We start from the raw sequence: 70137 nt of genomic DNA, 5'->3' as shown, positions 1-70137 counted from the left end.
AGAGTAGAGAGGGTCACGGCAAAAACTGGACGCACTTCGTGTACAAACTGGACATACTCTTTCGGAGTATCAGGGTTTCGGACGAGAACTCACCTGTTACAAGGCCACTTCAATGTTTTCTAAACTTATTTGAACTCCGGACTTCTTTTGTGTTCAGTATGCAGCATTCAAAGCGAGGTCGTCAATTTCCAACATGTTCTGACATCATTTGTTGTTTTTCGGTCATTTACGTAATTGTTTAGAGAGCTAAATGACTGTGAAATTGAAAATCACTACAAAATGAATCCTGAAAATGTTGAAACTTGGCATGGTATCATCATATCACCCGCATTGCATGCGCGAAAGAGTAGAGAGGGTCACGGCAAAAACTGGACGCACTTCGTGTACAAACTGGACATACTCTTTCGGAGTATCAGGGTTTCGGACGAGAACTCATCTGTTACACGGCCACTTCAATGTTTTTTAAATTTATTTGAACTCTGGACTTCTTTTGTCTTCAGTATGCAACATTCAAAGCGGCGTCATCAATTTCCAACATGTTCTGACATCATTTGTTGTTTTTCGGTCATTTACCTAATTGTTTAGAGAGCTAAATGACCGTGAAATTGAAAATCACTACAAAATGAATCCTGAAAATGTTGAAACTTGGCATGGTATCATCATATCACCCGCATTGCATGCGCGAAAGAGTAGAGAGGGTCACGGCAAAAACTGGACGCACTTCGTGTACAAACTGGACATACTCTTTCGGAGTATCAGGGTTTCGGACGAGAACTCACCTGTTACAAGGCCACTTCAATGTTTTCTAAACTTATTTGAACTCCGGACTTCTTTTGTGTTTACTATGCAGCATTCAAAGCGAGCTCGTCAATTTCCAACATGTTCTGACATCATTTGTTGTTTTTCGGTCATTTACGTAATTGTTTAGAGAGCTAAATGACTGTGAAATTGAAAATCACTACAAAATGAATCCTGAAAATGTTGAAACTTGGCATGGTATCATCATATCACCCGCATAGAATGCGCGAAAGAGTAGAGAGGGTCACGGCAAAAACTGGACGCACTTCGTGTACAAACTGGACAAACTCTTTCAGAGTATCAGGGTTTCGGACGAGAACTCATCTGTTACACGGCCATTACAATGTTTTTTAAACTTATTTGAACTCCGGACTTCTTTTGTGTTCAGTATGCAACATTCAAAGCGGCATCATAAATTTCCAACATGTTCTGACATCATTTGTTGTTTTTCGGTCATTTACCTAATTGTTTAGAGAGCTAAATGACGATGAAATTGAAAATCACAACAAAATGAATCCTGAAAATGTTGAAACTTGGCATGGTATCATCATATCACCCGCATAGCATGCGCAAAAGAGTAGACAGGGTCACGGCAAAAACTGGACGCACTTCATGTACAAATTGGACATACTCTTTCGGAGTATCAGGGTTTCGGACGAGAACTCATTTGTTACACGGCCACTTCAATGTTTTTTAAACTTATTTGAACTCCGGACTTCTTTTGTGTTTAGTATGCAGCATTCAAAGCAACGTCATCAATTTCCAACATGTTCTGACATCATTTGTTGTCTTTCGGTCATTTACCTAATTGTTTAGATAGCTAAATGACCGTGAAATTGAAAATCACTACAAAATGAATCCTGAAAATGTTGAAACTTGGCATGGTATCATCACATCACCCGCATAGCATGCGCGAAAGAGTAGAGAGGGTCACGGCAAAAACTGGACGCACTTCGTGTACAAACTGGACATACTCTTTCGGAGTATCAGGGTTTTAGACGGGAACTCATCAGTTACACGGCCACTTCAATGTTTTTTAAACTTATTTGAACTCCGGACTTCTTTTGTGTTCAGTATGCAGCATTCAGAGCGACGTCATCAATTTCCAACATGTTCTGACATCATTTGTTGTTTTTCGGTCATTTACCTAATTTTTCAGTATGCAACATTCAATTTCTAGAAGAAAATAAATAGAAGAAAAGAAATAATGCAGAAAATAAAAAAACTATACGAAAAAATTACTCAAAAATAAATAGAAGAAAATAAATAATGCAGAAAAGAAAAACTATATAAAACTACTCAAAAATAAATAGAAGAAAATAATTAATGCAGAAAAGAAAAAACTATATAAAAAATTTGTTGGCGCGCTGCCCAGTGGGCCTGCCAGACCTAGGGTGTGCAAATGCAGGCCCCGAAGGGCCAGCAGGCTCACAGGGCAGCGCGCCCTAGTTAATTAGGCCCAGAAACCAGCTGTATAGAGAAGCTCGAAGGAGCAGCCGCGGCTGTGTTTATAAACCAGTGCGGCTACCCTTCGATCGGCGAGGTGGGACTAAACATTGTGCACCGCCGGTGGCAGCGCACAACCTTTAGTACCGGTTGGTGGCTCCAACCGGTACTAAAGGGGTCGTTTCCCGCCCCTTGGCCTGGCGAAAATTGGCCTTTAGTACCGGTTGGTGGCTCCAACCGGCACTAAAGACCGCTTCTATATATATGGAACCTACGAAAAAATCAGTTCATCGACCACCAGTAGTTCTTCTCGATCCAAACTTCTTCGCCGCGCGCCCGTCGCCCCATCGCGCGCCGCCCTCGCCGCCCCCGCCGCCCGTCGCCGTCACCGCCAGACCCGTCGCCCCTGCCGCGCCCGTACGTCGCCGCCGCCTCTCGCCCGCCGCGCCCGTCCCCCCGTCGTTGCCCGTACGCCTCCGTCCCCCAGTCGTACGTACACACACACACATACACACACACATTGTTAATTTTTACTTATTTTCTATTTTCTGTTGTTTAGATTAATGTTAGATAAATTACGTAGATAATAATGTTAGAATGTTAATGGTTAGATGAATTATATGGAAAAGATGTTAAATATTAATGTCAAATATATTTTACATGAATTAGAACAAGTTGAACTAGTTGAATTACTATAGCTAGATATTAATTAGGTATATATATGAGATTATTTGAACTAGTTGAATTAATATAAGTAGTTTATTTTTAGTATGAAAATTAATAGAACAAGTTTATTTTTAGTAAGAAAATTTAGGTATATGAGATTTGATGATCTAATCAAAATATTACTATATAGAACTACCTACTTTATTTTAGTAAGAAATTAATAGAACTAGTTTATTTTTAGTAAATGCTTAGTTGAATTAATAGAACTAGTTTATTTACTTGAATTAATAGAACTAGTAAGTGTTTAATGTTTCACCTATATATGAACATATATGTTAGATATTAGATGAATTAGTTCAATTAATTAGTTGAACTAGTTAGTTGAATTAGTTTAATTAATTAGGTATAATCTTCTTAAGTGCTTAGTTGAACTAGTTGAATTAACAGAATTAGTTGAATTAATAGAACTAATAAGTGTTTAATGTTTCACCTATGAACATAGGAATGTCGTCTGACGACGAACACGATTTCATTATGTGTGAATACTGCAAAGACCAGCGCGGCCTGTGCGACCAAAATTTTCTAGTTGATGATAGACGCTTCAACATCAAGCTGGATGAGAACTTCGAAGTGGATACAGTAAGTCACAACGACAAGTCTTTTTTCGTAATTAAGCATGACTTATGCTTCATTTTGCTTCACCTTTTAATTTTAATTTTTCACTATTCTACTAGCATATCCCCTGCCATGCAAGAATTTTTGTCTTGGATAAGATAGGTTTCATTCCTAACGAAACTATGGAGGTAAAAAGAGTTTACTTCAAGACCGAGCATGGTTATACCTTCAACGTCAAATTATACAATGCAGACACATACACCTATTTTGAATGCAAAACTTGGCAAGAACTATGCAAGGCTTATGCATTTGAGCCTGATATGGTTATCACCTTTGATATTCGTCCGGAAGATGATATTGAAGGTAATAGAGACATCTGGGTCAATGTGCAGACACCTCCAGTTCTACCATTATGTAAGTTTCTCAACCATATTTATGTCTTCGATATGAGATTATTTGAACCAGTTGAATAATTAATAGATCTCAATTAATATTGACAGCTTACTTCCAGTCAAGCAAACATGTCCGGCGCTTGGTAGACAGGACCATCCACTGTCTCGGGGCTGAACTAAACTGCGAGGAGACAAGTCATTATGTTTCATGGCTTGAGGATCTTGATGTTGTCAAGACAAATTTCTTTCCTGCAGTTAGAAATGTTAGTACTCAAAACGTGCGACCAATAGTGTTCGTACTGAACTACGGTCACATATATTTAGGAAAGATGGTAAGATTTCTACTATTTCTTCTCAGTGCATCTTTTGCATACATTATTTTTTTAAGCTAAACTTCATTGCTAAGTATGTTACTATACGATGTTCTTCAACAGGGACTCCCGATGAATGTTGTGCCTGATTGGATCGAGACTAAAGGTACCATGAATATTGTTAGCTTACGGCCAAGATATCCTAAATGCACTTTAGTGCATTCAGGATTTCTAATAGCGAGGAATGCTTAATAGTAAAAGACTGGAGCAAAATTGTGAACGATCACAGAGAAGTACTAGGGGGCAGCAATCAGAAGCGCAACCCACGATTAGGAGACAGGTTCATCTACATGCTCTAATATGATGAATCAGCAAAGCTATACATGTTCTATGCTATTTTACCTGATAGAAAGCAGCAGGAGTGATTAATTAGCTAGTTCATGCTCTTAGTACTTGTCCTCTCATGTCCGTGTTCTTCGTCCTGAACTTAATCTCAAACAGTGATTTTCTTTTGTGGTGTTATGAACGCTTATAATATCATTACCATGTTGAACTCGATGATATCTTTGCTATGAAAACCATTGGTGATGATATATATGATGCAACAGTTTTTATATTAATTAATATGATGATGATGATGAGTTATTATATCATTTATGAAAGAAATTGCATATTAGTTTCAACTGGATGGATTCTAGCTAAGTGATCAAGTATATATATGCCATATCCATATTACCTTGATCACTTAAGTAGGTGATCAAGTATATATAATATGGATATGACATATACTTGATGACTTAGCTAGGATCCACACGCATCCAGTCAAACTAATCACCTAATGATTTAACAACTCATTATAATGTAAAACAATCACTAAATTAAATTGAAAACACATAATTAAAGTAAAAAAACCAAAACACACCAAAACATTTAGTACCGGTTGGTGTTACCAACTGGTACTAATGTCCTACGCGCCCACGGAGCTGGCTCGTGCCACGTGTTTGCCCTTTAGCACCGGTTCGTGCTGAACCAGTACTAAAAGGGGGGGGATTTAGTGCCCACACTTTAGTGCCGGTTATGGAACCGGCACTAAAGGGCCTTACGAACCGGTGCTATTGCCCGGTTCTGCACTAAAGGAACTTCACGACTTTGAAATTCATACCTGTCACGCGTCTAAACTTCCTTGTATCATCCTGGTTGACGTGGATTGATTCTAGCCACTATACAATGTTTCTAGCATAGCTCATAGGTAAAAAACACTGCAGAAAAATGCTACAATAGTCAATCAGAGCTGTAGATAATTAGGCAACTCACGATATATTCATCGGGTGCAATATGCACATATATATAGGTACATAGGAGAGCCATGTCCTCAACTATAAAAGGAAGGAGGATGGCTTGTTGTACAAGAAATACACATGCAATATCTATATCTCAACCCCCCCATAGTCGAAGCGGCACCATACTCGACGCAAATACTGGAGCGAAACTCCTCAAACGACATAGTAGGCAAACCCTTGGTCATGATGTCAGCAAATTGTTGGGAAGTCGGAACGTGTAGCACGCGTACGTGACCAAGAGCCACCTGCTCCCGAACAAAGTGGATATCAATCTCAATGTGCTTGGTGCATCGATGATGAACCTGGTTGGTGGAGAGATAGACCGCAGAGACGTTGTCTCAGTAGACAATCGTAGCCTTGTCAACCGGAGACAAGAGCTCGTGGAGAAGCTACCGGAGCCAAGAACACTCTACAACGACGTTGGCGACGGCGCGGTACTCCGCTTCAGCACTGGAGCGGGAAACAATGGGTTGTCTCTTGAACGACCAGGAGATGAGGGATGGACCAAGGAAAACGCAATAGCTAGATGTCGAACGATGTGTGTTGGGGCAGCCGGCCCAGTCAGCAACAGAATAAGTAGTCAAGTCCAGAGAGGTCGAAGCCTGCAGGGACAACCCGAGATCCAGAGTGCCCCAGATACAGCAAAGAATGCATTTGACCGCAGTCCAGTGAGCATCTCAAGGAGCATGCATATGAAGGCACACCTACTGAACGGCATATTGAAGCTCTGGGCCAGTGAGAGTGAGGTACCGGAGAGCACCAACAATAGACCGGTAGAACGGAGCATCGGAAGCTGGAGATCCATCGGTGGCAGAGAGCTTAGCCTTCGTATCGACAGGGGTGGCAGCCGTTTTGCAGTTGAGCATCCCGGCACGGTCCAAAAGCTCGTGGGCGTACTTCCGCTGATGAAGAAAGAAGCCATCTTCTCGGCGAATCACCTCGATGCTGAGAAAATAGTGTAGAGGACCCAAGTCCTTAATGGCAAACTCAGCACGAAGACGGTCAGTGAGCTGTCGAAGACGATCATTCGAGCATGCTGTCAAGATGATGTCGTCGACATAGAGCAGTAGGAAAGCAGTAGCATCACCTTGGTGGTAGACAAACAGCGACACATCGGAGCGAGTGGAGCGGAAGCCAAGCTGAAAAAGAAACGTCACGATGCGCTGGTACCAAGAGCGAGGGGCCCTGCTTGAGCCCGTACAAAGACCGACAGAGCAAGCACACATGATCCGGAGAAGACTCATCAACGAACCCCGTCGGCTACTAACAGAACACTTGTTCCTCAAGATGACCATGAAGGAAACATTCGAAACATCCATCTCGTGCACAGGCCAGGAGCGGGATACCGCTAGCTGAAGAACAGTCTGAATCATCCCAGGTTTGACAACCGGGGCGAAGGTGTCGGTGAAGTCAACACCTGCTCGTTGACGAATACCCCGAACGACCCAAAGAGCCTTGTGTTGGTCAAGTGTACCATCTGGATGAAACTTGTGCTTGAATACCCACTTCCCGGTGATGATGTTGGTCCGAGGAGGACGCGGGACAAGCTGATGATGTTGGTCTGAGGAGGACTCAGACGCAGTGATGAAACTTGTGTTGGTCAAGTATGATTGCGTTGCAATGCGTCAAATTCCTCCTTCATCGTGGCGAACCACATGCTGTCGAAGGTTGGCAAGGGTGTACACATCCGTCGGGTAGTGGTTGCTTGGCCGATGGACACCCTGGCGCGTCCGAGTGACGGGGCCAGCGGGTGGGGGCACCACATCAACCACCGGCGGTGGAACAGCCGGTGACGGAGGAGCCGGCGCCGAGGCCGGCTGTGGAGAAACCGGCAACATGCCCGGTGAAGAGGCCGGGGCAAAAGCGGGCAATCCCCGCAAGCGAGCCGGCGTGGTAGCCAACGAGGCCGACGCATGGACAGGCGAGGCCGAGGCTAAACCCGGCGATGAAGGGGCCGGGGAGGCCGGCTCGGAGGCCGGCGCAGAGCCCGGCGATGAAGAAGCGGGGGAGGCCGGCTCAGAAGCCGGTGAGCCCGGTGAAGCAGCAGGCAGGAGCTGAAGCGCCGCGCGTCCAGGGGGCACCCTACGCCGTGAGGCGAAGCCAGGGCGGACAGGGTCGGCCAGAGAGGGGCCGGGTGCCGATGGAGAAGCCTCATGCTGTTCCTGTTTAAAAGGAAAACACAACTCGTCAAAATAAACATGCCGAGATGTGATGACACGGTGGGAAACTGGATCATAGCATCTATAGCCTTTGGTGTTAGCTGGGTAGCCGAGGAAGACACACGGAAGGGATCGAGGAGCATGTTAATGAGGGGAAGTGGTGGTAATACTAGGATAACAAAGACAACCGAAGATACGAAGATCGTCGTCTGAAGGAGGAGACCCAAAGAGGAGGTGGTGAGGTGTAAAGTTCCACCGGGTGCGACATGGACGAAGGTTGATGATGAGGGTGGCGGTAGCGAGAGCGTCGGGCCAAAAACGAGGTGGCATGTATGCATGGAACAGGAGGGTACGGACGCAATCGTTAAGAGTGCGGAGAATGCATTCAACCTGACCGTTCTGTTGTGAAGTATATGGACATGCAGTAAGACGAAAAATAGTGCCATGTGTAGAGAGAAGATTGCGGATGGTGGTGTTGTCGAACTCTTTCCCGTTGTTAGTTTGCAAAGCTAGAATGGGACGACCGAATTGCATAGACACGTAAGAGTAGAAGGCGGTAAGGGTGGCAGCAACTTCGGACTTCTTACGTAATGGAAAGGTCCACACAAAGTGAGAGTAGTCATCCAAAATAACAAGATAATAAGAAAAACCAGTGTTACTAGCAATAGGAGAGGTCTAGACATCACTATGGATTAACTCAAAAGGTAACGACGCAACTGTGGATGAAGCACTAAAGGGATGGCGAACATGTTTGCCCAGACAGCATGCGTGACAAGAGTGCGCATCCGTTTTATTACATGTAAAAGGAAAATCCCTAATAATTTGATGAAGAGCGGTGGAGCTAGGATGACCAAGACGTGCGTGCCAAAGATCAACACTGGTGGAAAGAGCCACTGGTCCAACAGGTGTGGATGATGGAGGCTGGACGGAGTATGTATCGCCGGGACTGTCACAGCCGTGAAGAACCATCCGGGCGAGGGCGTCCTTAACAGAAAAACCAACTTCGTCAAATTCCACAGTTACAGAGTTATCATGAGAAAGTTTACGAACACAGACTAAGTTTTGAATAAGTTCAGGAGACACAAGAACAATATTGAGATAAAGTGGTCTAGAGTTCGAGGGGAAACTTGTGGAACCAATATGAGTGATAGGAAGACCAGCACCATTACCGACAATGATACGGGAGGAAGTGTAAATAGGAGATGCGGAAGAGAGGTTACCCGGGTAAGCGGCCATGTATGAAGAGGCACCGGTGTACATAAACCAATCGCCACCGCCGGAATAAGCCCCGGTCGGATGCTGTTGGTGAAGTGCAGGGTAGCCCGAGTGGCCGGTCATGCCACCACTAGCGGTTGGCCCACCATAGCCAACCGTAGCGGGGGCGTAGTAGGTCGGTGGAGCGATCAGACCAGGCTGCTGACCGGCGAAGAAAGCCTGATGGCCGGATGGACTGGGCCCGAGAAGACTTGGAGCGGGGGGGCATGGTGTAGGCGTGCACAAACCCTTTCCAGGGGTTGTGGCCACCCGCCCAAGGCGGCATCGGCTGCTTCTGGACAGGCCTGGCGAGCGGCTGTTGCTGCTACTACTGTCCTTTGCCACGGCCTCGGTGCTTCTGGCGTGGCTGTTGCTACTGCTGCGGCAAGTCTTGAGGAAGAGCCACAGGAGCTGCAGGGGCCGGAGTCCGCTACTGGTAGGGGGTGCCATTGGCGCCATGCGGCGCAGGAGGAGCTGGTTGCTGAGGCGCCTGGAACGGTGCTGGAAATCCGGGGGCGTGCTCGAAGACGCAGGAGAACCGCTTGAGTTGCCGACGGTGAAGGCGGTGTGAACGTCACGGGAGGGAAGATGCTTCCATGGCGTTCCTCGAGACGAAGATAAGCCACTGCCCGTTTGTAGGTAGGGTTCGCCATGAGGGTGAGGTTGGAGGCGGCGTTGCCGAGATCCTCATTGAGGCTGGCGGTGAGGGTGGAAAGGAGCAACTCATCGCCCACCTTGAAGCCTATGTCATTGAGCTCGTCGAAGAGGGTCTTGAGGCGCATGCAGTAGTCATCGACGGCGTCGCCGTCATCGTCGCCCGCGCCCTCGCCGTCGCCCACGCCCCTCGCCCAACGCCGTCGCCGCTCGCCAACCCGGCCCTGCCCCGACACGCGCCGCCCCGGCCCACCCCCGTCCTCGCCATCGCCATGCCCCGCCCCCTTCGTCGCCGTCACCCCCTGCCCCGAGCGTGCGCCCCTGCCCTGTCGACGTCATCGCTGTCGTCGTCCTCTCCGCCGACCCCGCGCCCCTCCTCACCTTGGTCCGGCCGGCGCTTTCTTTGTCCAGGTTTTTTTCACAGGAAAATAAGGAAAAAGAAGAAAAGTGGAAGAAGGAAGAAGGAGAACAAGAGGAGAAAAAAATAAGAAGAGGAAGTAGAAGAAAAAGAAAGAGAAGAAGAAGGAATAGAAAATTTTCTATTTTTTCTTCTTCTCCTCTTTTTTTCTTCTATTTTTGCTCCTTCTACTCTCTTTTTTTCTTCTTCTCCTTTTCTTCTTCTTCTTCTTCTTCTTCTTCTTCTTCTTCTTTTTATCGGGAACGAGGGTGTCGAGGATCGTCGAGGGGTCGAGGGTCAATAACTAGCTAGGGTAGAGGGTCGAGGGTTGCCGAGGGTTCGAGCGTCGAGGGTTCGAGGGTTGACGAGGGGACGAGGGTTCGAGAGTCGAAAGTCGTCGAGGGGTCGAGGATCGCCAAGGGGTCGAGTGGTTGCCTAGTGTAAAGTATTGAAGAAATCCATGCCTTCATCATTTGCCGCAAGTAACCGGGGCATGTTGGTACGAAGTTCTACAAAGTTGTTTTGGAATGGAGTCCTGGATAGGATAATCCGCCTTTTGGTACGATAAAGCGAATTATCCTATTTGGGACTCCGTTCCAGAATAACATTGAAGAGCTTCGTACAATCATGCGCATGTTACTTTCTCCTAATGATGAAGACATGGTTTTGTTGAATCCTTTGACACTAGACAAACATGACATGAGGGGGTCAAGGGTCGGGAACTAGGGTAGAGGGTCGTGGATCGCCGAGAGGTCGAGGGTTCGAGGATCGTCGAGGGGCCTAGGGTTCGAGGGTCGAGGAACGCTGAAGGGTCGAGGGTTCGAGGGTCGAGGATTCGAGGTTCGTCGAGGGGCCTAGGGTTCGAGGGTCGAGGAACGTCGAGGGGTCTAGGGCCGCCGAGGGTTCGAGGGTCGAGGGTCGACGATCGCCGAGGGGTCGAGGGTAGAGGATCGGGGAGGGGTCGAGAGGTTGCGTAGCTAGTCTCAAAGTATTGAAGAAATCCATAGCTTCATCATTAGCCGGAAGTAACCGGGGCATGATGGTACGAAGTTTTCCAAAGTAATTTTGGAAGGGAGTCCCGGATAGGATAATTCGTCTTTTTGTATGAATTTCAGCAAAGGCCTTCCAAATAGCGATAGTCGGAAGGCTCTTGCTGAACTTTGTACCGAAAAGCGAATTATCCTATCTGGGACTCCATTCCAAAATAACTTTAGAGAGCTTCGTACCATCATGCGCCTGTTACTTTCGCCTAATGATGAAGACATGGTTTTGTTGAATCCTTTGACACTAGACAAATGTGACATGAGGGGGTCGAGGGTCGGGAAATAGGGTACGTAGAGGGTCATGGATCACTGAGCGGTCGAGGGTCGAGGGTGTGGCAATGTGCACAAGTTGACCCAAACCCTAGAAGCGTTGCCGAGGCCACCCAAATTTACCAAGTTAAAAGAGCGTTGTCGTTGAGGCCACCTCGAACCCTTGAAACATTGCCGAGGCCACCCCAAACCCTAGAGAAGCATCGAGGCCACTAATATGATTCCTTGTTGTGATTAGCTAGCTAGGTCTACGTTTGCCACTAATATATCCATCTGTCTTGTTTGTATAATAATTGCCATGTTGTAATATTTGCAGAAACTATGGAGCACGACCGAGACGAGGCCGCAGAACAGGTGTTGGGGAACATAATCGCAGCTGGCGGTGATGTCATGTGATATCTCAACGAAAACGATGGTTTGGAATGAGAGTGTGAAGCAGGCTACGGTTATCAAACAATGGAGGAGGAAGGACAAATATTGGCTTTATCATGTTATTATCTGAGCTCTTAAGTCTTCAGTTCACTGACTTTAACTTTTATTTGTCCTACAAAACTGCATGGAGACCCACCATCACATATGAAAACTTCATTGATGCAAAAAGGAAACAAATTATGGTCGACGCCTACCTCTTCACGTCTGCCATGCAAATCATGATTCATTAAGAGCCCACAAATGGTGATCCATCATTCATGGAAATGGCACCCCACAAAAAAGTAAGAAATAGATAGTCGTCAATGCCCACATATCGTTCGACTCACAAATCATCATTCATTAAAGGCCCCATGGTTCCCGCAATATTATGATCCTATTAAAGCGTCAATGGTCCCACAAACACTCATTGTTTTCTCATATATTGCAATCGCGTGATGGACATTCAATGTGCCCAGATGTGTCCCAATATTTGAAACTTTTGCCAATTAACATTGGCGCTAATCTAATAGTGTCACACTATCTATTGAACAAGAAGAGAGGGAAGGAAGGCATTGCAGTAGTGAAAGCGGATATGAGCAAAGCATATGATAGGGTCGAATGAGACTTCCTGAGAGCGATGTTGACCAAGCTGGGCTTCAGGACTCGGTGAATTGAGCTGGTCATGACTTGCATTTACATGGTAACGGTACCAGATCAAGGTCAATGGCGTGCTAACCCAAAAATTCACTCCCTCCCGGGGACTTAGGCAAGGGGATCCAGCCTCGCCTTACCTCTTTGTCATCTGTGCGGAGGGACTTTCGGCCCTGCTTCATGATGCGGAGGCGACAGGGAAGATAAGTGGGGTCAGGATCTGTCAAGGTGCGCTGGTGCTGTCGCACCTGCTCTTTGCGGACGATTCGGTCTTACTGTTAAAATCCAAGCAGGAAGAGGCCCAAGAGCTGCGCCAAGTTCTAGATCTGTATGAGGATTGCTCAGGGCAGTGCATTAACCTTGAGAAGTCAGCGATCATGTTTAGCCCTAACACTGGAGATGAGGTAAAAACTGTTGTGAAGGAGGCCCTATAAATTTGTAGCAAGTCCTGGAATGAAAAGTATCTGGGTCTACGAGTTCATATTGGGAAATCAAGGAGAAAAGCTTTTGCATTTGTCAAGGGAGCTATGGCAGGTCGAGTGTATGGTTGGAAGGAAAGACTCACCGCCAAGGCGGGGAAGGAGACGTTGGTCACGACCATTGCTCAGGCTATCCCCACTTTTGCTATGTCATGCTTCTACTTGAAAAAAATCCTTTTGTGAGGAGCTTAGTTTGCTGGTAGGGAACTACTGGTGGAGCCAGCAAGATAAGGAACACACTACCCATTGGATCGATTGGAAAACACTTACCAAGCCGAAAGCTCAGGGGGGGCTATGTTTTCGTGATATGCATGCATTCAATATAGCAATGCTGTCGAGGCAGATTTAGAGGCTCATCCAACACCCGGAATCCATTTGTGCAAAGGTGCTACAAGCTCGTTACTACCCGAGTGGCCAAATTCTAGAGGTTGTTCCTAGGGAGGGAATCTCTTACTCATGGCGCAACTTACTCCATGGACTACACCTTTTCCGTGAAGGGTACATCTGGAGGATTGGCGATGGTACGCAGGTCAAATTTTTTTCAGACCCGTGGATACCGCGATTTTTGTCACGGCGAGTCTTGACTCCAAGAGGGAAAAATCTCCTTGAGCGGGTTTGCGACCTTATTGATCCGACCACGGGGAATTGGGATGTACAGTTGGTGAGGGACACCTTTTGGGATGATGATGTCAAACATATTCTCTAGACACCATTGAGAGAAGGGGTCCAAGACTTCATAGCATGGCAATATGATAACAAAGGTGTTTATTCCATCAGGAGTGCTTATGAACTCCATGGCCAACTAGAACAGACCAAGAGGGATGGAGGTGTGGGAGGAAGTGATTCGAACCCTGGCGCTCTGGATAGAGCTAAGGTTGACTCATGGAAGCGTCTTTGGAGGTTGCCATGTCCAAAAAAGTCCAAATGTTTACTTGGAGGCTCAAGCATGAATCCCTCGCACTCTGCACAAATGTAGCACGTAAAGGAATCCCTTTCGCTGAGACAAAGTGCTTGTTCTGTGGCAGGGCTGATGAGGACGGGGCACACCTGTTTATCAAGTGTAAATTAGCAAAGGAGGTGTGGAGGGATCTAGCCATGAAGAAGGAACGCATTGAATTAGAAAGAATTACGTCCGTGCATGCGATGCTTTATTTTCTCTGGGGGCTAGACATAAAGAAGCGGCTTCATGTGCTCACCTTTTGGTTGTTGTGGTGGTCCAATAGAAACAAACGGAGGGAAGGGGAGATGCCTCTTATGGCTGAAGAAGTGGCTCGGCGGATGAGGAGCAATGTTCTTGAGTACATGCAGATCTTTGGTAAAACAACAGACAAACTACCTCTGGACAGATGGCGGCCCCCGGCGGAGTCTGAATATAAAATAAATGTCGACAGCTCTTTCATGCCTGGGCAGCACCACTTGTTGGGGTGTTGCATTGAGATCAATGGAAGGTAGTCTCCTATGTGCTCGGGCTTGGAGAATTGAGAATATCAATGATGCGTTTGCTGCTGAAGCTGTAGCTATGTCCCAGGCAATCAATACCACTACAGAACTAGGCCTGGTTCGGGTGGAGTTTGAAATAGATTCGCAACTTCTGGCTGAGGCTCTGGACTTGCGCAAGGTGGATTCCTCGGTGTATATGGCTGTTATTGAGGACATGGAATACCAACAGAAGCTTTGGTTCTCTAAATTCTTTATCTCTGTATGTAGCTAGGCGTAGTGCAAACTCTGTTGCTCACGAGCTGGCCAGTCTTGGCCGTATTTGTGTACCTGACCACTATATGGGGTGGGAGTCAGATGTACCTGCTCACGTGGGCGAATGTGTCTTGGGCGATCTGCCCAAACACCGTTAAATAATAAAGCTATGTTGCTTTCATAAAAATAAAATATAATAGTATTACCTCCATTTTGATCTTGCAATAAAATGGTAATATGTAAATAAGGAAGTGTTAAAATGAGACATACAAATGGTGCATTATGCCCATAATATTTCCGTAAATTGTGATGCAATTAAAACGTCAACGGTCCCCTAAACATTCATTGTTTTATCATATACGAGCTAAATGTCCGTGAGTTGCCACATATTAATGAAAAATGCTTATACAAACTGACATGAGAGGCCAGTGGCAACCTGAATATATCCCTAGTCACTAATAAGCTCCATCTGCAGTCCAGACACTATTCACCACTAGAAGGGACACTTGTCATTCTTCTCTTCCTCATCCTCCCCTACAGATTACCTATTCCTAGGCTCTTCGCCAACCCATTTTGTTGGGACCAACCAACACCACATCAACATCAATGTGTTCATCAGCAACGCATCTTCTTCCTCATTCCTCGCCAGCTTTAGTTCTGTTCCTACTTATTTTCTAGAATACTCTTCCTGTTTTTCCTATTCTCCAATATCATGGACCACTTGGACGCTTTAGTTTTTTTCCATCTTATTTCTTGGAACACTCTTCCCTTCCGCAACACCATGAACCACCTGGCCATTTTAGTGTTGTGTTGATATGTTTCCTTCCCCAAGTGCTCCACCTGCTACTCTTCCTCATACAATTGCTGCTCTTCCTCCTCTTCTCTAGATTTCAAGAATCTGTCGGGAAATATGCTAAAGCAACGGGATACATTGAGACGGAAAACGTCGTGCAGGCCCAAGATATTCAGATTACAGTACAAATTGTAGTAATTTAGCATGAAATTGCCCATCCATCATTTGTATATTATTACCCCTTTGCCCTACTGAGAACATATGAAACTAAAATTGCATTTCCCCTAACTATGATTGAAGCTGTCATCCCTCATAAATCAAAGTGGGGGAACATGTGGGGCAACACTACTTGACAAATACGCGTCGGGAAACAAATCATGTTAAAAAAACTACAAATATTACATGCATATCTCTAGCATATTAAAAAACCAAGTTCTGAAGCAATTCATATAGAGTAGTATACATACATCATGCAGAGGACAAGATAAGTATTTTTAAATATACGACGGTGTTGATTGGAGAGAGGCTGCTAAAGGAATTGAGGGTGGAGTCAATATGCGTGTGTGGGTTCCCAATATTGGGGTTTTAAATCTTTTTATTTGCACACGGGTGGGATTGAACGAGAGGGTGTTTTTAAACCCTTAGGTGGTGTTACGAAGCGAAGCGGAAATGAACACGACATACTGACTATCGTTTAATGGTAGGGACAACAAAGATTTATTAATAGAGGCATCCACCATATTTTATATTTTTGTTGAGATTTAATTTGATTTGAGTATGGATAGAAGAAAGCAAGGAAATTTTTTATTAATAGTTGATGTTTTGGTAAGATTTGATTTGATTTGGGTATGAGGAGTGGAGGGCCAGGAAAGTTTGGATTTCGTTGAGATTTTGTTAAGGCTTGATTTGATTGTGTTAATGCATCGCGTTGTTTTGGGGAAGTGCCGATTTGATTGAGTTAATGCATGGCGTTGTTTTGGGAAAGTGCCGATTTGGTTGGATTTTGTTTGGGGAAAGTGTCAATTATGATAGTATTCCTAGCAAAAAATAATAGCTTGGTCATAGAAAAATGAAAGAAAAAAAAACAAAAATAACAAAACATAGGGAAAAAAAAGAATGCGCATGCGTCAAATAGGCCGGCCCAACTTTGATTATAGTTGATGTTTTGATAAGGTTTGATTTGATTGGGTACGAGTAGCGAAATGCGAGAAAAGTTTGGATTTAGTTGAGATTTTGTTAAGATTTGATTTTATCGAGTTAATGCATGCTGTTGTTTTGAGAAAGTGCTGATTTAGTTTGATTTTTTCTAGAGTGCTGATTCTCTAAGTATGCCGACCATAAAATAATCAGCTGATCATAGAAAAAATGAAACCGAAAAAAGGAAACCAAAAATAAAAGATAATAAAATGCGTGCACACGCCAAATGGGCCCCGGCCAAATTGGTTGAAGTTTCAACGGAAGGTCAACTATATGACGCTCGCAAGCGTCATATCAGATTTGCCGAGAGGTTGGTGGGAGATGAGGCGACGCTACCAACTCTCCTTCAGGAGTAGAGATGGGCCGACCCAACTTTGATTATAGTTGATGCTTTGGTAAGATTTGATTTGATTGAATATGAGTAGTGTAATGCAAGGAAAGTTTAGATTTAGTTGTGATTTTCTTAAGATTTGATTTGATTGAGTATGGCGTTGTTTTGGGGAAGTGTTGATTTGATATGATTTTTTTGGGGAAAGTGCCGATTCTGATATTATGCCGAGCTGAAAATAATAGGTTGGCCATGGAAAAAATAAAACAGGAAGATAGGAAGCCAAAAATGAAACATAGAAAGAAAGGAAATGTAAAAATAGGCGTCAAATGTCTTGGGCTAACTTGGCTGGAGCTTCAACGAAAGGTCACCTGTATGACGCTCGCAGGCGTCATATCGGGTTTGCCGAGGGGTTGGTGGGAGGTGAGGAGACTCTACCAACTCTCTCTTTAGGATTAGAGAAAAATAGGCCAGGCCAACTTGGCTGAAGCTACAGCGAAAGGTCGCATGTATAACGCCCGCGGGCGTCATATCGGGTTTGCCGAGGGGTTGGTGCGAGGTGAGGCGACGCTACCAACTCCCACTTTAGGAGTATAGATTAATGCATGACGTTGTTTTGGAAAGTGCCGATTTGGTTGGATTTTTTAGGAAAGTTTGGATAGTATACCGAGTATAAAATAATAGTTTAATCATAGAAAAAGTGAAACGAAAAAGAAGAAACAAAAAACCAAAAAAAAGAAACATGAAAACTGAGAAATAAAACTGTGCACACGCGTCAAATGGGATGGGCCAACTTGGCTGGAGCTTCAGTGAAAGGTCACCTGGATGGCTCTCACGTGTCATATTGGGTTTTCCGAGAGGTTGGTGGGAGGTGAAGCGACAATATCAACTCCCCCTTTAGGAGTAGAGATTGCAATCGCGATATAAACATTCGATGCGTCCAGTTCTATCCCAATATTTAAAACGTTGGCCAATTAATATTTGCAGTTATATAATATTCTTACCGTCATTTTAGTTCGCGCCATTTAATCTTCCAATAAAATGATAATACCTAAATAAAGGTGTGTTAAAATGAGACATATAAATGGTGCATTAAGCCCACACTATTCCCATAAATCGTGATCCTATTAAAGCGCTAACGGTCCCATGATCACTCATTGCTCCCTCAGATTGCTATCGTGGGATGGTGATTGGACGGCATCCGAGGAGTTTGGATTTGTCCCCATATTTGGAACGTTCGTCAATTCACATTGGCGTTAAAATAATAGTATTACTTCATTTTTGGTCTCGCAAGAATTTGGTAACATGTAAATAATAAAGTGTTAATTATTTTATTTTATTTAGAAGTCTTTAAATTGGTCCCTCAAACGTGGCACAATACGAGTAACGGCTTAATAAAGTCGCTCAAGCTGTTGACAATGAATATATAGGGGGCCCGTCCTTTCGTTCCCAAAACAAAACCCCTGCTCACAGAGGACTCTCCATTGCTTCTCCCCTTCCCACGCACGGCCAGGGTCCAATCCAAGGCGATACACAAGCCTCTGCTGGCGGCTTCCACTCCTCCCCGTCTCTCACCGACCAGGGCACTAAGTTCTCAAAGGTACATCTCACTATCTCGGGTTAGGGCTTTTGGTAGATCTGTATTGTCCGACTCTGGTCTAAAAACTGCAAACATGTATGGATACTTGGATCCGATGCGCACTTCTTTGCTGCATGCTTTTGCATCTGTTAAAGGGGGCATGATTGGGGGTAGGTGGGTTGTTAACGCTTTTTTATTGTTCTAGATTGCAACTTCGCCTAACCAGTTTTTTCTTTTTGACAAAGATGGTTGATCTGAAATTGTTTCTTCACTTGATCTAATCTTGCTAATGGAGTTTTTCGACCCGATCTAAAAATTAAAAATGTTTTGCAATACTTGCCTCCGATGTTCATCTCAGCATGTTTCTTATTTTTTGAATCCACCTCAGCATGTTCTTGAGAAACAATTGGCACCTCTATTTTCCCGATTGAAGCTCTACTTAACTTATTTTTATTTCTTGCTGATCCGAGTTGCATACTGGTGTTGTGAAAAATATAAATCTTCAGTAATATATGCATACTTAGCTCCGATTTCCACTCGCTTGACCATATACATGAATAAAACTTTATTTGTTCAACATATACCTTCTTATTTAAAAGAACACTCTCTGGATTTCTCATCTAAAAGAAAGAGGACTACTGTGAGTAGCTCACTGAAGTTAGTCAATTCCACATGAGAAATTAAGAACAGAATTCCTTGTTAGTTCACCATACTCATGATCATGAATCGTGCTTCTGTTGATGGTATTAGGGGACATGATCATCATGCTGCTTTATTTACCATAACAAATAAATGGTGTTTTTTTCCATCAAAATAACATAAATAGATGGTGCTTTGCTGCATGCTTTTGCATCTGTTACCAAGTTAAAGAAGCATATGTATATAATTGATTTGAAGTTAAAGAAGCATATGTTTGGATGGAGTAGTTTGTTTCTGCTCTATAGATTGTTTTTGCTATTTTCCTCGTCATCTCTATTTCTTTGTGACGGCCTTAGGTATTAGAGTAGTTCATCTAGCATATGCATTACAATTTTCTTATTGTACTATCTATTAATCTTATGTCCTGTATTGCAGACTTGCATCATGAAGGCTGCACAGTTTGGACCTTGGTCAGATCTTCCTACCGAACTCCTGGGCCTTGTCCTAAAGCGCCTCGATTCCCTAGCTGACCGTGTTCGTCTGAGAGCAGTCTGTCAACCATGGTGCTCTAATAGTATGTTGCAGAATCTCCCCCTCCCATTCCCTTGGCTCACCCTCACCGATGGAACCTTCCTCAGCATCCCTGGCAGTGAGGTTCACCGCATGCCTCTACCTGATGGTGCTCGTTGGCACGGCTCCATTGATAACAGGCTATTCCTCATGAGCTGTGATGGTGCGTGTTCATTGCTGAACCCTTTTTCCAAGAGCACACTGGAGCTTCCTAATCTTGCCAGTTTTTGGCAGCGGGGGATAGATAACCATGCTGAATATACTGATGATCCAGTTTCCTATAAGTTAGTGGCGCCCTCGCCGCTGGAATCATCACCCAAGTCCCTTGCTGCTGCGTTGATCATCGGCAATTGTTATTCTGTTGATCTTTGTGTCGTTCAACCACCTGCCACCACTTACTCATTCAGAGGTATACGTACTGCACTGGGGGAGCCACCAACATTAGTGGACCTTGCATTCTTGGATGGAAGGCTGTACGTGGTATCTGGATTTTTCAAGCTTTTCGTCGTTGATTTTGGTGAGAACCTTGGTACTTATCCAAAGATGAAATGCGTAATTGACTCTGGTGGTGATTGTGGAACGCCTCAATACCTGTCTAAGAAGGTGCTTTATGGACTCAGCCAGTATTTAGTGGAATGTGGTGGTAGGCTGCTGATGGTGCAAAGATTTACACACTCACAGGGTTTTAGGAATTCTCACACTGTTGGATTTAATGTCCTTGAGGCAGACTTGCGCACTAACCCGGGTCAGTGGAGAACGGTGAGTGATTTGGGTGGCCATGCCCTCTTTCTTGGTAAGCAAAGCTCGAAGTCCCTGCCTGCTGGAGAATGCAGTGGATCCCAGGAGGACTGCATCTACTTCATCTGCGATTATCCTTGTCCAGAGTCTTCTGCAGAACCTCTTCGCGACGCTGGCATATACAACGTGAGAAGTGGGATGATAATGCCATTGCATTCAAGGAATCCTGCAGTACCGCAACGGCAAGCTGGTCAGTGGGGCCTGACCTGGTTTTTTCCTTCTGAAGCTATATGATCAACCCAGAAGGATTTTTTTAGTCTTTTGTAGTCAACCAACATGCCTGGGTTCTGCTCATCTTTATCTTACTAATATGTTATTGTGTGGACTTAATTAGTATATGATGGTGTGCACTTTTAAGTCACTTGGTGACAATAATGGGTTCATGTAATCGAATGCTTAAACCTTTCGTTGTGGAAACTTGATGTTTTATCTGTGTGGCTATGCTTTTAACAGACTTGGGAGTTAATGATAGCTCTGCACGTATATGTTTCTGCCATGTAGATAATTGCTACTTCCTACAGGTGGTGATTTTTTTCTCCAAAAAGTGGATAGGCCCAGCCTCTCCATTATCATGATGCACACAGCTGTAATTTATTGACGCGCACAAGTTTTACAAAGAAGCCTCAGTAGCAATAAAAAATAAAAAGACAGGTGGTGTAGCGTAGCATAAAGGTACACGAGCATTTCATCAGTTTTCAGCGAGTGTAATTGTTCCTTTTCAGCAAGGTCGTGTAGGGAATTCCTATATGCCCTTTTGGTTATCTACTTCCCCCTTTTCATTTGTCCAAATGTGTACTTTATGCTACATACAATTTATGCACTGGATTGTATTAACTGATTGTGATCTTGTAGAATTTTAACCAAATATATGTCACATCAAAATTATGGCCATAAACTGTCCCACCTCAGTTTTAACAGAGGTGAGGCTGAACTCTGACCAATTCTCAACTCCTGGTCTCACCTAACAGAATCATGCGCTGCGTGTTAAGTATATAATTTCATGTATATGTACACTTGTCACTACTAGGAAAAGGCCTACTAATGGCGCATCAGTTTTGCCTACTAATGGCGCATCACTGGTGCGCCATTAGTAACACGCCACTAGTAATTTTACTAATGGCGCACCACCCAGTGTGCCATTAGTATATAACACCATGCGCCATTAGTGTGCCTCCGAGGGGCCATATTTAACCATGTGCTTTGGCACACTAATGACACACTGCGGATAGATGCGTTATTAGTATACTTGGCATACTAATGGCGCACTCTGTCTTGATGCACCATTAGTATCCTTTGGCATACTAATGGCGCACCTTGTGGTGATGCGCCATTAGTATGAATATTTGGTTTTTTTTTTACTTTTCTGATTTTTGCACAGGTTACAAAATATATTATTTGACAGAATATAGACAGTAGCACACAGCAACAGCAGATTCATCGAATACAATAGAACATTAGTCTCCGAATAAAATTCATTATATTAGTCTCCGAATTCAAAAGACCGAACAAAGATAAAACATTACAAGTCTTGAGACCGCAAGTATCGAGTTTGTCTTCGCATTACAAGTCGATATCAATCATCTAAACTACCATCACATAGAAGAGAGCTGCGGTCATCACGATGAGCATCATCGCGATCAAACTGGTCTTCATCCGCTTCCTCCAACGCTCCCTCCTCTCTCCCGCTAGATAGCGGGCGTATCTAGATTCGTCCTCCGCCCTAGTGGTGTACCCTTTGTAACTGTTACCGCTGAAACGGTGAACCTGTCTCCGACACTCATCCCAGTCGTCGTAGACTCCGGGAACCTTACCCTTTGTACACGACATATGACGGCATCTCTATGCACAAGCCAAACAACAGACAATACATACATAAGCAATATATAAGTATGCAACAAAAGGATCGAAAGAGAAAAGCAAGACATTAATAGCACGATTCATGGTCCTACTAATAAATAGCATCGATTACATCTAAGTTGAACGACTGTCCAAACCAAAGAGACATACAATTCATTAAAGTTTAATTACAACATGAGCCAATCAATGTTTCATAAATACACATCACTACTTTCGACTCGACTCGTGGACAGGAGCGTGGATGAAGCCGCCGTCTGTCGTGATGGTCATGAAATCGCGGGCGTTGTGAGCCTGCATTTGTAGCATTCCGTCTATCTCAATGTTGGACGGTTGATATCTGAGGAAGAACTGCCCCGAGGTATGAAGGACATCTTGATGGATGATGTCCGCAAACTCCGACTGGATGCGAAAGAATTCTTGTCTGATGTCCGCGTCCTGGATTGCCGACAAGCTCGCGGCCCAATCTTTGAGATTATTTGGTAGCAGAAGGTGATTATGGTCCCTTACGATCGCCCGCATGTGATGGAGGGCGTAGTAGGCATCCTTCTGACCACCAGGCGGCTGCTTGACGCAGCAGAACGTCGTATTGTGGGCGAACACGTGCTTGCCGTACTTACGAACTGCCCTGATGAAGGTGCCTCCAGATTTGGCGTAGCCAGGGAGAACATTATCAAGAACTTTCTTGATATTTGTGTAGACTATCTTGGAGTTACGGTTCGGGTCGAAATACGTGGCCATGGAATATTTCAGGCTTAAGAGGATGAGTGTGCAATGTGTGTCACTGCACAGAACACGGAATGTTAGAAAAAAAAGAACGATCGAAATCTAAGAAATCATATGTTACGGGGCGGTTAAGGGATGACTTACTCGGGAAAGTAAGCCACAAGGAAGTTATCCTTATCTGGGTTTGCCAGAATGACGTCTTCGAGGTGTGAACTCGCGACTTGGCGGTCCCCAGCGCTGCTCAAGAGCTTGGCACGCATGTAGAAGGGGTCGACGATCACGATGTCCAGGGTCTTGTCTCTAATGATCCGCATCTCCATACTCAGCGAAAACAGCCGAACGAAGGTGTAGTGCAGCGGATGAAGGTTAAACATAGCAAAGATGTCATCAAACCGCAGGACGATCGTACCCCCGATGGCGCCATCCACAAAGCCCTTGCCCTCTGGCACCTTGGCCACGAAAACCGGGTATGCCACATCATTCTCTCTGAGACGCCGCTTCTCCAAAGAAAGAACACTGTCGTGCAGACTCCGCATAGCACCGGTTGCAGCACTGAGCATATTTGTCGGTAGCCTCGCCCTACCTGTAAGTGCATCTAGTGCCACCCCTAATTGGTTTTCGAGTATTGACGACAAACCTAGTTGAGGGACTAATGTGTTTATAAGAATTGCAGGATAACACAGGTAGAAGTCCCTCATTGATTCGGTTTTCCTACCAGAGATGACCCCTAAAAATGTATGAAGACATTGAAGTCAAAGGTGGTATATGAAGATATTCTCATTGAAGACTATGACAAGAGAAGACACCACATGAAGCCTATGGAGCTCGAAGACTTAGATCTTTCGTAGTTCTTTTTCTTTTGTGTTGAGTCATAGGAACCATCGTACTGTTAAGTGGGGTCCAAGAGAACCAGTCAGAATGACTGAAGTGATGCCTAACCAAAACCTATGTCTTCGAGTGAAGACTATGAGAGCGAATCTTGTCCAGAGTCGGACAAGTCAGCTTTGCTTGCAGCCCAAGTAAAGTTACCGTGTGAGTTTGAAATCTGATCGTTGGAACACGTGTCAGTTCCTTAGTGACCCAGGGTCATTTCAGACAAATCAGGTCAGGTTGCCAAGTGGCTATAAATAGCCCACCCCCTACAACCATAAACGGTTGGCTGCTCAGATTGAGAGTACGGCTTTTGTCGTTTGAGAGCAACCCACCTCGAAGCCTTTGAGAGAGAATTCCTTGCGAGGATAAAGCCCTAACCACCCAGATCCAAAGAGAATTGGGCATCACTCAAATCTTCTTGTCTGTGTGATCTGAAGACTTATTACACTTGAGGAATGTGCATCCTCCAGCCGGTTAGGCGTCGCGTTCTGAGCATCCAAGAGACATTGTGGATTGCCGGTGGACGAAGTCTGTGAAGGTTTGGGAGTCTACCTTGAAGACTTACCAGAGTGATTGGGCGAGGTGTGTGTGACCTTAGCTCAAGGGGAATACGGTGAGGACTGGGTGTCCTGAGCTGCGTGTTCAGGACTGGGTGTTCAGGACTGTGTGTCCTAAGGTTTAAATACCTAGCCGCCCAGCCAGACGTACAGTTGTCACAGCAACTGGAACTGGTCCAACAAATCATTGTCTTCAACGAGTCACTGGTTTCATCTTCCCTTCCCTTTACTTACTGTTACTCCTTGTGAAGTCATTGTATGTTTGCACTATCTTTTGTCTTCACTGAGTGACTGCGTGTTCTGTCTGGCTTCACAATATCTTCCTACCTGATCCTTACTACATTGCTGCTATTAGTCATTGTGCTTTCACTCTATTGAATACTTGACTATGGCTTGCCTAGTGTAGTCTACCTTCCGCTGCAGGGTATTAGGTTTATTTCTATAGTTTGTCTTCATAACTCCCACGTTTTGAAGACTTTCATAAAAATCGCCTATTCACCCCCCCCCTCTAGTCGATATAACGCACTTTCACTACTCGCCATATGCACCCTCCTCGAGATATCCTTAGGTGAAGGTGGCCCGTCCTGAGCACGGATCGTACTCGGTGCCGGCTGGCTCGCACCGGCGGCCTTTTTAGTCGACCGTTTCCGGCCCTTCTTGTTGATCTGCTGTAATGGGACCGAGTTATGCTCACAGACCGCCTTCTTGAGCGTGTTGGGGCTGATAATATTTGGCACCTCCGCTATCTGAGGCTCGGTGAAGGCGGCAGCTGGAGGCATCTCCTGAGAACTGAACGCCAGACGACACCTATTGCAATTGGGTTTCTCCGCCGTACCAGCTAGATCGCGGTCGTCTTGTTTGGGTTCTTGAGAAGGAGGCCCGCAGAACTCGTCACCGTACCCATGTTCGGCAAAGTACTTATCGACGTTGGTAAATGTACCATCGTCGTTATTATCGTCGTCCGGATCCTGTGCCATATGCATGTCCGGATCCTGTGCCATAGGGATGTCCGGCATGTCCGGTAGCATTGCGGCGTTCTTGCCATGGCTTGGCGCCGGCACGACTGGCGGTCTTGTCTGTGGGGTGGTGTCCCCCGCCCCCAAACAAATCTGGCTCTTCGGCCAAAGCAGGGGCCAGCTTACGCAGGCGCTGAAGGTCATCTCATCTTCTTCGTCGGCCCTAGCGGGTCGAATCGGAGGTAACAGCTCGTCGCAGCCTCGCAGCACCCGAACCACTTCAACCCTATACATTGTGGGTGGCATCGGATTACCGTGGAACACAGGGTTGCCCGGTTGAACGATTTTGCCCTTGGCGACATCGACCAACTCGCCGCCCACGAAGTGCAGGAGAGTGCAAGGAACATCGGCGGTGTTGGGGAACGTTGCAGAAAACAAAAAATTTCCTACGGTTTCACCAAGATCCATCTATGAGTTCATCTAGCAACGAGTGATCGGATTGCATCTACATACCTTTGTAGATCACGCGCGGAAGCGTTCAAAGAACGGGGATGAGGAAGTCGAACTCGACGTGATCCAAATCACCGGAGATCCTAGCGCCGAACGGATGGCACCTCCGCGTTCAACACACGTACGGTCAGCGTGACGTCTCCTCCTTCTTGATCCAGCAAGGGGGGAAGAGAGGTTGATGAAGATCCAGCAGCACGACGGTGTGGTGGTGGATGCAGGGGTCACCGCAGCAGGGCTTCGTCGTTCTACTGCGAGAGGGAGAGGTGTAGCAGGGGAGAGGGAGGCGCCAAGACTCAAGGGTGCGGCTGCCCCTCCCTCCCCCCTTTATATAGGCTCCCCTAGGGGGGGGCGGCCCTAGGAGATGGGATCTCCTAGGGGGGGGGGCGGCCAAGGGTGGAGTAGCCCCCAAGGCAAGTGGGGCGCCCCCCCACCCTAGGGTTCCCAACCCTAGGCGCATGGGGTGGGCCAAGGGGGGCGCACCAGCCCACTATGGGCTGGTTCCCCTCCCAGTTTAGCCCATGGGGCCCTCCAGGATGGGTGGCCCCACCCGGTGGACCCCCGGGACCCTTCCGATGGTCCCGGTACAATACCGCTGACCCCCGAAACTCTCCCGATGGCCGAAACTGAACTTCCTATATATAATTCTTCACCTCCGGACCATTCCAGAACTCCTCGTGACGTCCGGGATCTCATCCGGGACTCTGAACAACTTTCGTGTTACTGCATATTCATATCTCTACAACCCTAGCGTCACCAAACCTTAAGTGTGTAGACCCTACGGGTTCGGGAGACATGTAGACATGACCGAGACGGCTCTCCGGTCAATAACCAACAGCGGGATCTGGATACCCATGTTGGCTCCCACATGCTCCTCGATGATCTCATCGGATGAACCACGATGTCGAGGATTCAAGCAACCCCGTATAAAATTCCCTTTGTCAATCGGTACGTTACTTGCCCGAGATTCGATCGTCGGTATCCCAATACCTCGTTCAATCTCGTTACCGGCAAGTCACTTTACTCGTATCGTAATGCATGATCCCGTGACCAGACACTTGGTCACTTTGAGCTCATCATGATGATGCATTACCGAGTGGGCCCAGAGATACCTCTCCGTTATACGGAGTGACAAATCCCAGTCTTGATCCGTGTCAACCCAACAGACACTTTCGGAGATACCCGTAGTATACCTTTATAGTCACCCAATTACATTGTGAAGTTTGGTACACCCAAAGCACTCCTACGGCATCCGGGAGTTACACGATCTCATGGTCTAAGGAAAAGATACTTGACATTGGAAAAACTCTAGCAAACGAACTATACGATCTTGTGCTATGTTTAGGATTGGGTCTTGTCCATCACATCATTCTCCTAATGATGTGATCTCGTTATCAATGACATCCAATGTCCATAGTCAGGAAACCATGACTATCTGTTGATCAACGAGCTAGTCAACTAGAGGCTTACTAGGGACATGTTGGTGTCTATGTATTCACACATGTATTACGATTTCCGGACAACACAATTATAGCATGAATAAAAGACAATTATCATGAACAAGGAAATATAATAATAATCCTTTTATTATTGCCTCTAGGGCATATTTCCAACAGTCTCCCACTTGCACTAGAGTCAATAATCTAGTTACATTGTGATGAATCGAACACCCATGGAATTCTGGTGTTGATCATGTTTTGCTCTAGGGAGAGGTTTAGTCAACGGATCTGTTACATTCAGGTCCGTATGTACTTTACAAATATCTTGTCTCCATCTTGAACATTTTCATGAATGGAGTTGAAGCGACGCTTGATGTGCCTGGTCTTCTTGTGAAACCTGGGCTCCTTAGCAAGTGCAATAGCTCCAGTGTTGTCACAGAAGAGTTTGATCGGCCCCGACGCATTGGGTATGACTCCTAGGTCGGTGATGAACTCCTTCACCCAAATTGCTTCATGCGCTGCCTCCGAGGCTGCCATGTACTCCGCTTCACATGTAGATCCCGCCACGACGCTCTGCTTGCAACTGCACCAGCTTACTGCCCCACCATTCAAAATATACACGTATCCAGTTTGTGACTTAGAGTCATCCAGATCTGTGTCGAAGCTAGCGTCGACGTAACCCTTTACGAGGAGCTCTTCGTCACCTCCATAAACGAGAAACATTTCCTTAGTCCTTTTCAGGTACTTCAGGATATTCTTGACCGCTGTCCAGTGTTCCTTGCCGGGATTACTTTGGTACCTACCTACCAAACTTACGGCAAGGTTTACATCAGGTCTGGTACACAGCATGGCATACATAATAGAACCTATGGCTGAGGCATAGGGGATGACACTCATCTCTTCTATATCTTCTACTATGGTCGGACATTGAGCTGAGCTCAATTTCACACCTTGCAACACAGGTAAGAACCCCTTCTTTGACAGATCCATATTGAACTTCTTCAATATCTTATCAAGGTATGTGCTTTGTGAAAGACCTATGAGGCGTCTTGATCTATCTCCACAGATCTTTATGCCTAATATATAAGCAGCTTCTCCAAGGTCCTTCATTGAAAAACTCTTATTCAAGTAGGCCTTAATGCTGTCCAAAAGCTCTATATCATTTCCCATCAAAAGTATGTCATCTACGTATAATACGAGAAATGCTACAGAGCTCCCACTCACTTTCTTGTAAACGCAGGCTTCTCCATAAGTCTGCATAAACCCAAACGCTTTGATCATCTCATCAAAGCGAATATTCCAACTCCGAGATGCTTGCACCAGCCCATAAATGGATCGCTGGAGCTTGCATACCTTGTTAGCATTCTTAGGGTCGACAAAACATTCCGGCTGCATCATATACAATTCTTCCTTAAGGAAACCATTAAGGAATGCCGTTTTGACGTCCATTTGCCATATCTCATAATCATAGTATGCGGCAATTGCTAACATAATTCGGACGGACTTCAGCTTCGCTACGGGAGAGAAAGTCTCATCGTAGTCAACCCCTTGAACTTGTCGATAACCCTTAGCGACAAGCCGAGCTTTATAGATGGTCACATTACCATCCGCGTATGTCTTCTTCTTAAAGATCCATTTATTTTCTATGGCTCGCCGCTCAACGGGCAAGTCAGTCAAAGTCCATACTTCGTTTTCATACATGGATCCTATCTCGGATTTCATGGCTTCCAGCCATTTTTCGGAATCCGGGCCCGCCATCGCTTCTTCATAGTTCGAAGGTTCACCGTTGTCTAACAACATGATTTCCAAGACAGGGTTGCCGTGCCACTCTGGTGCGGAACGTGTCCTTGTGGACCTTCGAAGTTCAGTAGGAGCTTGATCACAAGTATCTTGATCATCATTATTAACTTCCTCTCTAGTCGGTGCAGGCACCTCAGGAACATTTTCTTGAGTTGCGCCACTTTTCGGTTCAAGAGGTAATACTTCATCAAGTTCTACTTTCCTCCCACTTACTTCTTTCGAGAGAAACTCCTTCTCTAGAAAGGATCCATTCTTGGCAACAAAGATCTGGCCTTCGGATCTGAGGTAGAGGGTATACCCAATAGTTTCTTTAGGGTATCCTATGAAGACGCATTTTTCTGACTTGGGTTCGAGCTTTTCAGGTTGAAGTTTCTTGACATAAGCATCGCATCCCCAAACTTTTAGAAACGACAGCTTAGGTTTCTTCCCAAACCATAATTCATACGGTGTCGTCTCAACGGATTTTGACAGAGCCCTATTTAAAGTGAATGCGGCAGTCTCTAAAGCATAGCCCCAAAAAGATAGCGGTAAATCGGTAAGAGACATCATAGATCGCACCATATCTAATAGAGTGTGATTACGACGTTCGGACACACCATTACGCTGAGGTGTTCCAGGCGGCGTGAGTTGTGAAACTATTCCACATTTTCTTAAGTATGTGCCAAATTCGTGGCTTAAGTATTCTCCTCCACGATCTGATCGCAGGAACTTGATTTTCCTGTCACGTTGATTCTCAACCTCACTCTGAAATTCGTTGAACCTTTCAAAGGTCTCAGACTTGTGTTTCATTAAGTAGACATACCCATATCTACTCAAGTCATCAGTGAGGGTGAGAACATAACGATAACCACCGCGAGCCTCAACACTCATTGGACCGCACACATCAGTATGTATGATTTCCAATAAGTTGGTTGCTCGCTCCATTGTTCCTGAGAACGGAGTCTTGGTCATTTTACCCATGAGGCATGGTTCGCATGTGTCAAATGATTTGTAATCAAGAGACTCTAAAAGTCCATCTGCATGGAGCTTCTTCATGCGTTTGACACCTATGTGACCAAGGCGGCAGTGCCATAAGTATGTGGGACTATCATTATCAACCTTACATCTTTTGGTACTCACACTATGAATATGTGTAGCATTACGCTCGAGATTCATTAAGAATAAACCATTCACCATCGGAGCATGACCATAAAACATATCTCTCATATAAATAGAACAACCATTATTCTCGGATTTAAATGAGTAGCCATCTCATATTAAACGAGATCCTGATACAATGTTCATGCTCAAACTTGGCACTAAATAACAATTATTGAGGTTCAAAACTAATCCCGTAGGTAAATGTAGAGGTAGCGTGCCGACGGCGATCACATTGTCCTTGGAACCATTCCCGACGCGCATCGTCACCTCGTCCTTCGCCAGTCTCTGCTTATTCCGCAGCTCCTGCTTTGAGTTACAAATGTGAGCAACTGCACCGATATCAAATACCCAGGAGCTACTATGAGTACTGCTAAGGTACACATCAATTACATGTATATCACATATACCTTTCGTTTTGCCGGCCTTCTTGTCCGCTAAGTATTTGGGGCAGTTCCGCTTCCAGTGACCACTTTCCTTGCAATAAAAGCACTCAGTCTCGGGCTTGGGTGCATTCTTTGGCTTCTTCCCGGCAGCTTGCTTGCCGGGCGCGGCAACTCCCTTGCCGTCCTTCTTGAAGTTTTTCTTACCCTTGCCTTTCTTGAACTTAGTGGTTTTATTCACCATCAACACTTGATGTTCCTTTTTGACTTCTACCTCTGCTGATTTCAGCATTGCAAATACTTCAGGAATGGTCTTTTCCATCCCCTGCATATTGAAGTTCATCACAAAGCTCTTGTAGCTCGGTGGAAGCGACTGAAGGATTCTGTCAATGACCGCGTCATCCGGGAGATTAACTCCCAGCTGAGTCAAGCTGTTATGTAACCCTGACATAGTGAGTATGTGCTCACTGACAGAACTATTTTTCTCCATCTTACAGCTGAAGAACTTGTCGGAGACTTCATATCTCTCGACCCGGGCATGAGCTTGAAAAACCATTTTCAGCTCTTCGAACATCTCATATGCTCCGTGTCTCTCAAAACGTTTTTGGAGCCCTGGTTCTAAGCTGTAAAGCATGCCGCACTGAACGAGGGAGTAATCATCGGTACGTGTCTGCCAAGCGTTCATAACGTCTTGTTCTGCAGGGAGAGCAGGTGCTTCACCTAGTGGTGCTTGTAGGACATAATCTTTCTTGGCAGCTATGAGGATGATCCTCAGGTTCCGGACCCAGTCCGTATAGTTGCTGCCATCGTCTTTCAGTTTGGTTTTCTCTAGGAACGCGTTGAAGTTGAGGACAACGTTGGCCATTTGATCTACAATACATGTTGGAAAGATTTTAGACTAAGTTCATGATAATTAAGTTCATCTAAATCAAATTATTCAATGAACTCCCACTCAGATAGACATCCCTCCAGTCATCTATGTATAACATGATCCGAGTTAACTAGGCCGTGTCCGATCATCACGTGAGACGGAGTAGTCAACATCGGTGAACATCTTCATGTTGATCGTATCTTCTATACGACTCATGCTCGACCTTTCGGTCTTCTGTGTCTGTACATGCTAGGCTCATCAAGTCAACCTAAGTGTTTGCATGTGTAAATCTGTCTTACACCCGTTGTATGTGAACGTTGGAATCTATCACACCCGATCATCACGTGGTGCTTCGAAACAACGAACTGTCGCAACGGTGCCCAGTTAGGGGGAACACTTTCTTGAAATTATTATGAGGTATCATCTTATTTACTACCGTCGTTCTAAGTAAACAAGATGCAAAAACATGATAAACATCACATGCAATCAAATAATAATAGTGACATGATATGGCCAATATCACATAGCTCCTTTGATCTCCATCTTGGGGCTCCATGATCATCTTGTCACCGGCATGACACCATGATCTCCATCATCATGATATCCATCATCGTGTGTCCATGAAGTTGCTCGCCAACTATTACTTCTACTACTATGGCTAACACGTTTAGCAATAAAGTAAAGTAATTTACATGGCGTTTCTCAATGACATGCAGGTCATACAAAAAATAAAGACAACTCCTATGGCTCCTGCCGGTTGTCATACTCATCGACATGCAAGTCGTGATTCCTATTACAATAGCATGAACATCTCATACATCACATATATATCATTCATCATTCATCACAACTTTGGCCATATCACATCACAAAACACTTGCTGCAAAAACAAGTTAGACGTCCTCTAATTGTTGTTGCAAGTTTTATGTGGCTGCAATGGGGTTCTAGCAAGAACGTTTTCTTACCTACATGAAAGCCACAACGTGATTTGTCAACTTCTATTTACCCTTCATAAGGACCCTTTTCATCGAATCCGCTCCAACTAAAGTGGGAGAGACAGACACCCGCCAGCCACCTTATGCAACTAGTGCATGTCAGTCGGTGGAACCGGTCTCACGTAAGCGTACATGTAAGGTTGGTCCGGGCCACTTCATCCCACAATACTGCTGAAGCAAAATAAGACTAGTAGCGGCAAGAAAGTTGACAATATCTACGCCCACAACAAATAGTGTTCTACTCGTGCAAAGAGAACTACGCATAGACCTAGCTCATGATGCCACTGTTGGGGAACGTTGCAGAAAACAAAAAATTTCCTACGGTTTCACCAAGATCCATCTATGAGTTCATCTAGCAACGAGTGATCGGATTGCATCTACATACCTTTGTAGATCACGCGCGGAAGCGTTCAAAGAACGGGGATGAGGAAGTCGTACTCGACGTGATCCAAATCACCGGAGATCCTAGCGCCGAACGGACGGCACCTCCGCGTTCAACACACGTACGGTCAGCGTGACGTCTCCTCCTTCTTGATCCAGCAAGGGGGGAAGAGAGGTTGATGAAGATCCAGCAGCACGACGGCGTGGTGGTGGATGCAGGGGTCACCACAGCAGGGCTTCGCCGTTCTACTGCGAGAGGGAGAGGTGTAGCAGGGGAGAGGGAGGCGCCAAGACTCAAGGGTGCGGCTGCCCCTCCCTCCCCCCCTTTATATAGGCTCCCCTAGGGGGGGGCGCCGGCCCTAGGAGATGGGATCTCCTAGGGGGGGTGGCCGCCAAGGGTGGAGTAGCCCCCAAGGCAAGTGGGGCGCCCCCCACCCTAGGGTTTCCAACCCTAGGCGCATGGGGTGGGCCAAGGGGGGCGCACCAGCCCACTATGGGCTGGTTCCCCTCCCAGTTTAGCCCATGGGGCCCTCCAGGATGGGTGGCCCCACCCGGTGGACCCCCGGGACCCTTCCGATGGTCCCGGTACAATACCGCTGACCCCCGAAACTCTCCCGATGGCCGAAACTGAACTTCCTATATATAATTCTTCACCTCCGGACCATTCCGGAACTCCTCGTGACGTCCGGGATCTCATCCGGGACTCTGAACAACTTTCGTGTTACTGCATATTCATATCTCTACAACCCTAGCGTCACCAAACCTTAAGTGTGTAGACCCTACGGGTTCGGGAGACATGTAGACATGACCGAGACGGCTCTCCGGTCAATAACCAACAGCGGTATCTGGATACCCATGTTGGCTCCCACATGCTCCTCGATGATCTCATCGGATGAACCACGATGTCGAGGATTCAAGCAACCTCGTATACAATTCCCTTTGTCAATCGGTACGTTACTTGCGCGAGATTCGATCGTCGGTATCCCAATACCTCGTTCAATCTTGTTACCGGCAAGTCACTTTACTCGTACCGTAATGCATGATCCCGTGACCAGACACTTGGTCACTTTGAGCTCATGATGATGATGCATTACCGAGTGGGCCCAGAGATACCTCTCCGTTATACAGAGTGACAAATCCCAGTCTTGATCCATGTCAACCCAACAGACACTTTCGGAGATACCCGTAGTATACCTTTATAGTCACCCAGTTACGTTGTGATGTTTGGTACACCCAAAGCACTCCTACGGCATCCGGGAGTTACACGATCTCATGGTCTAAGGAAAAGATACTTGACATTGGAAAAACTCTAGCAAACGAACTATACGATCTTGTGCTATGTTTAGGATTGGGTCTTGTCCTTCACATCATTCTCCTAATGATGTGATCTCGTTATCAATGACATCCAATGTCCATAGTCAGGAAACCATGACTATTTGTTGATCAACGAGCTAGTCAACTAGAGGCTTACTAGGGACATGTTGGTGTCTATGTATTCACACATGTATTACGATTTCCGGACAACACAATTATAGCATGGATAAAAGACAATTATCATGAACAAGGAAATATAATAATAATCCTTTTATTATTGCCTCTAGGGCATATTTCCAATAGGCGGCGCCCTGCGAAAACATGTAGGGCGTCAGGGATGCCCAGTCAAAGGCAAGGAGATGAAGTCCTCGGCCGAGAGGCTTAGTTACCGTGATGCCGTTGAGCTCGGCTAATGTCGAGGCACCGCCAACGGCGGGCGTGCAACTGACGGAGGGGCCGCTTGCTGGCGAGGTGCCGGCCGGCGTACACCCGGGTGCATTAAGCTCCAATGCCGGCGTCGGAGACACCAATACCGCCACCGCCGGAGACACCAATGGCGCCGCCGCCGTAGACACCAATACCGCCGCTGCCGGAGACACTAATGGCGCCGCCTGCGCGTTGTGTGAGTTGCTGGCCATGAAGCTGGGAATCGGGGGCGGCCCCTGTTGGCCACCCGCAATCTACTTCGTTATCCTATGAATCAAGGTAGGCATAATTCCGGTAAGCGTCGATCCGAGTTGTTGTTGCACTTCTCTTGGACCATCTCCGGAATCCGCGCCACTTGCGCCTTGAGTGCTTCAACCTCGCACGACTAGCTTTCCGAGCTGGTCTTTTTCTCCTTTCGCCCACCAGCGCCATAGTATGATGACCATTTTGAGGACAAGCCTTTGCCGGCCACACGACCAGCTGACGTCGGCTTATTGAGCTTATCCCTGTTTTTCATTAAGTTCAATGCCCTATTCAAAGGGGTGTCGAAAGGGGAGCTCTGAGGCGACCCCGCACTACTGCTTTCTTTGTCCTGCGGAAGGAACGTGAACCATTTAGAAATATTGGGGATTAATTAGAATGCAACCATATGGAGCTAATTACGCGGGGGTGTGTTCCTTACCAGAACAAGCTCAAGCTCCTTGGTCTTTGGATCCGTGGTAAGCTCCTTTGTTACCGGGTCCTCCTTGTACCGGGCCCTGAGAAATTTCCTGGTCTGCTTGTCGCTGTATTTCTCGAAGCGGGGCGGTAGGCCTTGCTCGGCATGCTCCGCTTCCTCCTTGTCCAATACAGGCTCCGCCACTCTATAACCGCCGGGACCGAGTTGGTGGACCCCTATGTTCAACTGCCGCATTTCTTTCCCCCACTGACTTGATTCGGAGGTTGCGGGGCTCTCGCAATTGATCTTGAACTCCTTGTAGTCATCTTCGCTCATCAAAGGCTATTTTGCCTTGATCTTCTCATAACTATCACCTTTGTCAATCATTGCCTTCACCGTGCTTTTCCAAGTAGACAGGGCCGTGCTCATCGTCGTGAGGGCGGCACCGTTCACTTTATTACCCGAGAGGCTTGTGTTTGCGAACTCAGCGGGGAACTTGTATCGTTCGTGCACCTTCGTGAAGAGGAGGCTGTGCAAATTCCCTCGTTCCTTATGCCTTAGGTTCTCGGTGTTGATCGAGGCGGTGCTCCGGAGAATGCACCCGAGCTGAATCGAGTACCCCTTGACTACGTGTTTGGGCGCCGTCGGATGCCCGTCGGAGTTCACTTCAGTAAATTCCTCCCTGACGGTGCTGAGCACGTTCGGGCGCCGGTCCTTCCGTTGCTTCTTCGGTTGGCTGCCATCTGTGCGTGCGCCGCCATCATCAGTGGTGGCATCCGCGGCGCCATCATCAGTGGTGTCATCCCCGACGCCACTAGGGGTTGTGTAGTCAGGATCGGTGTCTGCCGCGGCGTCCTCATAGCGGTGAGGTTCTTCCTCCAACTCCTGGGTCAGCTCCCAGAATTGCTTGCCGCCCGAACCGCCGGCCTCATCGTTGTGGGCCATGTTTCGCTCTAAATAGGAAAAAAGTTTGGTCAGAAAGTTGGTTATTGTCAAGGAACAAGATCATGGTCTCATCATTTAGGGTTTGTCGACACCGAGGCATCCTAAAAGCTAAGCTTTTATCATTTAGGGTTTGTCGACGCCGAGGCACCCTAAAAGCCTAAGCGTACATCTTTTAGGTTCTCATCGACACCAAGGCACCCTAAAAGCCAAGGTTTCATCATTTAGGGTTTGTCGACGCCGAGGCACCCTAAATGCTAAGTTTTCATCATTTAGGGTTTATCGATGCCGAGGCACCCTAGGTTGGGCCTAATCACTTGGCACTAATCAGTTGGCTCTATTGCCACCTATGTTGGGTTTATCATCTAGGGTTTATCGATGCTGAGGAGAATTTCTAAGTTGGGCCTAATCACTTGGCTCTATTGCCACCTATGGTTTAATGCAGCAAGAATAAAGGGGCAGTTGATCCTACTTAATTAAGTACTAAGATACCCGGGCCCATGCATTAGTAGCAAGTACCTCATATGTCCGATTTTTAGCAAAGTCATGCTAAAAATTCACGGAAAATTTCAGCATGACCTTTGCTGAAAATAGGACATATGGAGTAGCCGAATTTGCCGGAATGGAAGTTAATCAACATTCCGGCAAACTCAAGGGCCTCTCGGGGTACCTGCAAAATCATCACGACACGAAGGGCCTCTCAAGGGCCTCAAGCAGCAGCGGCGTCTCCCAGGACCCCATTTTTTTGCTAAATTTCTTTGAGCAACAATTAGAGCAGAAAATTCAGCATATTTCTATACAATTTTTTTGTACACATAAGATAGAAATGTAGTGCTGAAAGTTTAATGCTTACAAAAGACTTGCTGAAATAGTGAAAAATATGGATTCACCAAGCTGGCTAAGAAACTCCCAAAGTCCACTAGCAAATCCAAGATCTAATCCTGTTACACACATCATAACAATTTAAGATAATTAGGATAAGGATAGTAGGAAATGAAAAATAAAGAGCTCAAAAAGCAATCACAATAGAAAAATAATAAAAACCTAGTCCTAGAAGAAAATAAATCCTAAAAGAAAAGAAATCCTAAAATCTGGAGCAAGTCCTAGCAGTAGTAGTCCAACTAGATGGCCACCACTACTACTCCTATCTCTGTTTAGCATCATCCACACGATAGTCCATTGGAATTTTGTTTGACACAGCTGAACAGCAAAGAAGGTACCGTAGAAGCAGCTGCTACTGCTAGCTCTACTACATACATACTAGCCACTCTAAAACTTGTTTAAATCATTCACCCAACTCTAATCAATTCAACTACGAGTTGCTGATTCGACAACCTAAAAACTGATGACAAATTTATCTGCCATGACCACAACCAGGAACAGTTCTATTATAACACAATATTTCAGGGAAACACACAAAAGAAAACAATTCTTGTAATACATTGTTAATAGGGCATGGATTTTATTCCTACAGCAAGAACAACAACCCTGGGAGAAACACATGCTCAAAAATCAAAAGCTTCTGCAATAAATAAATAAAGACAATTCCCAAAACCTTCTAGCAAAATAGTACTATGTGTACTAGAGGAGTCTTGTCAGGCACACAGATGCATATTCAGAAACCAAAACAATGATAAGTATAGGCAAGTGTAACTGGTCACTGAAGTAGCTCATGTCATTGCTTCTATCTGTCATGGACTGGTTTTCTGTAACCGATACAATTCAGTTGAGTTTTAAGGTTGACTAATTGCGTCCTTGTAAGTGCCTAGCAAACAGACTACAGGAATGGCATAAAGAAAGGAACATGCCAATGCACTCCAGGTTTTGCAGCAAGTTGTACTTAAAATATTCACCTTAGACAATCCATGACTGTGTATTGCATTAGATAATGCAAACAAGAACAGAAGGCAACTTTGCTTATATAGAAATGTTGGCAAATGCAAACTCCCAAGTCTAACTAGGAAGCATAAGACGCCGATGCATAACACTACTCACTCGCTTACACACACTACCGCCCCAAAATTCAGAACATAACCTAGTACTTGGCGCGTCGGCTCAATCAGGCATGGGGTGAAGCAAGGGGAAGAGGGGAGGGAGGGGCACCTGCACAGGGGCCGGGTAGTGACGGACGGCGGCCAGGTTGCAAGGGCGACGGACGGTGGAGGCAAAGCCGCTCGGCGAAACAGAAGGCTGTGGCGACGGCGAGATGGGGTCGGTCAGATGAAGAAGACGTGCTCCGGCGGGGGTGGAGGCGCGGGGGCGGCGGGGGTGTGGAGTCCGGCGAGGGTCCGGGCGGCGGGGGTGGAGTCCGGTGAGGGTCGGGGCGGCGGCGTCGTGGGTCGGGGCAGCACGCGGGTGGATCTGGTGGCGAAGGAGAGAGGGTCGAAGGGGTACTGGCGAGGGAGAGGGAGATAGCTAGGGGGAAGCTTACTAATGGTGCACCACACCTCGGTGCGCCATTAGAAATCTTTTTTTAGATAGCAATGGCGCACCCCGCAGCGGTGCGCCATTAGAAATCTTTTTTTTAGATAGCAATGGCGCACCCCGCAGCGGTGCGCCATTAGAAATCCTTTTTTTTTAGATAGCAAAGGCGCACCCCGCAGCGGTGTGCTATTAGAATTTTTTCTTTTATTACAGTTCGAGCACAGGTTATATTGCACCTAACCCAATCCACATCAGAACCTGCCCACTAGCCCGACTGGTTAGCACGTAGCACACACAGCAGGAGGTCCTAGGTTCGATTCCCAGGCTCCGTAATTTTTGTTTTTGCATTTTAAATACTGTTTGATATTTATTTGTGTTTAAATATGTTCAAACTTGTTTAAATCATAACAGTAATATTTTTTTATAAAAACAGTAATGATTTTTTAAAAAAAATATATTCAAATTTGTTACTTGAAAATATCATCGGCGGCGGCGGTGGAGCAGGGGACGGTGCGCGGGGCCGGGTGCTCGTCGGTGGCGGTGGAGGGGGATCGAGATCGAGTGTCCTCATGAATTACAAAAAGTGCCCGTGAAATTTAAAAATATTCATGATATCAAAAAGTGCCCATGAAATACAATCGAGAAATGAAGACTACGAATTAAATACAATCGATCTTAGCTAGCTATCTGTTCACAATCTTCTTGCCCTTCTTTTTCGCAAATGGAGTTCTTCTGTGGAACAGACGTGGTAGGGTGGTCCTGCTTCTTCTTGTGGTGTGTGCTGTTACTTCATCGTCGTCGTCATGTTTGATCTTCGGGTCGCCGTACTTGTCGAAGTCTTGCTCATTGGCTACTCCATCCATTCCGATGATCTTCCTTTTGCCTCTCCTCACAACAACACGACTGGGCTTTGACGGGTCAGTAATGAAGAAGCATTGGTCCACTTGGGAAGCCAGTACCCATGGCTCATTTTTCGCGATGACGTTTGCGCCCGCGGTCTTGGATTTGGCTTCGGGTATAACCATGGTGATGAAATACCGGTCTTCTTTTAGGACGCTCTTGGCCCATCTCACACGGAACATCGGGACCTTCTCTCCAAAGTAGCTCAGCTCCCAGATCTCCTTGATCCTTCCGTAGTATCTGTCCTTGTCGTTACCGGTGTAGGATTCCATCGTTACCCCGGAGTTCTGATAACCATCGCTCTTCATGTCCTTGTTCTCGGTGTAGAATGTGTAGCCGTTGATATCGTACGCCTCATAGGTCATCAGGTTGTGCTCGGCGCCCTGTGACAAGGCGAATATGAGTTGTTCTTCCGTGGAAGAATCATCATGTAAAGGGTACGACAGAAGCTTCTGCTTGAACCAACGCGTGAAACATGAGTTGTGCTCTTTGATTATATCTCCGTCCGTCCTCTGTTGGCCTCGGTCATTGTACGTCTTCTCAATAAAGGTTTGTGCTCTACCACCCAAGGATCGACCACGTCTATGTGTTGTAGCGCGACTAGGTTTGCCCTTTCAAAGTCGGCGAGTCGACCCTCAAAGTCGACATGCATTTCGCGGCGACCCTCACGGTGACCCCATCCAACAAGCCTGCCAAGGTGCCTGTTGACGGGCAGACCAACGGGGTTCTCGATGCCTAGATAATTCGTGCAGTAGAAGATGCACTCTTCGGTCAGAAAGCCCCTGGCTATACTTCCCTCCGGACGTGACATGTTGCGAACGTATCCTTTGATGACACCATTCATCCTTTCGAACGGCATCATGCTGTGCAGGAACGTCGGCCCGAGTTGGATGATATCCTCCACGATATGGAACAGCAGATGCACCATAATGTCGAAGAATGCGGGCGGGAAGTACATCTCAAGCTCGCATAGTATCACCACGATCTCTTCCTATAGCCTTCTCAGTTGCCTCACGCCAATTGACTTCCGAGAGATGACGTCGAAAAAGTTTCATAGGCCAAATAGTGTTTCACGGACGTGCGCGTCCATGATCCCACGGATTGCAACCGGAAGTATCTGCGTCATCAGCACGTGACAGTCGTGAGACCTCATCCCGCTGAACTTCTGCTTCGTTGGGTCTAGGTATCTGCTTATCTTCCCCGCGTAACCGTAAGGAAGTTTTACTCCTACGAGGCAGGTGAAAAACTGCTCGATCTCCTCCTGACTTAGAGTGAAGCACGCGGGAGGGTAGTCACTTCCAGTCTTCTTGGCCTTTTTGCCTTTGCGACGAGTTTCTGTGTCCTGCTTCGCCTCATCATCATCATCATCATTAGCGTGAAGCTCCTACCTGACGCCCATTGATTTCAAGTCTGCCCTTGCTTTCGGCCCATCTTTGGTCCTCTCTGGCATGTTGAGCAGGGTACCAAGCAGACTCTCGCACACGTTCTTCGTGATATGCATGGCATCAAGGCTGTGAGGCACACGGTGGATCTTCCAGTACGATAAGTCCCAGAAAATAGACCTCGTTTTCCATACCTTCAGCAACGGCTCTGGCGCCTTTTGCTTCTTTCCCGGCTCTGGCGCCTTTTGCTTCTTTCCCGACAGTGGGCAATCTTTCCAATTTTTCAACAGCTCGTCTATTTCCTCGCCGCTTCTCGTACGCGGGCGTTTTCGGGGTTCGGTTTCACCATCAAACAGATCCTTACGTTTCCTCCACGGGTCATCGTCGCGAAGCCACCTTCGATGTCCCGTGAACACGGTTTTCGAAGACCCGGGATCTCTATCTAGCTGGCGATACGTTGTGTCATCCATGCACCTAACGCATCCAGAAAATCCGTGGACTACCTGCCCCGCGAGATATCCGTAACCGAGATAGTCATGCACCTTCGTGAGCAGTGCGACTCTCATAGGGAAATATTCTTTCTCTGCGGCATCCCACGTATTGGCTGGCGTTTTCCACAGCGTGTCTAGCTCCTCTTTCAGCAGCCCCAGATACAGATTGATGTCGTTCCCTGGTTGTTTCGGTCCTTCAATTAGCATACTCATGTGAATGTAGTTCCTCTTCATGCACAACCAGGGGGGAAGGTTGTACATCCACACAAACACAGGCCACGTGCTATGTGTGCTTCTCTGGCTGCCAAACGGATTGACTCCATCGGTGCTCGCGCCCAGCACGATGTTCCTTGGATCCTTCCCAAATTCTGGGTATTTGAAGTTCAACGCTTGCCACTGGCTCGCATCCTTAGGGTGACTCGGCATCTTGTCTTTTTTATTTATCTCCGGATCATTTCCGTCATCTTCCCGCTTCTTCTCCTTCCTATCCGCGTGCCAACGCAGGAGCTTTGCTACCTTAGGGTCCGTGAAATACCGCTGCAGATGAGGAGTGATCGGAAAGTACCACACCGATTTTCGAGGAGCTTTCTTCCTCTTCTTGTATCGAGTGACGCCGCACACCGGACATATGGTAGACTCCGCGTGCTCGTCCCGATAAATGATGCAATTATTCATGCACACATGGTATTTCACGTACGGTAAATCCAGAGGACACACGATTTTCTTCGGCTCCTCGAAACTGGTCGGGCACTTGTTCCCCTTGGGAAGACGTTCGTGCCAGAATGACATGTTCTCGTCGAAGCATGCGTCGGTCATTTTGTGTTTTACCTTCATCTCCAGAGCCATGAGCGTTACTTTCAGGCGGGTATCCTCGGGCTTGCATCCTTCATATAATGGAGTAACCGCGTCTATCTCCAGTTGATCCAGCTTGGCTTTCTCTCGGGCGGCAGCTCTTGCGTTATCCGTCTGCTTGAGAAGCAGCTCTTGAGTATGAGGGTCCTACACCCAGCCTCCATCGTCGTCTGCTCTGGCATCTTCATCTTCATGATCATGCCCGTCATCTTGATCTTCCTCATCATCATGTATGACATCTTCTACATGATGACTGTGTACAGCATCACCGCCGTGATCATGTCCTGGAGATTCTTCGTCTTCTCGCCCGCCCTCGCCGCGGTGGTACTTGTCTTGTTGCCCTTCCTCATTTCTTGCCCGGCCCCCATGGACGACTTCATAGTCATCTTCATCACCTTGCCACCGATAGCCATCCGTGAAACCACGCAAGAGCAGGTGGTCCCGCACCTACCCGGAATCGGGTCCACGCAAGAGCATCTCGACCTTTGCGGAGCTCAAAAACCTATTCACGATGCCTTCGGTCATCGTGCAAAGCATGGTCGCCTGCGGGGTAGAGCAAAACGATATTTTAGAACCAAGAAAATTTTTGGCATGACCTTCCCTAAAAATAGGACCAAAAAGAATGCATAGTGCCAAAATTCTCGCCGAAACGGAAATGAATCAACATTCCGGCAAAATATTGGCAACTATCGCATTTCAAATACCGGTACCTGCAAACACAAACATATATGCAACACCACAAACACATGCAACACCACAAACATACATAGATCTAGCTAGGCCACAAAAAGTGCATATGCACATTGTTGGAGCGAGTTAGGGAGAAAAAAAGTAGATCTACATCATGAAGATAGCTTTCCCCTTACTTACCTATAAAAAAAGGTAATTTCACCACTTAATTTTGATGAATCTATGGTGGAAATGAGGTGAGGAGGAGGAGGCAGCCGAAAGCTTGGAGAAGGAGGTGGAGGGAATGAAGTGGGAAAAGTGAGTGGGTAGGTGTGGGGCTGTCCAAAATATCTTGTTAGGGTCCCAGGTTACTAATGGTGCACCACCTGCAAATGCGTCATTAGTAACCCTGGCGCACCTGCAGGTGGTGCGCCATTAGTATTTTTGCAGAAAAGTAAAAAAAAGAAAAAAAAATATATATACTAATGACGCACTTTTACAGGATGCGCCATTAATAGTTTAAACTAATAACGGCGCAATGTGAGGAGGTGCGCCATTAATAGTTTTGCAAAAAAAAGAATAAAAAAAATTCAGTACTGACGCACTCCATGTCTGGTGCGCCATTACTAGTATGTATGTAAAAATGAAAAAAAATTATCACTAGTGGGGCACCTATTTTTTGGTGCGCCATTAGTGTCCTTCACACTAATGGCGCATCACCAACTGATGCGCCATTAGTATATAGTAATGGCGCACTATTTCCCTGGTGCGCCATTAGTGTCAATCCTATGTATAGCCCTTTTCCTAGTAGTGTGTGTATTCTGTTGTAACAACCCTAGTCTCTGGGATCGCTAGCCCATGACCTGGCCTGCGTGCCACCCTTCACGGGAGCTCGTTGGGGCTAGCCTATATGTAACTGTAATTCCTCTTGATGATAATACAACAGTGAGTACAGTGAGGCAATCATCTTCTATCTCTGCGAAGAGGCGGTCTCACAACAGTGCCGCTGTTTGCAAATCACCAGCGATGCTGCTACTGGTGTTGTGGAGTATCGTTGTGTGCTGCAGTCGCGACGTGCGATGAGAGTGTCCCATAAAATCACGACTGAGGCCTCTAAGTCACCTACTGCTGCAAGGGATGAGGACCCGTGTTTGCTGAGAGGTCACTGGATGCACCGGGAAGTGTCACTGGTGCGAGGCCGGTGCCACAAGAAGAGGCGGGCTCGCAGCAGTGCTGCTGTTTACAAAGAGGTGGTCTCACAGCAGTGCCACTACGACCTGTGTTGTGGAACATCACTGGGTGTTGCGGTCATGTCGTGTGCAGTGGTGACCTATAGTGCTGCCATGGCATCGACTGCAATGCCAACAAAGTTGTGTGGCCACGGCTTCAACACTGCCGATGCTGCAATGTCATCGACTGGCACCATTGGCAAATAGATGATGCTTGTTATGGTGTATGATATGGGTTAAGAACCATATGGGTTACGAACCAACGATGCAGCGTGGCGCTGCTGCTACGGTCCAGCGACATCGTTGGGTTGCTGCTATATAGAGAACTACAACTAACGTCGAGACTTGGGCAGGTCTTTTCTGGCATGATACGTGGTCCAAAGGCGAGGCACAACCCATAGCACATCATGACCCGAGATATGGTTGGCCGGTATAAGAAATTAAGTAAACGGACGGTATGACCCGATATGAGATAGTGCGCTGGCCTGCATCACAGGCCACAACCCACAACACACAGACCCACATCTCTCTCCCCCCCCCCTCTCTCTCCCTCTCTCCCTTGGGACTGTCTATGTTTCGCTTGCTGCGAGATGCCGGGAGCTCGCTTCTGATGATCTTGTACTGGCCGGCCCATTAGTTGTTACAAAACCTTAATTAGTTCGTCCATTTTTATTCTTTCTTTTGTTTCTATTTTTTTAAGTTTTTCAAAAAGCGCTGAGCGAGCATTCAAAACTGAGAGAAGAGTTTTATTTACTAAAGATTCACCCCATTATGATGGAATTCTCTCATCATAAGTATGACAGGTTGATCTTTATCTTAATGTGCTCTGGGGGGCTTGGTATGCCAAGATGTTGTTCTATAGAACATCTTTAGAGAACACACATATATAAGTTAGAATGTTAAATAGGAGAGTTGGGTGCTCTGTAGTAAACTGATGAAGAGGCACTGGAATATGTCATACAAGCTCCTACCCATGAAAAAGTCATTTGACAGACTAGTATCGATCAAGGCTTTACATGGAACTTGTTTGCACAAAACTTGCAGTTCAAAGCATAGTCTAGTATTCAAGTTGTTAACGAGTGTTGTTTGGAGTTCTAGTCAAAAGTTAAAATTAACAGTCTTCACCTAAATACCAGTATAGAAGCAATGTTTTGAAACCACAGGTAAACTCTATGTGCCTCTAATTAAGATCTGGCGGGGAATTGTTGGAATTATTGGGCTTTTAGTCCATTTACTATGTCCAATCATTCCTAAAAATCCCATAGGCCTGTATGGCCGATTCTTGCATGACAATGGGAGTGAGGAAAATTAAGTCCCTTCCCAATTGTAGAGGGTGTATTGGACCAGCATATAAAGTTGCCACCTTCACACACCACTAAGAGATTGAGAAGAGGACATATACATATGCACTCTTACCCACCTCGCCATGCAGCGCCTCGCACGCGCACCGTGTTTCGTGATTGAGATAAGCCAGTCGAGGACCTGTGCCACTTGTGTGTCCTGTCTTCTTTTTGTCACATAGGACAGAAACTCACATAAGAATGAAACTGAAACACTTTTGCACTCGTGAAAAACGAAACCAAACTGTTGTGGACTGTTCCCCTTGGTATCCCCATTACTATTTCAGTTTCATTTCATCTAGTCTATTAGAAGTCACTCTTATTCCATAGACAAAGTCACTTCCTCTCCTTTGTCCATGCCTCTTGGTTCCCAAGCATTGCGCCGCCTATGGTTTTCCCACCTCGCTCCTCAGCGTACATCGCGAAGTGAGACAGTAGGCCTCTGAAACCCCGTCTCTTGTCATCCTGTACGGCCGAGGGCGATCAGGTTTTTGGCGAGCGTTCTCATGTGACTGCTGGCCATAAACGACTACATCAAACAGCAATGAAATCTTTCTTCCAGCTCACACTAAAGGCACGTCAGTATAGCATACAATCTACAAACTATAATTATCTGTATGGCGGGATGTTAAAAATGAACAGAACAAAACGGGATGTTAAAAATGAACAGAACTGCATACATATACAGATCTTTCCTTTTTATATGATGCTTAGCTCGCACGGAAAACTACAGACTTTTTTCTCGGCAGTGAGGTTCTCACAGACAGAAATAAGGTGCAGTCCATGTATGTGAGAAAATCCGATATGTGCAACAAAGTATATATTTTTACATGTACCTAAGATGGTATCGCTCAAAGCAGATGAAGATACTCTAATCTCATATATATATATATATATATATATATATATATATATATATATATATAACATTACTTGACACCTAGACGTTGCCCTTGTTTTTCTCAAAAGAAATTTTACATATGTAATTCATATATGTAAGGCAAAACTGGAATAAGAAACAAACATTCACATGAAGGAAGCCCTTGCTTATTTCTAGCTAGCTCTGTACCCAAAAAGAACAAACCTGTATTTATGTATAGAAAAGTTGAATAAGAAAACAACTGCAGGTGCAAGGAAGCACTTAAAAATATCTTAGTTTAGTCCTAGCTAGCTTTCTGCCCAAAAGAAAAAAAATTCATATCTATATCTGGAGCATACATCAATTAATTGAATCCATCTTAGGCAAAAGCAGCAGCATGGACACAGCCAAACTGCGAGTGTCTCCTTTCTCCTGCAACAGACAAAGCAAGCATTAGAGGCGAAGCAAATGCAAAAGGATAACCAGCAGAAGAGAAAGCAAAAGGAACCCAAACACGGAAAAAACAACAAAAGAACTATATTGCTGTCTAGAACCTAAAAACAAACAGAAGAATTCCCTGCCCAACCTAATTTCTACTTTGACGTTGCTATTACTAAAATGACCATATATTTCAGGTCAGACAAGATACCAGGCACAGCAACTATTAGTAAAACATGCAGCTGAAAATAGCACTTTGTAAGGGTGACGGTTCCAGATATATTCTTCCATTCAAGTGCTTTGCTATTTTCTTCAAAGCAGAGGAAGAACATTTGGCATATGAGCTCATGTGGTGTCATTAATCATTGAAACTTTTAAATGGTATTACCTGTATTTTGAGACACCAACATCTGTGGACCTGTGATTCTGCAAGACACACGCATAAGTAAATGTAAGCATAAGTTTCTCACAAGTGTGTCAACTATTGATTATTGCTATGTTAATAGAAAAAACAGAAAAGAATCAAGAGAACGGGAAGCACCAGGGACAATACCTCGGGCTCGAATTACAAGAGGGGGAGGCCATAGAAGCACGAACTGGGGGAGCACGGACAAATGATGATGGGCGAGCATGATGTCTAGGTGGACCAGGGGCGGAGGAGCACGCACCGGAGTAGGACGACCAGGAGGGCCGGTGGCGCCAAACCCTAGCCCGGCGCACGGGAGAGATGCCAAGGAGACGGTGCAGACAGAGGAGAATCCGTGGATGCAAAGGGCGGACGAGATCTGTGGACGAGGATACTTGACAGCGGCAAAGGGCGGACCAGATCTCTGGACGAGGGTACTTGATGGCCGCGAAGTGACTCGGCGACGGGGCCGGCCGACAAGGGCTTAGATCCGTGTTAGATGGTGCTCGGCGGCAATACGGTGGGGTCCTGGGGGCGACGGCGGCAATGGTCGGAATGGAGGGTAGTCGGCGGTGGTTGCGGGGTGGCGGCGAGGAGTGATGGTTGGGGGCGGCGGCGAGGGCACAACAGACTCGATTTGAGGGTGATTTGGAAGAGGAGTCTGGGAGATTGGAGCCGAGTCTATACTTTGTTCGGTGCCAAAATTTTCGCATCTCGCAGGCCTTCCCTCGCTAGCGTGCACTTTGGCCCAATATTATGTCGGTCCCCCACCAAAATACAGTCCCCGGCAGCTAATGGGCCATGGTTTGGTTGACCCGGCGGATAGTGCGCCCTTTAATGTGGACATGATTACCGGCAGTTTATGCGCCCTTGTCCATCAAGTTCTACCGGCAGTTTTTCTGCCCTAAAGTACTTCTACCGGCAGTAACAAGCTTCCCGACAGATCATTTGCCCTTATTCGCATACTTCTCCTGGCAGTTAATTGCCCCCAATTAAGTGTTGTGGTGAGGTGTTGGTCCGAGGAGGATGCGGGACAAGCTGCCAAGTATGATTGCGTTGCAATGCGTCAAATTCCTCCTTCATCGCGGCGAACCATATGGGGTCGCGAAGCGCGGCACGAGCGAAGGTTGGCAAGGGTGACGGTGACGAAGAAGTTGTCGAAGCCACGGAGGTGTACACATCTGTCGGGTAGTGGTTGCTTCGCCGATGGACACCCCGGCGCGTCCGAGTGACAGGGCCAGCGGGAGGGGGCACCACAGCAACCACTGGCGGTGGAACAGCCGGTGATGGAGGAGCCGGCTCCGAGGACGGCTGTGGAGAAACCGGCGACACGCCCGGTGAAGAGGTCGGGGCAAAAGCGGGCGATCCCGACAAGCGAGGCCGGCGCATTGACAGGCGAGGCCGGGGCTAAACCCGGCGATGAAGGGGATGGGGAGGCCGTCTCGGAGGCCGGCACAGAGCCCGGGGATGAAGAAGCCAGGGAGGCCAGCTCGGAGGCCGGCAAAGAGCCCGGCGGTGAAGAAGCCGGGGTGGCCAGCTCGATAGCCGGTGAGCCCGGTGAAGCAGCAGCCAGGAGCTGAAGCGCCGCACGTCCAGGGGGCGCCCTACGCCATGAGGCGAAGCCAGGGCGGACAGGGTCGGCCAGAGAGGGGCCGGGTGCCGATGGAGAAGCCTCATGTTGTTCCTGTTTAAAAGGAAAACACAACTCGTCGAAATAAACATGTCGAGATGTGATGACATGGTGAGAAACCGGATCATAGCATCTATAGCCTTTGGTGTTAGCCGGGTAACTGAGGAAGACACACGGAAGGGATCGAGGAGCAAGTTTATGAGGGGAAGTGGCGGTAATACTAGGATAACAAAGACAACCAAAGATACGAAGGCCGTTGTCTGAAGGAGGAGACCCAAAGAGGAGGTGGTCAGGTGTAAAGTTCCACCGGGTGCGACATGGACGAAGGTTGATGAGGAGGGTGGCAGTAGCGAGAGCGTCGGGCCAAAAACGAGGTGGCATGTATGCGTGGAACAGGAGGGTATGGACACAATCGTTAAGAGTGCGGAGAATGCATTCAGCCCGACTGTTCTGTTGTGAAGTATATGGACATGCAGTAAGACGAAAAATAGTGCCATGTGTAGAGAGAAGATTGCGGATGGTGGTGTTGTCGAACTCTTTCCCGTTGTCAGTTTGCAAAGCTAGAATGGGATGACCGAATTGTGTAGACAAGTAAGAGTAGAAGGCGGTAAGGGTGGCAGCAACTTCGGACTTGTTACGTAATGGAAAGGTCCACACAAAGTGAGAGTAGTCATCCAAAATAACAAGATAATAAGAAAAACCAGTGTTACTAGCAACAGGAGAGGTCCAGACATCACTATGGATTAACACAAAAGGTAACGACGCAACTGTGGATGAAGCACTAAAGGGAAGGCGAACATGTTTGCCCAGACGACATGCGTGACAAGAGTGCGCATCCGTTTTATTACATGTAAAAGCAAAATCCCTAATAATTTGACGAAGAGCGGTGGAGCTAGGATGACCAAGACGTGCGTGCCAAAGATCAACGCCGGCGGAAAGAGCCACTGGTCCAGCAGGTGTGGATGATGGAGGCTGGACGAAGTATGTATCGCCGGGACTGTCACAGCAGTGAAGAACCATCCGGGTGAGGGCGTCCTTAACAGAAAAACGGACTTTGTCAAATTCCACAGTTACAGAGTTATCATGAGAAAGTTTACGAACACAGACTAATTAAGTTTCGAATAAGTTCAGGAGACACAAGAACATTATTGAGATAAAGTGGTCTAGAGTTCGAGGGGAAACTTGTGGAACCAATATGAGTGATAGGAAGACCAGCACCATTACCGACAATGATACGGGAGGAAGTGTAAATAGGAGACGCAGAAGAGAGGTTACCCGGGTAAGCGGCCATGTGCGAAGAGGCACCGGTGTCCATAAACCAATCGCCACCGCAGGAATAAGCCCCGGTCGGAGGCTGTTGGTGAAGTGCAGCAAGCAGGGTCGGATCATAAGAGACCGGCGCAGGGTAGCCCGAGTGGCCGGTCATGCCACTGCTAGCGGTTGGCCCACCATAGCCAATCGGAGCGGGAGCGTAGTAGGTCGGTGGAGCGACCGGACCGGGCTGCTGACCGGCGAAGAAAGCCTGATGGCCGGAAGGACCGGGCTCGAGAAGACTTGGAGCGGGGGGGGGCATGGTGTAGGCGTGCACAAACCCTGTCCAGGGGTTGTGCCCATCCGCCCAAGGCGGCATCAGCTGTTGCTGCTGCTGCTGTCCCTTGCCACGGCCTCGGCGCCTCTGGCGTGGCTGTTGTTGTTGTTGCTGCTGCTACTGCTGCTGCAGCAGCAAGTGTTGAGGAAGAGCCACAGGAGCTGCAGGGGCCGGAGTCTGCTGCTGGTAGGGGGCGCCATAGGCGCCATGCGGCACAGGAGGTGCCGGGGGCCGAGGCACCTGAAACGGTGCTGAAAAGCCGGGGGCGTGCCCGAAGACACAGGACCACCGCATGAGTAGCCGGCGGCGAAGGCGGTGTGAACGGAACGGGAGCGAAGATGCTTCAACCGGCGTTCCTCGAGACGAAGATAAGCCACTGCCCGCTTGTAGGTAGGGTTCGCCATGTGGGTGAGGTTGGAGGCAGCGTTGCCGAGATCCTCATTGAGGCCGGCGGTGAGGGTGGAAAGGAGCAACTCGTTGCCCACCTTGAAGCCTATGTCATTGAGCTCGTCGGAGAGGGTCTTGAGGCGCATGCAGTAGTCGTCGACGGAGGATTCGTTTTGATGACACCCGAAGAACTCCTGCTGCAGAAAGACGATCCGTTGGAGCTTGTTGTCGGTGAAGAGATCGACGATCTTGTTCCACACCATGCATGCATCATCTTTGTCGCGAAGACAATGTGGAAGATGTCCTTGGACATGGTGAGGAAGAGCCACCGGATGATGGTAGCGTCGATCGCCAGCCAGTCGGCGTCACGGTTTAGGATGAAGAGGTTGTCGGTGCCGTCGATGTGGTCCTGTAGGTTATACTCACGAAACAGGAGAGTGAAGTATGTCTTCCAAGCATAACAATTTGCCTCTTTGTGGGAGAGGATGACCGGGACGCGACGTTCGATGGGAACATCGCGGATGTAGGCAAGATCGGGGAGGGTGGCGGCAGAGGATCCGGAGGAGGAGTCGAAGGGGTTTGGCGGCTTCACTGCGGGAGGAGTGGAGGCGGCGGAACGGTCGGAGAGATCGGAACCTAACATAGTAGCGGCTAGGGTTAGGTGCGGCCGGGTCGGGTTTAGGGTTTTTGGTGGATGCGAGGCGACAAGGGTGGCTAGTAGCGGGGTAGCGGCGAGATGGCTGGTGGCAGAAAGGTTAGCAGCGCGGGTTAGGGCTCGGTAGGTGGGCGGCTTAGCGGCGAGTTGGCGGGCGGCAGGGAGCCAGCGGCGCGTGGAAGAGCTACGGCGGCGGCGAGAACGCAGCGACGCGGGCATAGCGAGGGAAGCGGCGGCGGCTAGAAGCAACGGCAACGCGCTAGGGTAGGGAGGATCGGATTAAGGCTGATACCATGTAGAGAATTAAGCAACTCACCATATACTCATCAGGTGCAATATGCACATATATATAGGTACATAGAAGAGCCACGTCCTCAACTATACAACAAAGGAGGAGGGTTTGTTGCACAAGAAATACACATGCAATATCTATATCTCAACAAGAGCAACTGCAACGCAGCTACCCATTTTGTCCGTTTGGATTATCCGGACAAAAAACTTGGCCCAACCGGGCGACCCAAACGGACAAGCCATCCGCCTGCTGTCCGTTTATTGTCCGTCCCGACCCAAACTTGGCCCAAATATGAGCCACAAATGGATACGAAACGGATAGAAGCAGACGCTCCCTTCGTCTGCTGTGGTCCGCTCATGTCCGCCCTGGACTCATATATTAGTGACTGAGCGAGGACCGAATCACCGACGAGGCCACTTGTGCAGGCCGCCGCGCTCACCGATGAGCCCACTTGTGCAGGCCGCCGCCGCGCTCACCGGCGAGGCCACGTGGGCTGGCCGCCGCCTCCCGTTCTGAGTCGAGCCGAGTAGCAGGGAGATCTCCGACGGCGGGGAGACCCGAGGAACTGCACCGCAAGCGGCGTGGGGCTGGGGCACTGGAGCACAACGGGGCCGGGGAACTGCAGGCGGGCGGCGCTGCGTCGGGGAGACCCGGGGAACTGAAGATCTCGTCGACAGCGGCGCATGGTCGGGCCTCTCCCGCGTGCACCAGCTCGTATAGCAGATGGTTCTTGGAGCACCTCCTCTGCGTCATTGTTAGTTTTAATCTTGTCATGGTCATGTATCTGCATGGGAGATGCTGAGGGCCGTGTGATGCGGCAGCTTGGTGAGATGCCGTTGTGGCGTGAAGCTGCGGTGGTGCATGCATGTACTAGGATATTATCTAGTTAGTTAGTGCATGGTTAGTTGAGGTATGGCCGAGTGATTTGGTCAAGTTAATTAGTACGTGTATGTAGCAGATGGAGGTTGCATGCAGCTGCAATAGTGGAGTAGTTGGACACGTCCTAAACGTGAGCATAGGAAACGGATCAGGGAGTTGCCTCCTGGCCGTGCTAGCTGTTGTATATAAGTATTGCATTGATTGAATGAAATAAAAGGGCCGTGAGGGCTGAAGGAAACAATGTTGTGCTTGTGCTCTCGAGGAAGAATGCCTCAGTGCAAAGACCTTGGGGCTCTCCTTGTACGTGTGTGTGTGTGTGTTTCTTGGGAGTTTCTTCCATGGGTGTGTGTTTGAGAGAAACCACAAAAGAAAGAGTAGTCAGAGGTAGGAGAAGGAGCGGCGCTGCAAGAGGCCAGCACCAACAATTGATATCATGAGCTGTTTCATCTTGGGTGTCGTTCTCTTGCCGGAGGTGTGCCGGCGGTGGTGGCATTCGCCGGCGGCTGCGCGGTGAAGTTTCGGGCCGTGTGTCGGTCTATGGAGGTGTGCGGCGTGGCGAGGAGGCCGCGGTGGCTGCGGCGGCACGGTGAGGAGGCCGCGGAGGCGCTGCGTGGTGGCGTGGCGGCGTGGAGGCGCTGCATGGCGGCATGGAGACCGTGGCGGTGCAGGGCAATAAGCCGCGGCGGCGAGCCGGGCGCGACGGGTGCGTGTTATGGATGCGCACTGGACACGTCGGGCGCGTCGGGACCGCGGGCGCGCGTACGGGCGTGCGGTTGACGTTGGGAGGAGGCGTATGTCGCCGTTGTGCTCGAGTCCGTTCTCGAGTTCAGATACATCCTTCCGGCGTTTGTCGCTGGCGGCTGCCATGGTGGACACGGAGGCGGCACGTGGTGGGCGTTTGGTGCAGTCGGGCTCGTCGGGCGCGTCGGGTGCGCGCGGGATGTGCGGGACGCACTGATGCGGTCGGACTCGTCGGGCGCGACGGGTGCGCGCGGGACGTGCGGGGGCGCAGAGAGACACCAGGCGTGTGTCACCGGCAGAGAAGGAGCTCGGTGTGTGTCGCCGGAGTCGTGACGGAGCACGATGCGACCGGTGTCAGTGCGCCAGGTCGGGTCCGTGGGCTGGGTCACGGCCGTGACGACAACAACAACGCGAGCTGCATCAACTCCGGTGACAGGCGGGCACACGGCACGGCGCCAACACTCGGCAAGGTTTCTGTGGTGACATGCGACGGCGTTGCGAAGAATGCATCGTCCATGGCAAGGTGATGTTGCGGCAAGAGGACGTAGATGATCTGCATAAAAAAAATTAAAGGAGTTGACATGGCAAGATTAGGGGATTGAATGTTAGTTTTAATCTTGTCATGGTCATGTATCTGCATGGGAGATGCTGAGGGCCGTGTGATGCGGCAGCTTGGTGAGATGCCGTTGTGGCGTGAAGCTGCGGTGGTGCATGCATGTACTAGGATATTATCTAGTTAGTTAGTGCATGGTTAGTTGAGGTATGGCCGAGTGATTTGGTCAAGTTAATTAGTACGTGTATGTAGCAGATGGAGGTTGCATGCAGCTATAATAGTGGAGTAGTTGGACACGTCCTAAACGTGAGCATAGGAAACGGATCAGGGAGTTGCCTCCTGGCCGTGCTAGCTGTTTATATAAGTATTGCATTGATTGAATGAAATAAAAGGGCCGTGAGGGCTGAAGGAAACAATGTAGCGCTTGTGCTCTCAAGGAAGAATGCCTCGGTGCAAAGACCTTGGGGCTCTCCTTGTACGTGTGTGTGTGTTTCCTGGGAGTTTCTTCCATGGGTGTGTGTTTGAGAGAAACCACAAAAGAAAGAGTAGTCAGAGGTAGGAGAAGGAGCGGCGCTGCAAGAGGCGAGCGCCAACAGTTATATCCGGGCCATTTGTTTACGCAGCCACCTATCCCCTCCTCTCCTCCTTCACAGGATCATGGCGCCCACCCCAGCCGCCGCTCCAGCGCACTGCACACACACACGAGACAGAGGACGAGATTGATCGTGGTGGCTGCGGTGGTGTTTTTGGTGAGGGAGAAGAAGGGACGAGGGGCCAGTGACGTCGTCGAGCCCGCGCCCTGGGGCCGCCGGCGGCGGCGGCGTGGGGCCGGTGCACTGCCCGTCGTGCGTGAGGCCGGCTTGCTTGGTGGTGGTGCAGCTGTGCGCTTGCCCTGTGTTGCTATTGTGCTTGTCCGCTTCATGTGTCACTGCGTTGGGTGCATCGCTTGTCCGCCGCATATCTGCTAGGCGGACAGATGCTTAAACGGACAAAAAGCAGACAAAATCCATATTTATTTAAATCGCTGCGTTGGAGTTGCTCTTAGTGCATCAATTTTTTCGGAATCATTGACTCCTCACTAAACACGGTTACATATTCTGGTAACCCTTTTTATTTCCGTCACACTGAGATGACCTACATCAAAAGGATAATTTGGTGATGGTGCCGAAAATAGTGTGGCAGGGTTGAGAGAAGGACCATATGTGGTTCTAGAAGAGGATTCAACATGGAGATGACGGCGGAGGTGGAGTTTCTTATTCTACCATGTCCTTGCATGTTCTTTTCAAATAAAATGTCCTTGAATGTTTGACAACAATCTTATCTCACGTTTTCTAGAAGTGAAAAGGAATAGCAACTTTCTCTTTTCTAGTGAGAAGGGATTAATAAATTATATTAAAAAGAAACTATATACGATGATTCAGTATCTATAATGAATCATTAACTGAACATTGGCAGTGCGCAGGTATATAGTAAAATTTGTGCCGAAAATAATCGCGTACAGAAAGTTCACCCTATTCTAATTTTCTGACTTGTCCTTATTTCTGTTAAACTATTTTCGGCTTATTAATATCCCAAAACGTCATTTCTTTTGCATTTCAATCCTGTCTTGACAGGGAACGATAAAATGATTTTTGACGCAAAAACTAATAATCTAACTATCTATGTTTATAGTTTTGCTTTACACTAACACCCTAGACAGTTTTCAAGAGAAAACATTTTATTATAAAGGGTGAGATTTCTATTTTTTTGGGGGGGGGGGGGGGGGGCGAAGGAAACGATTTCTTAGTAGTGCAATGAGCTTTTTTGGCCGATCTTTATTAGAAGGAAAGAAAGGTAGTATTGCTTGGGTAGAGTTAGGCGAGTTAGACTGAAACCCGCAGATTACATGCCACCCAGGGAGCAAAGCCCCTGTTACAACACACCCACAATGAACACAGAGAAATCAGACAGATAGCGGAACTAGTCCGATAAAGGGTCTTTTGGCCGATCTTTATTAATAGTAATATATAATAGCCTCTCTCTCTCTCAACCTATTTCTTTGAATTGTGTGTGCGTACCGTTGTCGCTCTTGACTCTCTATGCATGGCCCATTGTTTATATTGGGTAACTGCTCCTAGCAGGAAGATAGTGTGGGAGTGCGAGATTAATTGAAATCAAACTTAGCAGGTTTCAGCTGTCAAATTAACAAATAATCATTCTATAAAAAAAGATTATCGAAGTCATCGCAGATCGCACCTGTTGCTTATATGTAAGTAGAGAAGTTCCTCAACATGTCAAGCTTGTCCTGTCCTCTATGCATATCTATAAAAAAGGACTATTTCCCTCTTTTGACCCATATTTTGCTTTTAGTAGATAATAGATAGATATCTGAATACATGTCCTCTATGCATAGTAATTTTGTTCGTGCGATCATCATGTTTATTTTGTTTATCATGATTTATCTAACACATTTCTGGATTAATTTGTATAGAAATTTTCTAAATTATTCAAAAGTTCTAGGAGTTACTTCCAATTCAATGGTGCTATCTTTATAGTCGGCAATCATTTGGATAAGTTATAATCTCAATTGAACCATGGCAACAGACACGATGCTCCAGATGTATAGTAGATGATATCTTATATGTGCTTTAGTACGTTTTTGTGTTTATTATCAACCTACAAATGTCAATTATCCAAGATCTAAGCATATAACGGTAGCCCGGACACAAGATGTAGTTTCATGTATAATAGAACTCTATCAATGTCACAAAAAAGGCCCGAACTCGGCCAATATGTAGGTTGGAAAACTAGGTCTACCAGATTCGGTAAACCAACCTCAACCTCCAAAAAATAGGTAGTGCACTTCAAAAACTAATTGTGGCGTCCATATTTGGAGGGTGGGATATTGTTTTGGTGCGCATTCCGACCAACTGACTGTGTGTGTTTAGGCCCGTAAGCCTGCAGAAGGCCCAGTAGGCCCACAGGCAGATACAGTGTTTTTAGACCCGTAAGCCTGCAGGCCAGAGGAGTTCAAAAGGGGAGACAGAGCCTCGCTTATAAACCGGTGCGGAAGCCTCTCAGCTAGCGAGGTGGGACTAAAGTTTTGGCCGTGGCAGCATCACCCCCTTTGGTCCTGGTTGGTGGCATCAACCGGGACCAATACCCACCTTTGGTCCCGGTTGGTGGCACCAACCGGGACTAATGCCCACCTTTAGTCCCGGTTGGTGCCACCAACCGGGACCAAAGGTCTATGCTTCCCGCCCTTTGGGCTGCTGAAAAGAGACCTCTGGACCCGGTTGGTGGCTATGAACCGGGACCAAAGGGCTGGCTATATAAGCCAACATTTGCAAATTTTCAGTAGTTTGTCCCTGACGCCGCCCTCTGCCCCGACGCCCTGCTCCTCGTCGTCGTCGCCCGTGCCCGTCGTCGCGCCACCCCTGCCCTCGACGCCGCCCGCCGCCTCCGCCGTCGCCGTCATCGTCGCCCGCACCCGTCGTCGCCGTCGCTTGCGCCGTCGCCGTCGCCCATGCCCCTCGCCCGTCGCCGTCGCCGTTTGCCGCCCCGGCCCGCCCCCGTCCCTCACTCATCGCCCTGCCCCGCCCCCTTCGCCGCCGCTGCACCTGCCCCGAGTGTCCGCCCCCTGCCCCCTTGACGACATCGCCGTCGCCGTCCTCGCTGCCGACCCCGCCCCCCTCCTCACCTTGGTCCGGCCGGCACCCTCTCTGTCGTTGTTTTTTATATATGTTATGATATATATGCTTTTTTTCATATATATGCTTGTTTTTTTTCATATATATGATGATATATATGCTTGTTATCATAATTGTTTTTGTTCATAAATATGATGATTTTTTAATAGAATATGATGGTTTTTTGTTCATAGATGATCATATATATGATGTATGCATGGATGTGGATGAAATATGATGTTTTTTTATTCATAGATTTTTTTGTTCATGAGAGAGGCGGGGACATCGAGGAAGTTGTACTGTTTATGGTTAGGGTCATCGAGGAAGAAGGAAAATAAGGAAAAAGAAGAAAAGAGGAAGAAGGAAGAAGGAGAACAAGAGGAGAGAAAAAAAATAAGAAGAGGAAGTAGAAGAAAAAAAGGAGAAGGAGAATGAATAGAAAATTTTCTATTTTTTCTTCTTCTCCTCTTTTTTTTCTTCTTCTTATCCTCTTTTTTTTCTTCTTCTCCTCTTTTTTCTGCTTCTTCTTTTTATCAGGAACACGGGTGTCGAGGATCGCCGAGGGGTCGATGGTCAGGAACTAGCTAGGGTAGAGGGTCGAGGGTCGTCGAGGGGACGCGGGTTCGAGGGTTGAGGGTCATCGAGGGTCGAGGATCGCCGAGGGGTCGAGAGGTTGCCTAGTGTCAAAGTACTGAAGAAATCCATGCCTTCATCATTTGCCGGAAGTAACCGGGGCATGTTGGTACGAAGTTCTGCAAAGTTATTTTAGAATGGAGTGCGGATAGGATAATCTGCCTTTTGGTACGATAAATCAAATTATCCTATCTAGGACTCCGTTCCAGAACAACTTTGAAGAGCTTCGTACCATCCTACACATGTTACTTTCGCCTAATGATGAAGACATGGTTTTGTTGAATCCTTTGACAGTAGACAAACGTGACATGAGGGGATCGAGGGTCGGGAACTAGGGTAGAGGGTCGTGGATCGCCGAGCGGTCGAGGGTTCGAGGGTCGTCAAGGGGCCTAGGATTCGAGGGTCGAGGAACGCCGAAGGGTCGAGGGTTCAAGGGTCGTCGAGAGGCCTAGGGTTCGAGGGTCGAGGAACGCCGAAGGGTCGAGGAACGCCAAGGGGTCGAGGGATCGAGGGTCGAGGAACGCCGAGGGTTCGAGGGTCGAGGGTCGAGGATCGCCGAGGGGTCGAGGATCGAGGATCGAGGAGGGGTCGAGAGGTTGCTTAGCTAGTGTCAAAGTATTGAAGAAATCCATGGCTTCATCATTAGCCGGAAGTAACCGGGGCATGATGGGATGAAGTTTTCCAAAGTTATTTTGGAAGGGAGTCCCGGATAGGATAATTCGTCTTTTTGTACGAATTTCATCAAAGGCCTTCCAAATAACGATAGTCGGAAGGCTCTTGCTGAACTTTGTACCAAAAAGCGAATTATACTATCTAGGACTCTGTTCCAAAATAATTTTAGAGAGCTTCGTACCATCATGCGCATGTTACTTTCGCCTAATGATGAAGACATGGTTTTGTTGAATCCTTTGACACTAGACAAATGTGATATGAGGGGGTCGAGGGTCGGGAAATAGGGTACGTAGAGGGTCGTGGATCGCCAAGAGGTCGAGGGTCGAGGGTGTGGCAATGTGCACAAGTTGATCCAAACCCTAGAAGCGTTGCCGAGGCCACCCAAATTTACCAAGTTAAAAGAGCGTTGTCATCGAGGCCACCCGAACCCTTGAAGCATTGCCGAGGCCACCCCAAACCCTAGAGAAGCGTCGAGGCCACTAATATTATTCCTTGTGGCGATTAGCTAGGTAGGTCTATGTTTTCCACTAATATATCCATCTATCATGTTTGTATAATAATTGCCATGTTCTAATATTTGCAGAAACTATGGAGCATGGCCGAGACGAGGCCGCAGAACAGGTGTTGGGGGACATAATCATAGCCGGAGGTGATGCCATGTCGTATCTCAATGATACCGATGGTCTGGAAGGAGAGGGTGAAGCAGGCTACGGTTATCAAACAATGGAGGATGAAGAACATGATTATGATGGCTCTGGTGACCGAAGGCCGGTGCAAGAAGGAGACCGTGATGACGGCTCCGGTGACCGAACAAAGTCCGGCCAGGTATATATATTAATTAAGCCTGTGCTGAGTAGCTAATTGATACATTCATTGTTTTGGTATGTACACATATTAACTATTGTCTTTCTTCTTTTTTCTAACCCTTCGGATCAAGCACAACTTCGGTAAAGAAACGAGGCCCGAAGAAAAAGTTGCGCCCGGATGAAAGGTTCATGATCATAGCAATCGCGCGTGATGGTCAACCGATTGATCCCATCCATACCAAGGAAGCATTTGCTGCTCAGTGCGGGGTTCTTGTTAGGGACAAGATCCCGATCAGCATCCACCAATGGTATAAGCCTAAGAAGGAAGACCCTGAGGTGTCTTATGTCAACGATATGCAGAAAGATGATCTTTGGACCGTGGTGAAGGCAAATTTCACCCTACCACCAGAGGAGGATCTGGAGAAGCCAGTTAAAGAGCCATTGATCAAGTCTCATGCTCTTAAGAAGATGGCAAATCTATTCAGGAGGTGGAAGAATGAGCTGAAAACAAAGTTTGTCGACAAAGAAAAGACACCAGAATTCACCGGTCGGTATGAGAAGATCAGAGATCACTGGGACGGATTTGTGTCCCACAAGACATTGAACAAGAGTAAGAAGATGTCAATGACAAACAAGATAAATGCTGCGAAGAAGGAGCATCACCATCGCACGGGGTCAGGTGGCTACCTCAAAGCCCGGCCGTTGTGGGCCAAGGCTGAGAATGACCTGCTTGATAAAGGGGACGAACCAGAGACATTGAACTGGCCAGACCGTTGCCGGACTTGGTTCTTCGGGGTTGGCGGAACCTTGGACCCTGTATCTGGGAAGTGCGTTTGGACGAATGAGCAACTGCGAATAACCATCACGAAGCTTCAGGACCATATTGCCGCAGCGCAGCAAGGTATGTTCGTTCCAGACAGAGAGAATGACGAGCTCATAATGGCCCTCGGGAATACTGAGCACCCTGGAAGGACACGGGGTACGCCAGGCTCCGTTCCATGGAAGGCTGGGTTTCTGGATGCAGGCGGTTACGAATGCCAGGACAGGAGCACTAGTAGAAAACAGGGCTTTGGTCCAGGCCGGGTCAGCCCATTAGTCTCGGTTCAGTCCAGAACCGGGACCAATGTGGGCATTGGTCCCGGTTCGTGAGCCCAGGGGGCCAGTCGGGCCACGTGGGCCATTGGTCTCGGTTCATCTGGACCTTTTGGTCCCGATTGGTGGGATGAACCGGGACCAATGGGCCTCGCTCCTGGCCCACCACCATTGGTCCCGGTTGGTGGCTTGAACCGGGACCAAAGGCTCCCCTTTAGTCCCGGCTCATGTCACCAACCGAGACCAATGAGGTGCCTATATATACCCCTCGCTCGCGAGCAGAGCACCCCAGTGCTCTGTTTTTCTCTGGGCGAGGGGGAGAGGGCTTGGTGGTGCTCTAGCTCACCTCCTATGCACACAAGGTGTTCGATGGAATACCCGAGCCACACTACTTAAGCTTTCTCCTCTCCAAGCTCGATCTCCAAGCTCCATTTTCCATAATATTTGTCTAGGTTTAGCGGTCCGTCACGCCCCGTCCCCGTCTTCACCGCCGTCGATCACCCGCGCCGAGCTCATTGCCGGCACCACCGTGGTGAGCCTCTTGTTCTTATCTTCTTTCTGAAAGGAAAAATATTCTTACTTGTATGTTTACATAGATACTTCTATTATTTTCTTACTTTTATTATTGCATCTTATATAGTGCGATGGTTTTGGTATCCGCTCCCGTCGGCCCTCGTCCTGTCTATGATTCGGATGTGGTATATATATTATCTTTATAACTATTGGTTCATTTATTGTTTACGAAAATTATACCAACCAACATGACATAGATTTTATTTATGTAGGATGTATGTGAATCGGAAATGCCAACCGACCCTATTGTCGAGAGGTTAAATTTAGTTGAAGAAGAAAACAATTTGTTGAAGGAAAAAATAAAAAAATTGAGGAGGAGAAGATGATATTGGAGTTGCATGTTGCGGATGTCATCGATGATCACAAGATCAAGATGGATGCAATGCGCTTGAAGATTAGAAATATTAGAAAATATGCCATTCATACCGAGGCTTGGTATCATTATGCCGTTGGATCAATTGTTACCTTGGTTGCGATTATGATCGCATTTGTTTTCGCATTGAAATGTTTTACATAGTTTCAATGTATGGTTTAATTAATTAGATGCTCTGGAGAGCTATATGTTGTTAGATGAGAACTATGTATGCACTTTGGTTTTGATGTGATGATGAACTTCTATTAATTTGGACACTTAATTATATATAATGCACGCAGATGAACCGGCAATGGATGTACGGTGACAGACACACCCGCGAGTACATTAAGGGCGTGCATGAGTTTCTCGATGCGGCTGAGGCAAATAAGCAGAATGGTTTTATGTGTTGTCCATGCACTCAATGTGGGAATACGAGGTCTTACTCTAACCAGAAAATCCTTCACTCCCACCTGCTTTACAAGGGTTTCATGCCACACTATAATGTTTGGACGAGGCACGGAGAAATAGGGGTTATGATAGAAGACGGCGAAGAAGAAGAGTACGATGACAACTATGTGCCCCCTGAATACGGTGATGCTGCAACGGGGGGAGCTGGTGAAGATCAAGAGGAACCAGACGATGTGCCCAATGATGCTGCAACGGGTGAAGCTGCTGAAGATCAAGAGGAACCAGACGATGTGCCCGATGATGATGATCTCCGCCGGGTCATTGTCGATGCAAGGACGCAATGCGAAAGTCAAAAGGAGAAGCTGAAGTTCGATCGTATGTTAGAGGATCACAAAAAAGGGTTATACCCCAATTGCGAAGATGGCAACACAAAGCTCGGTACCGTACTGGAATTGCTGCAGTGGAAGGCAGAGAATGCTGTGGCTGACAAAGGATTTGAGAAGCTACTGAAAATATTGAAGAAGAAGCTTCCAAAGGATAACAAATTGCCCGACAGTACATATGCAGCAAAGAAGGTCGTATGCCCTCTAGGATTGGAGGTGGAGAAGATACATGCATGCCCTAATGACTGCATCCTCTACCGCGGTGCATACAAGGATCTGAACGCATGTTCGGTATGTGGTGCATTGCGGTAAGATCAGACGAGATGACCCTGGTGATGTTGACGGTGAGCCCCTCAGGAAGAGGGTTCCTGCGAAGGTGATGTGGTATGCTCCTATAATACCACGGTTGAAACGTCTGTTCAGAAACGAAGAGCATGCCAAGTTGATGCGATGGCACAGTGAGAACCGAAAGAAAGATGGGAAGTTGAGAGCACCCGCTGACGGGTCGCAGTGGAGAAAAATCGAGAGAAAGTACTGGGATGAGTTTGCAAAGGACCCAAGGAATGTATGGTTTGCTTTAAGTGCGGACGGCATTAATCCTTTCGGGGAGCAGAGCAGCAATCACAGCACCTGGCCGTGACTATGTATGTATAACCTTCCTCCTTGGATGTGCATGAAGCGGAAGTTCATTATGATGCCAGTTCTCATCCAAGGCCCTAAGCAACCTGGCAACGAAATTGATGTGTACCTAAGGCCATTAGTTGAAGAACTTTTACAGCTATGGAATGGAAATGGTGTACGTACATGCGATGAGCACAGACAGGAGGAATTTAACCTTAAGGCGTTGCTGTTCGTGACCATCAATGATTGGCCCGCTCTTAGTAACCTTTCAGGACAGAAAAACAAAGGATACCACGCATGCATGCACTGTTTAGATGACACTGAAAGTATATACCTGGACAAATGCAGGAAGAATGTGTACCTGGGCCATCGTCGATTTCTTCCAACCAACCATCAATGTTGAAAGAAAGGCAACCATTTCAAAGGCGAGGCAGATCACTAGAAGAAGCCCGCCATGCGCACCGATGATCACGTGCTTGCTATGGTCAATGATTTACACTATGTAATCTTTGGAAAGGGTCCCGGTGGACTAGCTGTTCCGAATGACGCTGAGGGACACGCACCCATGTGGAAGAAGAAATCTATATTTTGGGACCTACCCTACTGGAAAGACCTAGAGGTCCGTTCCTCAATCGACGTGATGCACGTGACGAAGAACCTTTGCGTGAACCTGCTAGGCTTCTTGGGCGTGTATGGGAAGACAAAAGATACACCTGACGCACGGGAGGACCTGCAACGTTTGCACGAAATAGACGGCATGCCTCCGAAGCAGTATAAAGGTCCTGCCAGCTACGCTCTTACGAAAGAAGAGAAAGAAATCTTCTTTGAATGCCTGCTCAGTATGAAGGTCACGACTGGCTTCTCGTCGAATATAAAGGGAATAATAAATATGCCAGAGAAAAAGTTTCAGAACCTAAAGTCTCATGACTGCCACGTGATTATGAAGCAACTGCTTCTGGTTGCATTGAGGGGCTTCTACCGGAAAACGTCCGATTAGCCATTGTGAAGCTATGTGCATTCCTCAATGCAATCTCTCAGAAGGTGATTGATCCAGAAATCATACCAAGGCTAAGGAGTGATGTGGCACAATGTCTTGTCAGTTTCGAGCTGGTGTTCCCACCATCCTTCTTCAATGTCATGACGCACGTCCTAGTTCATCTAGTCGACGAGATTGTCATCCGGGGGCCCGTATTTCTACACAATATGTTCCATTTTGAGAGGTTCATGGGAGTCCTAAAGAAATATGTCCGTAACCGCCCTAGGCCAGAAGGAAGCATCTCCATGGGCCATCGAACAGAGGATGTTATCGGGTTTTGTGTTGACTTCATTCCTGGCCTTAAGAAGATAGGTCTCCCTAAATCGCGGTATGAGGGAAGACTGACTGGAAAAGGCACTCTTGGAAGTGACTCAATAATATGCAGGGACGGATATTCTTGGTCTCAAGCACACTACACAGTTCTACAGAACTCTACCTTGGTGACCCCGTATGTCGATGAACACAAGAACAGTCTGCGCTCCAAACACCCGGAGCAGTGCGACGGCTGGATTACATGTGAACACATCAGGACTTTCAGCAGTTGGTTGGAAACACGTCTCAGAGGTGACAACACTGTTTGTGATGAGTTGTACTTGTTGTCCAGGGGACCATCTTTGACTGTATTGACTTACAAAGGATACGAGATAAATGGGAATACATTTTACACGATCGCCCAAGATCAAAAGAGCACCAACCAAAACAGCGGTGTCCACTTTGATGCAGCAACCGAGAGCGGAAAGGATACATATTATGGTTACATAGTGGACATATGGGAACTTGACTACGGACATGATTTTAAGGTCCCTTTGTTTAAGTGCAAATGGGTCAATCTGTCAGGCGGCGGGGTACAGGTAGACCCATAGTACGGAATGACAACAGTGGATCTGATATATCTTGGGTACACTGACGAACCGTTCGTCCTAGCCAATGATGTGGCACAGGTTATCTATGTGAAGGACATGTCTACCAAACCGAGAAAAAGAAAAGATAAGGAAGCGAATACATCATACGATGAGCCAAAGCGCCACATAGTTCTTTCAGGAAAAAGGGACATCCTAGGAGTGGACGGCAAGACAGACATGTCTGAAGATTATGAAAAGTTTCATGAAATTCCTCCCTTCAATGTCAAGGCTGACCCAAGCATCCCGATAAACAATGAAGATTATCCATGGTTACGGCGCAATAAGAAAATGACACAAGCGAAGAAAAAGTGAAGACTTTCTCCCTCAACTATTATGATGATACCATGCCAACTTTGTAACACACGAACATGCTACCATTGTCCGTTTTGTACATGCACATGCTATGTGGGTGAAATTATATATGATACCATCCCAACTTTCAACTTTTTCAGAGTTCATTTGAAATGCTTTCATGTCTTATGGTTCGGCCCTCGTAATACCATGACCATTAGTCCCTGGCCCATGCCAACTTTCAACTTTCAACTTTCTAAAACTAATGGCACTAACAGAAAGTTTATAATTTTGCTCCTCGCCCCTGGCCCATGAACATTAGTCCCGGTTTGTGCCACAAACCGGGACTAAAGGGTTGGTCCTCGTTGTGGGCAGAGTTTAGTCCCACCTCGCCAATCAAAGGGGGCTCACACCGATTTATAAGCCCTTCCCCCTCTGCCTTGTTGAGCTCCTCTCGGAGTGAAAATAGATGCCATAATAGAGAAAAGTTTAACCTAAATTCATAGTGAACTTCTCTGAAATTCATAGAAATTTACTAGGAATTTAGATTGAATTTTCTCTATAAGCGCATCTATTCTCATTTTTTTAGTAAGTTAATCACAAACTTGTGATTCAAAATTTTTTCAAAGAATTCAAATTTTAACTATTCAAATTTGAAAACTAATGGCACTAATAGAAAGTTTATAATTTTTCTAAAACTAATGGCACTAACAAAAAGTTTATAATTTTGCTAACCTAAAAGCAAACATAATTAAAAATTAAAGCAAAAAACAAAAGAAAATAAATAATGCAAAAAACAAATCAAAAAAACAGGAAAAAACTATTTTTATAGTAAAGTTAATCACAAAATAAAATAAATAAAGCAACAAAGAAAACAAAAAAACTAAAAAAGTGTTTTCAAATTTGAAAACTAATGGCAGTAACAGAAAGTTTATAATTTTTCTAAAACTAATGGCACTAACAGAAAGTTTATAAATTTGCTAACCTAAAAGCAAACAGAATTAAAAATTAAAGCAAAAAACAAAAGAAAATAAATAATGCAAAAAACAAATCAAAAAACAGGAAAAAACTATTTTTATAGTAAAGTTAATCACAAAATAAAATAAATAAAGCAACAAAGAAAACAAAAAAACTAAAAAAGTGTTTTCAAATTTGAAAACTAATGGCAGTAACAAAAAGTTTATATTTTTTCTAAAACTAAAAGCATAAAGAATTAAATAATAAAGCAAAAAACAAAAGAAAATAAATATAGCAACAAAAAAACAAAAAAATGCCACCTACTAGGCCACCACGGCCTGAATATGACTAGAAACCCAACCATGGGCCAGGATTCAGGCCCGCAGCAGGCCCAGTAGGCCCACAGGCATTGCAGTGACAGATTAGGCCCGAAAGCCTGCAGTTGAGAGGAGCTCGAGAGGGTGGGCGCAGCAGCGCTTATAAACCACTCCCGAGCCCTCTCAACTAGCGAGGTGGGACTAAACTTTTGGGCGCGGGGCAGCACAAGGCCATTGGTCCCGGTTGGTGCCACCAACCGGGACCAATGGCCGCCGCTTCCCGCCCTTTGGGCTGCTAAAAAGAGGCCTTTGGTCTCGATTGGTGGCACCAACCGGGACTAAAGGGGGGCATTGGTCACGGTTTGTGCCACGAACCGTGATCAATGCCTTTGCTATATAAGCCAACACTTAGGAAAATTTCACATTTCCCTCGCAGTTGCCCCCGACGACGCCGAGCACATCGACGCCGCCAGGCTTCCCCAACGCCACCCGCCGCCCCGGCCATCGCCGTCGCCCGCGCCCCGAGTCGCCGTCGCCCGCGCCCTCGCCGGCCGTCGCTCGCGCCGTCACCCGACGCCGTCGCCCGCGCCATCCCCCGACGCCGTCGCCCGTGCCCTCGGCCGACACCGTCGCCACGCGCTGCCGTCCCCTGCCCCGACGCGCACCGCCCCTGCCCCATCGCCATCGCTGTGCCGCCGTCCCCTGCCCCGACGCGTCGCCGCCTCTGTGAGCATGCACCGCACGTCTGCCGCCCCCGCCGCGGCCGTGCATTTTTTTATATATGCTATTTTTTTATGTATGTTCATATATGTATGTATGTAATTTTTACATGTTTTTTGTATGTATGTATGTATTTTTTCAATTGTAATGATGTTTAAAAAAAGTTTAGGTTAGTTTCATTTTATCTATATATGCTCTCTGATTTAGTACATTTTAGGTTAGTTTCATTTTAAAAGAAGTTTTATATATTTAGGAAGAAGGAATAGAAGGAAGAAAATGTTTTATATATGAGGGTCGAGAGGGGGTCGATGGTCGAGAGGGGGTCGAGAGGGGGTCGTCGAACATGAGAGGAAGAAAAAAAAACACAGGGGTCGACGGTCGCCTAGGGGTCGAGGGTCGAGAGGGGGTCTAGGTCGCCGAGAGGGGAGAGGAAGACGAGGAGAAATAAATAAGAAGAAGAAAAAAGAAGAAAAAGAAGAGGAGGAGAAGAAAGGAGTAGAGGAGAAGAAGAGAAAAATAGAATATATATTCTATTTTCTCTTTTCTCCTCTATTCCTTTCTTCTTCTTTTTTTCTTCTTCTTTTTTTCTTCGACATGTGGGGGGGGGGTCGAGAATGTCGGACATTCATGAGAGAGGCGAGGAAGAAGGGGAAGAAGAGGGAGAAGAAGAGGAGAGGAAGAAGAGGAAGTCTTCTCCTCTATTCTTTCTTCTCTTCTTTTTTCTTCTTCTTCCTATATGTATTAGTTTTTTTTATTTAGGTTGTTAATTAGTAGATATTAATTTTGTTGATATAATGGATGCATGTGATATGTATGTATGTATGCATGTATTGGGTATGTCGTTGTCGATATACCCCCTACCCGATAACTTCGACATGAGGGGGTCGAGAGGGGGGTCTAGGGTCGTCGAGGGTTCGAGGGGTCGAGGATCGCCGAGGGGTCGAGAGAGGTTTCCTAGTGTCAAAGTATTGAAGAAATCCATGGCTTCATCATTAGACGGAAGTAACCAGGGCATGACGAAGTCCTTCAAAGTTATTTTGGAATGGTGTCCCGGATAGGATAATTTGCCTTTTTGTATGAATTTCAGCAGAGGCCTTCCAAATAACGATATTTGGAAGGTTCTTGCTGAACTTTGTACCAAAAAGCGAATTATCTTATCTGGGACTCTGTTCCAAAATAACTGTGGAGAGCTTCGTACCATCATGCACCTGTTACTTTCGCCTAATGATGAAGACATGGTTTTGTTGAATCCTTTGACACTAGGCAACCTCCCGACCCCTCGGCGATCCTCTCGAACATGAGAGGAATAAGAGGATCGCCGAGGGGTCGACGGTTCCAGGGTCGTCGAGGGGTCGAGAGAGGTTTCCAAGTGTCAAAGTATTGAAGAAATCCATGGCTTCATCATTAGCCGGAAGTAACCAGGGCATGACGAAGTCCTCCAAAGTTATTTTGGAATGGTGTCCCAGATAGGATAAGTTGCCTTTTTGTATGAATTTCAGCAAAGGCCTTCCAAATAACGATATTTGGAAGGTTCTTGCTGAACTTTGTACCGAAAAGCGAATTATCCTATCTAGGACTCCGTTCCAAAATAACTTTGGAGAGCTTCGTACCATCATGCACCTGTTACTTTCGCCTAATGATGAAGACATGGTTTTGTTGAATCCTTTGACACTAGGTAACCTCCTGACCCCTCGGCGATCCTCTCGAACATGAGAGGAAGAAGAGGATAAAAAAAGAAGAGGAAGAAGAAAAAAAAGAGAAGAAAGAATAGAGGAGTTCTTCTCCTCTATTCTTTCTTCTCCTCTTTTTTTTTCTTCTTCTTCCTCTTTTTTTTTATCGGGAACGAGGGTCGTCGAGGGACATAGATGTAGTGTCGTCGTTGTCGATATATACCCCCTCCCGATAGCTTCAACACGTGGGGGGGGGGTCGATATTACCCCCTCCTTGAAGCGTTCTCGAGGCCACCCCAAACCCTTGAAGCGTTGTCGAGGCCACCCCAAACCCTAGAGAAGCAGTGTTGAGGCTACTAATTAATATATATGATTCCTTACTATGATTAGGTAGCTAGTTCTACGTTTGCCACTAATATATCCATCTGTCATGTTTGAATAATAATTGCCATGTTGTAAATATTTTTAGAAACTATGGACACCGCCCGAGACGAAGCAAAAGAAGCATTGTTGAGGGACATAATTGCAGAAGGAAGTGATGTCGTCTCGTTGTTTCTCAACGACACCAATGGTCTGGAAGGAGAGGGTGAAGAAGCTGGCTACGGTGACCTAATGCCGGTGCAAGAAGAAGAACATGAGGACGGCCCCAGTGACCCAATGCCGGTGCAAGAAGGAGACCGTGATGACGGCTCCGGTGACCGAACCGAGTCCGGCCAGGTATATATATTAGTTAAGCCTATGCTGACTAGCTAATTGATGCATTCATTGTTTTGGTATGTACACATATTAATTAATTCTTTGTTCTTTTTTCTAGCCCTCCGGATCGAGCACAACTTCGGTAAAGAGACGAGGCCCGAAGAAAAAGTTGAGCTCGGATGAAAGGTTTGAGACCATAGCAATCGCGCCTGACGGCCAGCCGATTGAACCCATCCGAACAAAGAACGCATTTGTTGCTCAGTGCGGGGTTCTGGTTAGGGACAAGATCCCGATCAGCATCCGCAATGATTTAAGCCGGCT

The 70137-nt window shown here is 47.0% G+C and overlaps 1 protein-coding gene across 1 annotated transcript; it reads left to right on the top strand.

Moving 5' to 3' along the window:
* Window positions 1-9577: 9577 nt before the first annotated feature.
* On the top strand, window positions 9578-20911 carry LOC125518358. Its single transcript, XM_048683233.1, has 3 exons — window positions 9578-10046; window positions 18327-18496; window positions 19550-20911. Exons 1-3 carry the CDS (start codon window positions 9578-9580, stop codon window positions 20714-20716), a joined length of 1806 nt encoding a protein of 601 aa, XP_048539190.1. The 3' UTR covers window positions 20717-20911.
* The last annotated feature ends 49226 nt before the right edge of the window (window positions 20912-70137 follow it).

Source organism: Triticum urartu, chromosome 7 (genome assembly GCF_003073215.2).
Source record: "Triticum urartu cultivar G1812 chromosome 7, Tu2.1, whole genome shotgun sequence".
Taxonomy (NCBI): Eukaryota; Viridiplantae; Streptophyta; class Magnoliopsida; order Poales; family Poaceae; genus Triticum; species Triticum urartu.
This window is presented reverse-complemented; position numbering and strand designations above follow the sequence as displayed.

Coding starts and splice junctions, on each gene's coding strand:
- LOC125518358 (XM_048683233.1), top strand. CDS start 9,578: ATGGCGTTCCTCGAGACGAAGATAAGCCACTGCCCGTTTGTAGGTAGG. Junction 10,047..18,326: donor CCGGCGCTTTCTTTGTCCAG/GTTTTTTTCACA, acceptor ATGAATATATAG/GGGGCCCGTCCTTTCGTTCC. Junction 18,497..19,549: donor AGGGCACTAAGTTCTCAAAG/GTACATCTCACT, acceptor CCTGTATTGCAG/ACTTGCATCATGAAGGCTGC.